At 44.5% G+C, this 72,089-nt stretch overlaps 1 protein-coding gene and 1 pseudogene across 3 annotated transcripts; one reads left to right on the forward strand and one right to left on the reverse strand.

The window, feature by feature from the left end:
• Positions 1-5,111: 5,111 nt before the first annotated feature.
• On the reverse strand, positions 5,112-56,600 carry LOC147424602 (MLO-like protein 9). 2 transcript variants are annotated; one of them, XM_086499897.1, is made up of 15 exons: positions 56,345-56,600; positions 55,464-55,521; positions 55,155-55,363; positions 54,892-55,008; positions 54,749-54,809; positions 54,328-54,413; positions 53,554-53,628; positions 35,033-35,121; positions 33,557-33,606; positions 33,441-33,481; positions 33,181-33,354; positions 33,054-33,089; positions 32,876-32,943; positions 32,678-32,738; positions 5,112-5,718 (listed from the first exon to the last, which is right to left on the reverse strand). In XM_086499897.1, the coding sequence occupies exons 1-15, from the start codon at positions 56,459-56,461 to the stop codon at positions 5,482-5,484; spliced, it is 1,479 nt and encodes a 492-aa protein (XP_086356023.1). In that variant the 5' UTR covers positions 56,462-56,600; the 3' UTR covers positions 5,112-5,481. The 2 variants fall into 2 exon arrangements, with proteins under 2 accessions (XP_086356023.1, XP_086356024.1); XM_086499898.1 differs by having other exon boundaries at positions 5,629-5,718; positions 32,678-32,725.
• A 2,258-nt stretch (positions 56,601-58,858) lies between these two features.
• On the forward strand, positions 58,859-60,136 carry LOC147424603 (uncharacterized; annotated as a pseudogene). Its single transcript, XR_015186492.1, has 3 exons — positions 58,859-59,114; positions 59,196-59,974; positions 60,053-60,136. The product of XR_015186492.1 is annotated as an uncharacterized LOC147424603 (transcript).
• The last annotated feature ends 11,953 nt before the right edge of the window (positions 60,137-72,089 follow it).

Genomic DNA, 72,089 nt, shown 5'->3' on the forward strand with positions numbered 1-72,089 from the left:
CAAACTTTCAAAGATGATGTTTAACTTTGATAATTACCATATAATTATCTAAGCTAGTTAACTAATTTCTCCCTTCAATTTATAGTTAAAATCAAACAATTGTAGCCTAGTTAAATAGGTAAACTAATCTTCTATTCATTAGCTACTTATTTCAGGTTTCTAATGATGTTTTTTTACTTTTATAATTACCATGTACTTATCTAAGGTAATTAACTAATTTCTCCATTTAATTTCAGCTAAAATTAAATAATTTTAAATTAATTAATGAGATAAAGTAATTTTTGTTTATAAGATAATTATCTCGTATTTCTAGCAATGTTTTCTAACTTTGATAATTATATTATGATTTATTAACTTTTCTTGCTAAGTTTTCTATTAATTTTAAGGTTAAACAGCTAATTTCTATCTAATCAATTACAAAAATTAAGTAAAAAACTATGACATAAATTTCCTTTCTTTCTAATAGTATAATCAAGCTCTAATAATTTCCTTGTAATAAGGAAGTTTAAATGATAGAATTTTCTTAATTAAGATCAAAATTGATTAATTTTAGTCCTAATATGATTTACTAATTAATTAGATTAATAATCCTAATCCCAATTTAAATAATCAATAGTGTGTTATTATTAAGAGAGTAATTTATAATAAAGATATGATTAATCTTCTTCATTAATTAGATTAATTGAGAAATAGGTCTTTGAGTCAATGTGAATTGTGAAGTAGCATGTCCTATTTATAGTTTTTCTGGGCCATAGGGGCTAAAACTGGCAGTTCTTTGCACTCCAATCAGCCCTCAGCCTCCATCTAGCACCACTTGCTGCTAAATTAGTGTTTGGAAGGTCCAAAATACTCTCCCCCACTACTTACTCACTTTGAAAATCAATTTTGCTCATTTTTTAGCATATTTTCTACTTAACTGATAAATATCTTGAAAAATATCTAGGAGGTTATAATGAAAGTCTTAAGCTTTAATGATTACTAAAACCATTCAATTATTTTTGCAATTTAAAGTGGTAGTAAAACTTCCAGAGGGGATAGCGGTGTCAAATTTTACCCAAATTTAGTTGGGAGAGTTCCTAGCTATAGGTTTGTGGTTCTTAAGATTCTAAAAATACCAATTTTAGCTACTTTTGAGATACTGGTTTACCAGTTTCCATGTCTAGGGTTCTCAAATAAAGCTTAGGGTTCATTTTTTCGCTTTTAAAAGGTGGAAACCTTACAAAAACCCAACTTAAGAATTTGAGATGTCCTCATCTCAATCGAAGTTGGAAAATTCTTTACATAAAAAATTTATGGCTCTCTAGTAGCATTTTTTAGTGGGTTCATCTTTCCATACAACTAGTTGATCTTTCTTTATCTTTCCTCAAGATTTGTTTTGAGATTCCACAATTCCTTACTTTAGCAATACTAACTACTTGCTACTCATTTTATCCAAGAAACCCTAAACCTTGACAAACCAATGGTATTATCTCAAAAACCAGGTCAAATTTATTCCATAAATAATTTAAAAATTCCATATATCCACCTTGTCAACGTGCTCGGTCTAACCAACCATCCAAAGCAATCAGTGTTCAATAAGTATTATGTATTCCAAATTTTCCAATCTAAATACGCTCGGCGTGTTCTTGCCATTCTGAGCAAGCTGCATTCGGCACAAGCTTCCACCATTGCACCAGAGGGTACCCTCTTTGTGCCCTAACCGGGTTGACCGATAATATGTAAAGGGTTTTAAGAGGTATCATACCAAGAGTTTTTTTGGCTTCTTATTAGTCTTGTGCATTAATAATTCCATGTCGGTCATTTTTCAAGGAAGGCTATCTTGTGCACAAGAAATGTGAGTCAGTTTTTGGATAACTATCTCATTCTTAAGATTCAAATTTTGCCTTCCTATCGAGACCCTCTTTCTCATTTGCTAAATTTACCCTTAATTTCTTGATTGAATACTAACTTAACTTTAGATTCCTTAAGTAATTTTGCAAAAGAAAATAATGTATACCATTATAACACATAAGTACTCTAAGTTTTACATTATCGATCTATAGTGCTTTACAAAATTGCCTATTGTTGTTGAGCTCTAGGATTGCTACGTGTGGCCAAACCAGTGGCTCTTTCATCTTCCTTGTTCATTAATGTTGGCTCTCCCATGATTGTATAAGCTATGGCTCCTCTTGCTCTTCCCCTACCTCGTCCTCCATTTCTTCCTCCTCTTAAATTGTCTCCTTGATTTATCTGAGTTTGAGGAATAGCTCAAGCGATAATTTTAGGGTTTTTCTCTTTGAAACAGTTATTTCTATAGTGTCTCATCTGATTGCATCCATAACACCTGAGGTTTTGGAAGGTTTGCTCCAAGTTTACTGCAGCCACTATCTCACGTTGTTGATGTCCTTGGTTGAAGGTTCCCCTAGCTCTTCCCCTAAAGTTGTTAAAACCATTATAATTCCTGGTAGGGTTGGTTTCTTCAGCTGCATGGCCCTAAGAAGGGCATCTTGAATTGATGTAGGCCTCATGGATTCAAGGTGCGTACTCAGGGGTTTTTTGATGTCTTGATAGAAATTGGCAATCTACTGCTCCATGGTCATCTAGGGAGCATAGCATTGTAAAAACACAAACTTGGTATAGTACCCTCCAGTGAAAGTCCAAGTTGGCATAAGCCAAAGAACTCATTCATTGTAATGGCTTGGTGTGTAAGAGGTTATCTAAAACCCTATTCACAAAATTTCTCTATGCTCACTCTACACACTTGTGCACCATTAAACCACACAATGTGTGTCAAAGCTGGTTTGTACTTTCATAACTGTGGATATCTCTTGACATTATGCACTTTTGATGAGATTTGTAAAAGAATTCAACACCATCCTTGAACATCTCATGTGATAGGGCCTTCCCTCACTCATTTGATAGTGCATTTGGATTTTTCTCTCATGGTACTTTGGTGAAAAAGATCGAGGAAATTATCTCCTACGATATGCCACGTGTGACTAAAGAAGTATGAACATCAACAAGAAAACAAGAAGATCAAGGAAACAATGAATGAAGCGAACATTGAAGAACCAGTCATCAACAACAACAAACAACAACAAAAGAATACATATCAACAATTTCACCGACAACAAAAAAACAACAAGAATCTTGTCAACGTGTTTGTGAAGATCTATGTGAAGGCTAAATTCCTTCAATTTACATAAAAAATAAGCCTCGTGTGATGTAGAGCACTCAATTTGTGACCACCCTCTCTATCTGTTGGGGAGGCTTGTGAGTCCCCACTTACTTGTGTTCACTTGATAGGGATTATGGTGGATAATCCAACGATGCATTCATGGCTAATACATGTAATCGGAAAGCTTAAGTTTGTGCACAATCTTAATCAAGAAATTGCTACCAAATATAGATTAGATTTTTCCATTATCATTGTGTGTACAAAAATGTTGCTTTTTTGTAGAGTTAGAGAGAGTATACTAGGTGACACACATGCACATCATAAAAAGGTAACACATTCGAAGCATTCTACCTTTGAAGGTTGACTATCCTCTCCACATTTCACATATCACATGGGTTATGCCTTACGTGGATTGCACATAAGGACATGATATGGAGAGGAGGTTTGAACACACATGAGATGCAACAAAACCACATCCCAACAATCTTCCCCTTGTGGGTTTTGTTGCACATAGAACACTCCCATACTAAGCTCATTCTTATAACTCCCTTGAGTGCACAAGAGGAATTGGTGGTACAAGTAATATAATTATGTTAAAGGGGAATACCACACACAATAAATAATGTGCTTTGTAGCATCCCTATCAAAGTAACATACCTATGAATCTGCAACCATTGCCTTCATTTTTTACTTGCCTTTTTCACTTACTTATTGGGGGCTTATGGAAGGTATAGTTGTAGGCCTTTCCCAAAAGAAGGAAGATTTAAAAGTGCCAATATTAACATGCTTCCTTTGCACAACCTCAAAAGCTTGATCAACAACACATTTATTAAGCTCTCTTCTTGCACTAAACCTTATGCAATAACATAGAGACTAGTGAATCAAACTTACACCTTTGAATCTCTTAGTAGTCACAAGTTTCCAAGAAGAAGCAAAAGTTTGATACGAGCATGGTAACACATCAAGAACTTTGTCTACACAATAGAACTATCAAGAATGACATCAACAACAACAAAAAATTGCTCCTTGATAACTTTATTCTTTACAAGATAAACATCCATTTTCATCCTCTTCCATTAGAATCTTGGACTCATAATTTTTACGACAATTAATTAGGATATGACAAGCATTTTTGCGATATTTGATGAGCAAATATATGGAATAATGGAATTTTTCAATAGAGAGTGCAACCAAGGGGCGAGCTTTGCACATAGCTTCATGATCTAGATTCATTCACTAACCAAGATCAGTTTTGCCTACTCATTCCAATGGTTGTTTGAGTCTTTAAATCATGTTGATCTTATACACACATCTACTAAGAAGCATGGTCTATGTCGGGTAAAAGCTTTTATCACTTTTCTTTCGAGCTCATACTTATTCTTTAATCTTGTTCTATGAAGTTGAGGATATATAACAAGGTTGCAAATGTGAGAAACTATAAAAACGATCATGTGGGAATTCAAACGTGTGTGTGTGTGTGTGTGTGTGAGAGAGAGAGAGAGAGAGAGAGAGAGAGAGAGAGAGAGAGAGAGAGAGAGAGAGAGAGATAGATATTTGGATATTGATTGTGTGATGCTACATAAATAAAAAGGTCCTTGGTGCCTTATAAACTAGCTCAATAGTAGTTACATGCATTTCTATACCTAAGGTTTACCATCCAATAGAGATAATGACGTTTTCTGACATGCAAACGAAGTAGCAATCACACTTTCACATGAAAAATACCAAACACACTAACTTCAAATGAGCTCAACAAAATAAGCCTAAAACTAGCTCTAGAGTAAAGCTAATCCCGATCAACCTTCAATCTTGAGTGAGCTTTAGAGAAGGCTGAGTAGAACTACATGTATATAGCTACTACATGTTCCAATAAATGCAATTCTCCTATTGACACTGGCAAAATAGCTCCACCTCCTATGAAAAAGGCCTCGAAAAGACCAAAAAGCAAAGCACAAGAACTAACACAGTGATTTGTGTTTGGTATATCTAAATTACAAAAAGGTAAACATCCTTTGGAAAGGTGTTTATGGTGTGAGGTGTCGATAAGTTTCTCTCTCATCCCTATTGCTTCTTGTCCATATAATTGTGTGTTGGTATAGTACAAAAGATTAATCACCTTTGGGGATGGACTTAAAACACAAATACACATATCTTGTGGTCCTTGACACTTGTGGGGTGAATAGAAACATATACAGGTTGTTTGTTGGTAAGGGGTGTTGGTACCTACCTAGCTGTGTCCACGAATTCAGAGCAGGCTTCAGCTGGCAAATATACATGTATGCTGCTAACACATGTTAACATGGGATCAGCGAGCGTCTTGATGGTTAGACGACATCGGGAAAAGCATGAAGAACCAGTTCGACAGTATGGCCACGCTGGGCATTTGAGCTTCCCTCCCCCGATGGAGTTGGCGTTGGTGGGCGACTTGGCGTTGATGGGCGAGAGGATCTGCCTTCGCCGCTCTCTCGTCTTCGGATCCTCTCCTTAGCTCTCTTATGCCAGTTCCGTAAACCTCTCTGTATGTGTTCTTTGAATATTGTCTTCTTCACATTTGAGCCCATCTGCGCTCCCCACACACACTATTTTGTCAGTAAAGAAACTCCACGCGCATGCGCATGCGCACCCGCACACACACACAACAAGCATTTTCGTGTTTTGATGCATTGACAGCTTGCATGGAGCTAGCTCAGTTGGTAGAGTCATAGCCTACGTGCCTAAGGTCTTGGGTTCAATCCCCCCTTGACAATCCGAAGACATGTTTTAAGTCCTTAGGGACTGTTCCCATACGCCTCCACCATGGGGGTGGGGTGTGTGCATGTGATGGGATGCCTATCTCCCTGCCCTACCTGTGAGGCCATTGTACCTGTGAGGCCATTGTACATAGGGTGTGTGCGTGTGATTCAAAGTTAGTGTACTCTCTAAAAAAAAATCAATTTAGCTTACATGGAGTAAGGTAGATTCTTTCCCTTTGAACCAGCTGTTTGGAGCATGCTTATGCTCCCTATGACTAATAGTTTTAGCAGTTTTAAGCATTAAGTAGGAAAGTAATATGGTCTCACGTAGACGTTGGAAACAAAAGCTAAGAAAAGAAACTTAATATATTCAAATAGTGATCATGCACTTGTGAATCTTTCAAAATGATAGGTGGAGTCAAATCCTCCTATCTTTTCCCCCTTTCTCCCCCCCATTCACGGAGCCAATTCTCTTTTTCATTCGCTAGACTTCCAAAAGTTTCTCTAATACATGCGAAAAAGCTAGGATTAACAACATTGCTACTTTTAAAGGTTTTGTTTCCTTGATGATATCAAAACAAAAAATAATTAGTGTGACTAGCTAACTGCACGCTTTATTTAATACCATTTATACTTTAGATACATAGCAGGACTCAGCTCTAAGATATAAGAGCTCCTATCTTTTCCCCCTTTCTCCCCCCCCATTCACGGAGCCAGTTCTCTTTTTCATTCGCCAGACTTCCAAAAGTTTCTCTAATACATGCGAAAAAGCCAGGATTAACAGCATTGCTACTTTTAAAGGTTTTGTTTCCTTGATGATATCAAAACAAAAAATAATTAGTGTGACTAGCTTATAGCACGCTTTACTTAATACCATTTATACTTTAGATACATAGCAAGACTCGGCTCTAAGATATAAGAGCAGTGTTCGCCAAAAAGCGGGTGTAGAGTATGTTTAACCGGCTAAGATTGCAAAATCTTGGCTAGATTTCGAGCTTTGAAGAAAACGAGAAAAAAATATACTTGCAAATGCCTCAAATGTTGACCTAAAAACGGGAAGAGTTTTAAGCGTGCCCTTATTTTTTTTGGTTAGAAAATATGTTTTTGGCATGCCTTGCACGAGAGCATGGGTGGAGAGAGAGAGAGAGAGAGAGAGAGAGAGAGAGAGAGAGAGAGAGAGAGAGAGAGAGAGAGAGTGAAACCGGCCTGTTCAATCCAAAAAGGGCGATAGACTTTACTTTAAACCTTGATTTAGCTTTCACCCATTATTAGTCGTCTATTTTACCTGTACTTTCAAGACACAACAAAGGGGAGAGGGATACAGGCTGCTAGATTGCACCTGTATGAGTAGACAGACACCAGATTGGCCCCTAACTTAGGCGCCCCTTTCGGTATTTCTTTATTGTTCACAAGAGGGAATAAACGTTGAGGTTCCCTACAAGCTGCCCCGCACAAACTCGGCTGAATTTCCTCTGTTCCAGCCCGATTTCGGCAGCATAACTGTACTAGAACCCTTCACGGTCAGTATTCCCACGCATTGACTGACTTTCCCGACGCATACGGGCGCTTTGCAAAACCTGGCGAGAATCTGCAGCACGCTGAATTCTCTGTTTTCAGCCCTGAAAATGCGCCAGATCACCTGTACAGCGATCCCCTTGCGTCCCCGAACCTCCTGGGGGTATTAGGGTCCGTTTAGGGCCAAAACCCTAAACCTGCAAAAATACACAGCAGGCTGTAATTCGCTGTTTCGGGCTCCGTTTCGCGTGCCGGTCGCATCCCTAGCAAGTCCTCGAGCTCCCGCACCTGTAGGGCTACTTGCCCTTTGAATCGGACGAGATTTTTGGCGTGAAACCTCTCCGAATTCACCTGTACCTGCGGGGGGGGATTAGCTGCTAGCTAATCCAGTACCTGTGCAAGAGGCTCTTGCCTCGGCAATCGCGCATGAACCCACACAACTGTACATTGGTCAAATGAAGAGCCCACTAGAGGGGCATAACATACTGCCAAAGGGGAGAGAGAGGGCAGTGCGTAGCGTGCAGGGCATCACTCGTGGCACCGCACTGTGCATAAGAGGGAAAGCAAGCACTCCATAGCTCTTAACCTGTGACAAAATCAGCAAATGAGCCCTTCTTCCCTTCAAATTCAGCGCCAACTCCTTCTTGCATTGGAAACTGCACCAGAATGTGCCACTTGGCACATTTACAAGCATTTTTCCGTTTCGGGGTTGCCGCCTAAAAATATCCCAACCGGTTGCCCAGTTGACTTCACGGCAGAGTAAGAAAATGTTCCCTTTGTCATTCCGGAGGTAATGACGCCAACACATTTTCAGGTCCCAAAATAGCAGTTCCCTAAATTTTAGGAGATGCTGCCATTGTATCTTTCTAGGTCATCCGACCCTCTTTGTACACTGCGGCCACATCCAAAACTGAAATGTAGCCTCTGTAGCAAAGGATTCCACTTTGGCTAGTCAATGACCCCACTTGGCTAACCATAGTCCTTGTCCAACCTTAGTGCTCTCTTGCCCTCAGGCCTGGACTCCCTCTGGACAGTTCCACACTAGCTATGCAATGCAGGGCAGTTAGATTTCCCGAGGGGTGTTTCCAAAAAGTGAAAGTAAATAGATAATAAGAAAGAAATCAACAAAAAGGATAGATAGTAGTCACACGCTGGTGACATACCCCCCTCTTGAAATCTCAAACGTCCTCGTTTGCATCTATATCGTACATGCTTACTGTCAACACTGATGTATTCAACACCTGTCGACACATATACGACACATACATGCTCATTGTCAACCCTGGTGTATTCAACACCTCGTCGACTCATGTATTGCCTGCGTGTGAACCCTGTCCCAATGACATAGTGGTAGCTTCGCACTCTGCCATTGCTTTGAGTCACTAACTTTCCAATGACAAATTGGTAGCTGCACATTTTGCCACTGTCTTATAGTACACGTTGGATCCCGTAACACTTTCGAGCATACCCAAACCGACAGTTTAAGAATGCAGTTACACATGTACTCTTCAATAGAAGCAATCACTGTATCCTTGACAAACTGACAAGAAATACTCACTTCTATAGCACTAATCAAACTTTTGGACATTCCATAAGAGCAATTGCCAAACTGACAATCTGTACAGCTCTAACATTCATGTAACAGGTATTTGATTTGAGCTCACTTTAAATACCATGTACATCATTTGTTTCAGAAGCCATTGTCACACTGACAATCCATGTAGCTTTGAAACTCAAGGGGTCAAGGTAGGTTGCAAATCGAAGGCTTCCAGGTAAAGTGATAACACAGTTGGTGACTCTGCAAGTTCACCTTCTTCCATCCACTTAGCATCCATTGGTGGATAGTTTCTGAACTTTACCAAGTAACGCCTAGCAACCTTGCCTTTCACTTTCCTTTCTTTGTGTGCCAAAATCTGTTCAGGGACCAAGATCTCGTCAAGTTCCTCGACTTTCGGCTGATCTTCAGCTGGCATATCTTCTGGCACATCACCCACATAGGGTCTGAGAAGACTCACATGAAACGCATTGTGAATCTTCCAACTGTCAGGCAATTTCAGCCTATATGCAACATCACTGATTATGTCGCATACTTGAAAAGGCCCATAGTAACGCATGCTGAGCTTTGGAAACAGTCTTTCCTTGCCCTTCATCTTCTTTAACCTTGCCTTTTCAAAGCGTAAAAGCACCCAATCACCAAGTGAATATACCACTTCACGGCGGTGACGATCAGCTGCTTTCTTTTGCTTTGCCCGAGTCCTTTCTAAGGCCACTTTGACCTTCTTGTACATTTCATCCATGTCTTGAACATACTTATCTGCTTCAAATATCTTGTCCTTTGTATGCAGTATGGGAGGAACTTTCTTGCCACCTTCAACTATCTCAAAAGGTGCCTTGCCAGTTGATGAATGCACTGTATTATTGTATGCATACTCCACCAATGGCAAATACTGCTCCCACTTTCCTTTATGCTCTGACACATAGCACTTCAGCAGATCTAGGACAGTCGAATTTGCCTCTTCTGACTGCCCATCTGTTTGAGGATGAAATGACGAAGAGAATTTGAGCGTGGTACCCATATTCTCAAACAAGCCTTTCCAGAACAAACTAGTCATGCGTGGATCACGGTCGCTAATAATCGACTGTGGCATGCCATGATACTTGAAAATATTGCTCATAAACAAGCGTGCCATCTGATCTGGCTTTATCTTCTTCCTGACAGGAATAAAATGAGCCTGTTTGCTGAATCTGCAAATAATGGTCCAAATACCATCATTTCCTGTCTGCGTTCTCGGAAGATCAAAGATAAAATCCATAGCAATACTTTCCCATGGTTTATCTGGAATAGGTAGTGGTTGCAATAACCCTGGTGCCTTTTGCCTGTCAAACTTGACCTTTTGGCATATTAGGCATTCTCGCACAAAGGCATCCACATCTCTTCTCAATGTAGGCCAATAGAAGAATGTCTCAACCGCTTTAACTGTAGCATCGATACCACGATGCCCTGCATACGGTGGGACATGACTCTCTTCCATAACTTTGCGTCGCAATGGCTTTGTGACACACAATCTTCCATGCATCATCATGAACCCGTCTTTAAGAAGATAGTGTTCATGACGTTGTCCATCCATTAGTTGCTCGAAGACCCTTGCAAAATCTTCATCATTTGCATACTGTTCTCTCATATCATCAAGTTCATGATGATAAGGAATCGACACAGCTGAAATTTGTGGCTTCCTTGACAAGGCATCAGCCACAACGTTCTTCTTGCCTTCCACATGCACAATCTGAAAATGGAACATGGACAAGATATTTGCCCATCGCATATGCTTCTCAGATAACTTTGTCTGTGTCAAGAAGTATCGCAAGGTCTGATGATCCGTTTGGACAACGAAATCTGCACCTAGCAGGTAGTGTTTCCAACTTAAGAGCGCATGAATCAGAGCCAGTAACTCTTTCTCATAGACCTGCATGGTCATCTCTGGCCCTTGCAAAATTCTGCTCTCATAGGCTACTACCCTGCCATCTTGCATTAGCACAGCACCAATGCTACTACCGCAGGCATCACACTGGACCACAAATGACTTCCTAAGATCTGGCAACACAATGACTGGATCTGAAGTCATCTTTTCCTTTTAAGAGATTAAAAGCTGAAATCTCTTTTTGTGTCCATCTAAAGGTGACTGCCTTCTTTTGAAGAGCATGTAAAGGTGAAGCAATCTCAGCAAAATTTCGGATAAACCTTCTGTAATAGGAGCATAGTCCCAAAAAGCTTCGGACATCATGCACCGTCTTCAAATTTGGCCATGACTTGATCGCTTCGACTTTTGCAGGATCCATTCTGACACCATCCTTTGAGACAATGTGTCCCAGAAAGTGAATCTCTTCCAGAAAAAACTCACTTTTCTTTGCATTGATGAGCAACCTATGACTGCGTAGCTCTTTGAACACAATGGCCAAGTGATGCCTATGCTCCTCTTCATTCTTTGAGTAGACTATCATGTCATCAAAGAATGTACCAACAAACTGCTGGTGTGGACGGAAAATTCTGTCCATCATCCTATTAAACGTAGCAGGAGCATTTGTGAGACCAAAGGGCATCACTAAAAATTCGTAAAGGCCAAACGTTGTTCTAAAAGCAGTCTTGTGCACATCCTCTGATCTAATGCGGATCTGATGGTACCCACTCTTTAGATCTATCCTGCTAAACATAGCTGCTCCTTCTAATTTGTCCATAATATCATCAATTCTAGGTATAGGGAACCTATTCTTGATGGTATTCTTGTTCAGTGCACGGTAGTCGATGCACATACGCCATGAGCCATCCTTTTTCTGCACCAACAACACTGGAGAACAGAATGGAGATGAACTGGGCTGAATCAGCCCCTTTTCTAACAACTCCTGTACTTGGCCCATTATCTCTTTCTGCTGAGCCGCACTAACCCTGTACAGAGGCTTATTTGGTGGGCTACAGCCTGGCACCAAATCTATCGCATGGTCCTCGGGTCTCTCTGGCGGTAATTGAGACGGTAATGAATCGGAAAAACAGTCACTATACTGTTGTAAAAACATTGACCTTTCTTTATCTAGCACAGATAAATTTGATTCATCACAATCTGACACTTCACGTGCAAAAACCAAGTACGCAGAAAGATGCTTTTTCATTACAGAAGTAATAGCAGAAGCTGATACAGTAGGAATAGACTCCCCTTTAAGCTTTACATCCAGAATGTGAGTCTTTCCCCTGCTCTGTACAGTGATCTTTTTGTTGTAGGCATCCATGATTCCCTGTACACGAAACAACCAAGGAATACCTAACAACACATCACATCCGTCCAGTGGCATGATGTAAAATTCTTCAGCATCTACATAGGACTGGATATGTAGACGCAACTTTCCAATGATGGGTGTCACAGCCTCTGTATGGCCAGGACATGCCAAACCTGCCTCTGCTGTATACCCCATCTCTTCAGGTCTGATTCCCAACTTTGAAGCCAATTCTGGGAAAATGAAGTTGGCTTTGGCACCTGGATCAAAGAAGATAAGCACTGTTTGATCCCTAACCTTTCCCCATGCTTTGCAAAGCTCACTTGCATCTGAATTTGGCTTGTCGCCCACCATATCTGGCACTAGACCAGCCATGGGCTTCTTTCCTTTCCTGTCCTCCTTGTCTTCAGAATCAGCTGGCCTTTTCTTTGTAGGACAATTGTAAGCAATGTGGCCAGGCTGCTCACATATAAAGCATTTGTTCTCTGTCCTCAGGACCTTCTTTTGCTCTTCTGACTTGCGAGGAAAACGTCTTTTCCATTTCTTTGCTGGTCCTTTTTCTGATTCAGCCATAGCTTTGTCTTTCCCTGCGTTGGCTGACTCTTGAGTCCCTTTAGGAGCCTCATTGGGAACGTGCTTTTTGGCTGAATTTTTCTTGCCTGATCCTGCCTTGACGCCAATGTTAAATTCACAATCTTCTCCCTTGAGCAAACCATTGCCAGTGTTTGCTACCTCGATGAGCTGCGTCAAAGTAGTGACTTTTGTCTTCGTGCAGTATTTTCTCAATCCTTTGGGTAGGCCACAACAGTATTTTTCAATCTGTTCTGTCAATGGCACAAACCTATAGGAAGTTACTGGAAGTAGAGCTTTCCAAAACTTCCGATTGTAATCATCCAGATTTCTGCAAGTGGCAGCATTAAGCTGGTGCCATTCTGTCATGACATCTGCTTCGAAATCATCAGATAACCATGCTGCTGCAAAAATCTGCTTAAAGTAAATCCATGTGGACGGAGCTTGCCCTTGAAGCAATAAAGTTGTCCACCATTGTCCCGCATTCCCTGTCAAGAAAGTGGCTGCCTTGCGGACCTTTGAAGCCTCTGTAAAGTTTCCCCCTGCATAGGCCTTGTCAAATTGCTGGAGGAATGAAAGAGCCTTCTTCCTGTCATCAAACCCTGTAAAGGTCGTGAATGACACTCCTTTGCCACCTTCTTTGTATGGAGTTGGCCTCTCCAGCGGCGTTAAATTGTCATATGGAAGTGACTGAAACATGGGAACACTATTAAGGTTCATCTGTGTTCCTTGGCCGCTATTAACTTGACCTGGAAATGCCATATTTGGCTGCTGATTTGTAATTCCAGCCATACCAAAATTTGCTTGTGGCATCCCAAATTGTCCCTGAGTGCTTTGAAACCCTGGTTGCATACCCATGACACTGTACATGGGGTTAGGCATCATCGTTTGAGCACCGCCAAACACTGTTCCTGGCGTGTAAAACTGATTTCCAGGTGCATGACCAGCCATGCTCTGGAATACCGATCCACCTCCAAAATAGCCAGGGTGTACTGAAGGTGGTGGGAAGACCTGTTGCATAGCCTGTAAGTTGCTTCCCTGCCCATTAGAACCAGCTATAGGCTGTTGAAAGGTGGCGGGCTGAACTGGTACAGCTTGAAAGACTGGCATCTCAGCCACCTATTCTTGCACCTTAGGCATACGTTGTGGAGACTGCATGTTCTCCGTCAAGTGTACAGGTGTTTCCATTGACTGTGCGGTATGAATCACCTGTGCTCGAGCCTTAACAGGCTTTTGAATATGATCCAGTGACCCAACTTGCTGAGACGGAACAGGAGGTTGCAGAAAGGCTAAAAACCTTGGGTTTTGCATTACTTGTGTGAACATAGCCACAGCAGTAGCCAACTGGGTCCTGAATATATCATCATCAGTCTGTGGTGGTCTTGAGGACTCACCCACTTCATGTGTCTGTTGACCCTGTGAAGAGGAAACCTCTTCAGTCACATCATCTGGTCTGTCAGCCATAATTGCAATTCCCTGTGTCTGGTCTATGATCCCTTGTGTCTTCAAGCCCAAAACTGACCAAGGCTCACTTCTATGGGAAAAAGTGATTTAATCCCTTCGATGGAACCATGAAACCGGCCTGTTCAATCCAAAAAGGGCGGTAGACTTTACTTTAAACCTTGATTTAGCTTTCACCCATTATTAGTCGTCTATTTTACCTGTACTTTCAAGACACAACAAAGGGGAGAGGGATACAGGCTGCTAGATTGCACCTGTATGAGTAGACAGACACCAGATTGGCCCCTAACTTAGGCGCCCCTTTCGGTATTTCTTTATTGTTCACAAGAGGGAATAAACGCTGAGGTTCCCTACAAGCTGCCCCGCACAAACTCGGCTGAATTTCCTCTGTTCCAGCCCGATTTCGGCAGCATAACTGTACTAGAACCCTTCACGGTCAGTATTCCCACGCATTGACTGACTTTCCCGACGCATACGGGCGCTTTGCAAAACCTGGCGAGAATCTGCAGCACGCTGAATTCTCTGTTTTCAGCCCTGAAAATGCGCCAGATCACCTGTACAGCGATCCCCTTGCGTCCCCGAACCTCCTGGGGGTATTAGGGTCCGTTTAGGGCCAAAACCCTAAACCTGCAAAAATACACAGCAGGCTGTAATTCGCTGTTTCGGGCTCCGTTTCGCGTGCCGGTCGCATCCCTAGCAAGTCCTCGAGCTCCCGCACCTGTAGGGCTACTTGCCCTTTGAATCGGACGAGATTTCTGGCGTGAAACCTCTCCGAATTCACCTGTACCTGCGGGGGGGGATTAGCTGCTAGCTAATCCAGTACCTGTGCAAGAGGCTCTTGCCTCGGCAATCGCGCATGAACCCACACAACTGTACATTGGTCAAATGAAGAGCCCACTAGAGGGGCATAACATACTGCCAAAGGGGAGAGAGAGGGCAGTGCGTAGCGTGCAGGGCATCACTCGTGGCACCGCACTGTGCATAAGAGGGAAAGCAAGCACTCCATAGCTCTTAACCTGTGACAAAATCAGCAAATGAGTCCTTCTTCCCTTCAAATTCAGCGCCAACTCCTTCTTGCATTGGAAACTGCACCAGAATGTGCCACTTGGCACATTTACAAGCATTTTTCCGTTTCGGGGTTGCCGCCTAAAAATATCCCAACCGGTTGCCCAGTTGACTTCACGGCAGAGTAAGAAAATGTTCCCTTTGTCATTCCGGAGGTAATGACGCCAACACATTTTCAGGTCCCAAAATAGCAGTTCCCTAAATTTTAGGAGATGCTGCCATTGTATCTTTCTAGGTCATCCGACCCTCTTTGTACACTGCGGCCACATCCAAAACTGAAATGTAGCCTCTGTAGCAAAGGATTCCACTTTGGCTAGTCAATGACCCCACTTGGCTAACCATAGTCCTTGTCCAACCTTAGTGCTCTCTTGCCCTCAGGCCTGGACTCCCTCTGGACAGTTCCACACTAGCTATGCAATGCAGGGCAGTTAGATTTCCCGAGGGGTGTTTCCAAAAAGTGAAAGTAAATAGATAATAAGAAAGAAATCAACAAAAAGGATAGATAGTAGTCACACGCTGGTGACAGAGAGAGAGAGAGAGAGAGAGAGAGAGAGAGAGAGAGAGAGAGAGAGAGAGAGAGAGAGAGAGAGAGAGAGAGCGCGTTGCGGTCCACTTTATACTTAAGCAGTACAAGCTTTTTAATGCTCCCAAGGAGGGTCCCCCCTCCTCTATATATACTCACACCACCACCCACCAAACCCAGAAATTTGGGAATCCGAGGAGCCACTGACCTAAAACTGGCACTCTTATAATTTGAGCAAAAATTGAAGTGACCTTAACCAATGCCCAAGGTATGGACTGTCGAGACCAAGACCTTACAGGCTAGGCACAACCACAAAGAAATCCTCTCTCCCCCTAGATCTAGGCAGAATACCCAAGTGATGGCCTAAAACTTTGGCAGGTCTTGTTTAGTGCTCATGGCTAAAATTGCCTTTTGTTCTTGTCCAAGGTAGTAAGGCACAACATGCATCTACATACATTCATACACATATGCTTAGGTGCATGTATTCATACTTTTCAATAGTATAGTTTTGATCAAAGTTAATGTGATGACTTGATGATGTTCCAAACCATACAGATCAATGCAAATCATGGTAGGGATTGCAGCTTAAATCACAAAGAAGTGTACGGAAGGTAGTTACTGGCGTGGCATGAGCTTGCATAGCTTAAGTCAACAGGTTGCCTGTGAAGCCAAAATATGTTTCTAGAAGATTGCTTTTTGTACAATTTGTCTAAATAAGTTGTCGAAGTGCTCGTTGTATTTGAGATTTTGTGAGTGGGCTCTTGAAGTAAGTTGCATTCTTGCTTGAATTTAATACAAATCAAGATATACCTCTTGGGGTGCCTATTTGGGGGTCGGTAATTGTTGAGAGAATGTAATGGGACGGCACCACGTGCCAACTGGAAGAATAGAACAGGCGTTTAGCACTTTAAAACATCTAAACTGAAAGAGAGAGAGGATCCTTACGAGACACGGCGTGGCGGAGTTCCACTCCCAAATGGCATTTACCCCAAACCTTGGCACCCCTCTCGGTATTTCTTTATATTGCTCCAATAAGATACAACCGTGTGGCAAAGTGAGCCCTAATCTTTTCTCTATGGAGGATTGTACCAAACTCTATGGAGGCTGTGATGAAGTCTATGATAGAGATGATGCTACAGCAAGAGGCTCAGCGGGTCGCAGTCGAAAAGGAAAGAATGGCTCCAGAGAGGGAACACCAAGCTCTATGCAAGCTGCTGAAGAAAAGAGGGTAGCTATGGAGCAAGAGCGTGAGGCCTAGAGAGACTAACACATGCAAGGGTTGGTCCATCAATTCCTCTCCTCGAGGGGCGATCCTTCCCAAGAGGCTGGCAAGTCATTACGTAGCCCAGGTAGAGACGACGACTCCAACCACCCAATCACTGAGAAGTTGATTTTCAGTAAGTATGATGGTAAGATGGATGCTTTTGTGATTTATTCTTGGTTGCATCAATTCAATGCTTATTTTGCGACACAAGAAGAATAATAACATTAAAGTTTTGATGCCGTGGATGGCGTACCACTGTTTTTCAGTTGGGTCGACTTCGAGACAAGCTCAAGGCTCGTTTCATGCCACCGTGGTACCTTGATCGGTTGAAAGAGGATTGGCGAGACCTCAAGCAAAATGGCACTCTGCAAACAGGTGTTCGATTGCGTAAGTGGATGAGGATCGCATGGAGACTTTCTTTTTTGGTTTGGATGAGTGTATCAAATACGACGTGAAAGTCTTACAACCCATTGACTACAATGACGTCGTGGGAATCGCTCTCGAGCAAGAAATGAAGCACAACAAAGGTAAGCCTAAGGAGAAGAAGTTGAGCACTCCGCAGAACCAACAGAACCAGCAGAACGGTAAGAATAATGGTAAGAACACAATACCTCTTCCCACAATCGTCCACTACACGGAGAGCGCATAACTCTTCATCTAACAATGGTACTAAAGGACTCAGGAAATCCCCAAGTTGACAGTTGATGAAAGATCTGCTTAAGGAATAAGAGGTTGGTTAAGTTTTGAAGAAAGAATTGAGTATGAAAAGGAAGGCAGATGTTTTAAGCGTCATACTAAAGGTCACATGAAAAGAGATTGTCCTAAGAACGAACCCATAGAACCCACATCTTCTGTTAGTGTCATAACGAGCAAACTAATGTGCCCTAAGTTCTCATGATCATCTCAATGAGTCTCTCATGAAGTGCTATGGTCATGTGAATGGTGAACGCATTGTGATCTTGTTTGATCTTGGTAGTATGTATGATGTGATTAATGATTTCCTTGTGAAGCGCGCATGTTTATAAGCTATTCCAATGGACTTTGGACTTGCTCCTGGCATTCACTCCTCACTCATGCATGAATGTCCTAAAGTGACACTCTTAGTTCAAGCCATAGGTTTTTGTCTAAAGTTTGTTGTTTCTCCTCTGTCTAGATGTGATATGATTTTTGGTATGAAGTGGTTTTGCGAGTTTGATCTACAAGTTAATTGGAAAGAAAACTCTCTCTCTCTCTCTCTCTCTCTCTCTCTCTCTCTCTCTCTCTCTCTCTCTGTGGATAGATCTTTAAGGTCTCTTGGGATGGTTTCCTACGACCTTAGAATACTCTTCTTCTTCTTCTCTCTCTCTCTCTCTCTCTCTCTCTCTCTCTCTCTCTCTCTCTCTCTCTTTGGATAGATCTTTAAGTTCTCTTGGGATAGTTTCCTACGACGTTAGAATACTCTTCTTCTTCTTCTTCTTCTGTGTGTGTGTGTGTGTGTGTGTGTATCAAAGATGCCTCTCCCATGGTTATTCGCTCTGAGCAGAGTATTCCTTCTTTGCCATTAATCTCTTACTCTTATGTTTTGAAAGGGGGTAAAACACACAATTCAGTAATATCTCTTGGTACACAGTCAAGTAGTTCAAAAAAGAATCATTCATTGCATGAAAAGGAACCTCTCTGTTTCATTCATTCTCTACAGCATGAGAAGCATTTTTTGCATGGTCTACACTGGCATGGACTCCCGCCTTCTAGTCACATGGAGGCTAGTGCCGCCACTAGCTTCAGCCAGAGGGCTTGTGGTTGGCAAAGAGGGACAAACAATGCCGTATAATTAATTTGGACCCTTGTGTTGGAGTTCAAGTTACCAGTGTTTGAACCTGTAGGTCGGAGTTCAAGGCACAGGCATAAAAGCAGATGCGTGGGCAGCTTTTCATCTACGCAATTAGCAAAAGAGAGAGAGTTTATTTTTTTAAAAAGCTTTGCTTTATTTTCCTACCAAGGAAGTGAGAGGAGTTGCTTGCTTTTAATGGGCAGCTTTTGGAACAGCTTTTGGGGCTCTGCTTTTGGGCATCCCTTGTAATGAATAAATAAGTGGGCAGGGCTCCCACTTCTTAGAGCATCTGGACGTAGAGTCTGAGAGTGAGAGCCTCCCACTCCCTTGTACTTTGAGTTGCAGATTAATACAAAAAGAAATACCGAAAGGGACGCCAGTCTTGGGGGCCAATATCTCTAGGCACGAAACTCCGCCGGCGGGCCAGTGTCGAATCAATTGTGAACATGAACTGTTTTGAAGTGAATTCTTGTAGTGTTGCGGTAGAATCTCGACTTGGGGTGTCCAAGTCTATTACAGTGGTATTAGAGCGCCCAGATTTCTCTTCTACCGGGAAATCCAATCCTTTTTACGCGGCACTTGTGGATTCAGACAGAGATCATCCTCTGCATCCGGAGATGCGGGAAGAGATCACGAAGAGGATTCACGCGAGGAGTACGGCCTGCCTCGGCCTACTCAAGCGGAGCTTGAAGAGATGGAGCGTCGACGATTGATCGACGATGTAGGAAAGATGATGTTAATATTGCGAAGGACTCGAAATTTGCAAAATTTATGACCCAGACCTCCTTCGACGAGGTGTATGCACAGTGGCAGCAAACCACAGAACCACCCCTCAAACCGCCACTCAAGAAACCTCCTACCCCAAGGATGTTTACCGAGCAAGAGTTAGAAGAGGTGGTTAACTCATGGATTTCTCAGCTTTTTGACGCGCAGAACAAAGCCAAAAAGCACGACAAAAAGTAGAAGAAAGGCGTTGACTTCCCGGGTTATTTGGGTCGTCAGTGTACTTTTGCCTCGGCAAGAAAGTAGAAGAAGCATGTGCGGTTTGAAGGAGTACCTAGTTCTTCTTCTTCTCTTGGCAGCTCTTCTAGCTCCTCTGACTTGAGCAAAGAAGACAGAAAAGGGAAAAAGCGAAGCAAAAAGCAAAGCTTCGGAAAGGGCAAGAAAAAGGCAAAGAAGCCTAGATTTCGCCCAGTTTCTGACAGTTCTACGGAGGAATCGTCTTCAGACAGTTCGAACTCCGATGATCACAGATTCTATGCAAGGAAGAATAATTTCTATAAAGCCAACCATTATGCTTTCTGGAGGATAAAAGCAAGAAAGTCCGAGAGTTTAAAGAAGGTGGACAGTCAATTAAATTTGACATGTTTTCTGGATTTCGAGATGCTTCGAAGGCTTTGGCCTTCATACAACAGTTTGACATAGCTTTCTCTGGAGGGCGTTACTTGGAGCACTCCAAGATTCAGAGGGCTACCTCTTACTTCAAGGGAAATGCTCGAACTTGGTGGTCCATGCTTCTATTGAACCAGACAGCGCCAGTTAAATGGCTGAAATTTAAAAGGCTTTTTATTTCTTCTTGGTTGACTTGGGAGTACGAACGTGACATACGAACTGCCTGGAACCATCTTCGGATGACCAAGAAGGATACATTGGACGCATATTGCGAGAGATTCTGGAGCTCTTTTCTACCAGCCTCTTCATTTAAGAAGATCTCGTTTAAAGAACAGATTGAGCGGTTTACCTTGGGACTTCCTACAGAGATCCGAGATCACTGCTTAGAGCAAAAGTCAAATTCCATTAAGGAACTGATGAGTCATGCGAAACGGGGTTTAACCATTCATTTAGGCAGTTTGACCTACCCCACAGATGAAATCATGACGCAGAGAACCGAACAGACTTCTAACAATGAAAGTAGAAAGAGGAAGAGTAACCCAGAAAAGAAAGAAAAGGATGCACGACCCCAACTCACTCTTTGAGAGAGAGCTCTCTATATCAAAGAGGGGAAGTGCTTTGGATGTGGGGAAATTGGGCATATCTCTGCGAAGTGCCCTAAAAAGGCACCGAATGAACATGATGAAGAAAGGTCAGAGAGTTCGAAAGCAACTGAGGAATGTGGCAGAAAAGGCAGATGAAAGCAGAACTGGTACCACATTACGTGGGGCCCGAACCGAATCAAATGAATGAAAGTACAAAACTTTGCTGCTTCGAGGGCAAAGTGAAAGATCAAGAAGCCCTATTTTTCTTTGATGAAGGAGCCAAGGCAAACTTCTTATGGCGGTTCGATTTGGAATTACGCCCAACAGGCTGAGGCCACGAGCGGAGGTAGTTGTAGCGGCACCCGGACGGGATGTTGCCATTACACCGATCATTGGCAAACGTCGTTTGCAATGTCAGAGGTGTTCAGGGTACAAGGATTTCTACGTAATTCCCTTGGGAGGTTGTGACGTCCTACTCGAAATCCCTTTGGTACCACAAGAACAATGCCGTAATTGACTACCGGGCCGAGAAAGCGACTTTGACAAATGAAGGGCACGGACATTGTACTTCATGAAATTCAGTTTCTTTACTTTCTAGAAAGGATTGAATGATGATTGAAGGTCGAATATGTTTTGACCTCTAAAAAGAACGCCAAGATTTTCTCCACACTCATACTGATTGCTTTTCAGAGGACCTGCCAGACGAGTTGCCACCAGCTCGTCATGAGGATCATACCATTGATCTGATACTTGGAACCACACCATCGAATCGTTCACCCTAACGTGTGAGCCGAGCCAAGAGATATCTTGGTTAAATTCAAGAACTATCCTGCATTGGATGCGAAGTGGATGGAGGAGGAGGGCCTAGCAAATACTCCTCAGATTGTGAATCTTTACCTTGAAGCTTTTGGTTTAGCATAGTCTATTTCAAATGGAGCCCTGAACTCAGCTTGGGTGGAATCTGGTGCAACGAGTATGCACAAGAGGGGAGTTGCTCCACTCCTTTGTCAATGGATTGCCTCGATTTTTGATATTAAAGTCACTGATGTCTCTTTGAGTTTCAGGGATACTGTGAGCTGACAGTATTCTGCCGTAACGACTTTATGAACTGGAATTCATGATAATATGATACTGATTTGTTCTTGACTTGTTTAAGTGCAAGAATTGATAGACGAAATGACTGCAGCATTTTGGTCTGAATGATCTCGATAGACATGGTTGCAATAAGGATTAGTCAATCGGGCATCGATGAGGTCCCGACTGGATCTAGATGCGATTGCTAAATACGTTGCCGCTTAATCATGGTTTGAGATCCGAATGAATTTGTGAATGTGATTTGTCATGTCATGTCCTGTGATGTGACTGTCGATTGGTACATGTGCTAGATGTGTGTTCCTAGTGCGTCGGTACTAACAATCAGTGTCTGTTAAGACAGTTTATGGCCTTTGTCTGTTTTGTAGGCGTAATCGAGGGCGATTACAATGCTTTCAAGAGGGGGGTATGTCACAAACTGGTGACATGGCTACCCGGTTCACACACACACACACACCGCCTTGCTGAAATGGGGACGTGGCAACAGTGTACAGATACTCCCAGAAAACGCAGCGGATTCTGCGGGTTGCTGACGTGGCAGATTGCGAACGGAACTGACACGTGGCAGACAGGGTACGGAAAAGCAGTAGTACGGCAGCTTTTCTTCTATGCAAATGCAGGCTGAAATCTTATGCAAATAGCTGCTTTATTCCACGCTATTAGCAAGAGAGAGAAAGAGCTTTATTTTTTGAAGTGCTTTATTTGTAAGCCTATTTTGGGGGTAGCTTTTTATGGGCAGCTTTTGGGGCTCTGCTTTTGACATTCCTTGCAACTCTTTATAAGTGTGGCTTGGTCTCTCACTTCTCAGAGCATCTGGACGCAAAGTCTGAGAGTGAGACCCAGCCACTCCGTGTACTTTTTGCAACAGATTAATACAAAAAGAAATACCGAAAGGGGCGCCAGTCTTTGGGGCCAATATCTCTAGGCACGGAACTCCGTCGGGCCGTGTCGAATCAATTGTGAACTATGAACTCTTTTGAAGTAAATTCTTGTCGTGTCGCTGTAGAATCTTGACTTGGAGTGTCCAAATTTGTTACACAAAGAAGCCTAAGTCTCGCCCAGTTTCGGACAGTTCTACAAAGGACTCGTCTTCAGATAGTTCGGACTCCGACGACAACAGATTTTATGCAAGGAAGAAGAATTTTTATAAAGCCAACCAGTATGACTTTCTGGAAGATAAAAGCAAGAAAGTCCGAGAGATTAAGGAAGGTGGACAGTCAATTAAATTTGACACGTTTTCTAGATTTCGAGATGCTTCGAAGGCTTTGGCCTTCATACAGCAGTTTGACATAGCTTTCTGTGGAGCACATTACTCAGAGCACTCCAAGATTCGGAGGGCTATCTCTTACTTCAAGGGAAATGCTCGAACTTAGTGATCCACTCTTCTATTGAACAAGAAAGTGCCACTTAAATGGCTTAAATTTAAAAGGCCATGATATTTCTTCATGGCTGACTTGGGAGTACGAGCGCGGCATACGAACTGCTTGGAACCATCCGGATGATCAAGAAAGATACATTGGACGCATATTGCGAGAGATTTTGGAGCTCTTTTCTACTAGCCTCTTCATTTAAGAAGATCTCGTTCAAAGAACAGATTGAGCGGTTTACCTTGGGACTTCCTATAGAGATCCGAGATCATTGCTTAGAGCAAAAGTCAGATTTCATTAGGAACTGAGGAGTCATGCGAAACGGGGTTTTGCCATTCATTCAAGCAATTTGAACTACCCCACAAATGAGATCATGACGCAGAGAACCGAAGAGACTTCTAACAATGAAAGTAGAAAGAAGAAGAGTAACCCAGAAAATAAAGAAAAGGATGCTCGACCCCAGCGGAATATTCCATTCGGGATGGCTACTTGATGAAGAAAACCATGTTGTGTGTTACACAGCATTGAGGAAAAAGGTTATGACCGAATGCCACTGTCCACCTTTTACGGGTCTTCGCGGCATTGTTACCACCTTGAAAGGTGTTTTTGTTTGGCCGAGACTCAAGAAGGATGTGGACGATTTTGTACGCAGTTGCTTGGTGTGCCAGAAGGTCAAGTTTTGACAGGCATAAAGCACAGGGATTGGTACAGCCTTTACCCATATCCACCTGCCCCTGGAAAAGTATTGCAATGGATTTCATTTTTGATCTCCCAAAAACACAACGTAAGCACGATTGTTTATTGCCGAAATCTTCAGATTACATGGCATGCTTTAGACGATTGTCTCCGACAGAGACCCCAGATTCACGAGTTTGTTTTGAACGGCTATTTGGGAGAAGATTGGCACGTGGTTGCAGTTCTCGTTCCACCCGCAGACTGACGGGCAGTCAAAGATTGCGAATTCAGTGGTATTGGATTTGTTGAAGTCTTCTTCTTTGAATCTAAAGACTTCATGGGAAAAGGGTTTTTACCTTTGATGAAATATGCCTACAGAAACACGATTAACTCTTAGATGGGGAAGGTGCCATTTGAATAATTGAACATCCTACGAAGGTTCTACCCTTCCTTAGCACGAAAGATACGATTTTTCTTTGAAGCCGACCAATTCACGAGGGACTTGGACTTGGTCCGTAAGGATTTAGAGAAATATCAGAAAAAGGCAGTAGATCGACAGCGTCGTGATTTGAAATTGAAGGAGAACAATTGGGTGCTCTTACATCTTGAGAAGTCACGCTTGAAAAAGAAAAAAAAAGGGAAAGGAGCGGCTTTTTCGAAAGCTTAGCATGAGATTCTATGGACCTTTCCAGATTTTCCGAAAGATAAATGATGTCTCCTTTGGACTGAAGCTGCCCGATACTTGGAGAATTCACAATGTTTTTCATATGAGTCTCTTGAAGCCTTTCAAAGGCGATGTGCCCGAAGATGGGGAGCTAGATGAGCAACCCGAGTGGAAGAAAACGAGCAGATACTCGTTCCAAAACAGATATTGGCACAGAAAAGCAGAAGGTAAAGCGATAAGACGGTTCTTGGTTAAATTCAAGACCTAGTCCGTATTGGATGCGAGTGAATGGAGGAGGATCTAGCAGATACTCCTCAGATTGTGAATCTTTACCTTGAAGCATTTGGATTAGCATAGTCTATTCTAAATGGAACCCCGAACTCAGCTTGGGTGGAATGTGGTGCAGCGGGTATGCACAAGAGGGGAGTCGCTGTTACAAACTGGTGACGTGGCAACACACTTCCAGAGAAGGGCAGTAGGAAAACAGGCTGGAAATTACGTTGCAGGGCTGACGTTGCAATGTACGGCAGATTCTGAAAATTCCGCTGCAAAACGCGATGGACTGCTGACGCGATTGAGTGTACGGAATTCCGCTTTTTGCGCTGATCTTGTACGAAAAAGCAAGGGGAAACCTACGCAAGCTTTTTATGGGAAAGCTTTCAGGCTTTGCTTTATTTTAAGCCTATTTTAAAAGAGAGCTTTTTGATGTACTGCTTTTGGGGCTCTGCTTTTGGCATCCCTTGTAAACCCTTTATAAGTGTGGGCAAGGCTCCCACTTCTCAGAGCATCTGGACGCAGAGTCTGAGAGTGAGACCCTCCCACTCCCTTGTACTTTGAGTTGCAGATTAATACAAAAAGAAATACCGAAAGGGGTGCCAGTCTCTGGGGCCAATATCTCTAGGCATGGAACTCCGTTGGGCCGTGTCGAATCAATTGTAAACTGTGAATTGTTTTGAAGTGAATTCCTCTCGTGTCGCGGTAGATTCTTGACTTGGAGTGTCCAAGTTTGTTACACTGGTATCAGAGCACGCCTATTTCTCTACTATTGGGAAATCCGATCCTTTTTACGCTGCACTTATTGATTCAGACAGAGATCAGTCGACTTCCTCTGCACCCGAAGATGCAGGAAGAGATCATGAAGAAGATTCATGTGAGGAGTATGGCCCTCCCCGAAATTTGCAAAATTATGACCCAGACCTCCTTTGACGAGGTGTATGCACAGTGGCAGCAAACCACAAAACCACCCCTCAAACCGGTACTCAAGAAACCTCCTACCCCAAGGATGTTTACCGAGCAAGAATTAGACGAGGTGGTTAACTTAGGGGATTTCTCAGCTTTTTGACGCACATAACAAAGCCAAAAAGCACAACAGAAAGCATAAGAAATGCGTTGACTTCCCGGGTTATTTGGGTCGTCGGTTTACTTTTGCCTTGGCAAGAAAGCAGAAGAAGCATGTGCGATTTGAAGGAGTACCTAGTTCTTCTTCTTTTGACAGTTCTTCTAGCTCCTTTGACTCGAGCGAAGAAGAAAGAAAAGGAAAAAAGCAAAGCTTCGGAAAGGGCAAGAAAAAGGCAAAGAAGTCTAAATCTTGCCCAGTTTCGGACAATTCTACACAGGATTCATCTTCGGATAGTTCGGACTCCGATGATAGTAGATTTTATGCAAGGAAGAAGAATTTTTACAAAGCCAACCAGTATGACTTTCTGGAAGATAAAAACAAGAAAGTCCGAGAGTTCAAAGAAGGTGGACAACCAATTAAATTTGACACGTTTTCTGGATTTCGAGATGCTTCGAAGGCTTTGGCCTTCATACAGCAATTTGACATAGCTTTCTCTAGAGGGTGTTACTCAGAGCATTCCAAGATTAGGAGGGCTACCTCTTACTCTAGCGGAAATACTCAAACTTGGTCGTCCACGCTTCTATTGAGCAAGAAAGCGTCAGTTAAATGGCTGAAATTCTAAAAGGCTTTTTATTTCTTCCTGGTTGACTTGGGAGCATGAACGTGACATAGGAACTGCTTGGAACCATCTTCGGATGACCAAGAGAGATTCATTGGACGCATATTGCGAGAGATTCTGGAGCTCTTTTCTACCAGCCTCTTCATTAAAGAAGATCTCGTTCAAAGAACAGATTGAGTTTACCTTGGGACTTCCTACAAAGATCCGAGATCATTGCTTAGAGCAAAAGTCAAATTCCATTTCAGAACTCATGAGTCATGCGAAACGGATTTTTGCCATTCATTCAGGCAATTTGACTTACCCCACAGATGAGATCATGACGCAGAGAACTGAACAGACTTCTAACAATGTAAGTAGAAAGAAGAAGAGTAACCTAGAAAAGAAAGAAAAGGATACACGACCCCAGCTTACTCTTCGAGAGAGGGTTAGCTATATCAAAGAGGGGAAGTGCTTTGGATGCAGGGAAACTGGGTACATCTCCGCGAAGTGCCCTAAAGAGGCACCGAATGAACAAGATGAAGAAAGGTCAGAGAGTTCGAAAGTAGCCGAGGAACGTGGCAGAAAAGGCAGATGAAAGCAGAACTGGTACCACATTGCGTGGGGGCCGAACCGAATCAAATGAATGGAAGTACAAAACTTTGCCGCTTTTGGGGCAAAGTGAAAGATCAGGAAGCCCTCTTTTTCTTGGATGAAGGAGCCAAGGCCAACTTCTTTTCACTTGAATTGGCGGCTCGATTTGGAATTACGCTCGACAAGCTGAGGCCACAGGCAGAGGTAGTTCTAGCGGCACCCGGACGGGATGTTGCCATCACACCAATCATTGGCAAACTTTGTTTGCAATGTCAGGGGTGTTTAGGGCACGAGGACTTCTACGTAATTCCCTTGGGAGGTTGTGACGTCCTGCTCGAAATCCCTTGGTAACAAAAGAACAACGCCGTGGTTGACTACTGGGCCAAGAAAGCGACTTTGACAAATGAAGGGCACATACATTGTACTTGATGAAATTCAGTTTCTTTACTTTCTGGAAAGGACTGAATGATGATTGAAGGTTGAATATGTTTTGATCTCGAAAACGAACGCCAAGATTTTCTCCACACTCATGCCGATTGCTTTTCAGAGGGCCTGTCAGGCGAGTTGCTACTAGCTCGTCCTGAGGATCATATCATTGATCTGATACCTGGAACCACACCTACGAATCGGCCACCTTACCGTGTGAGCCGAGCCCAGAGATACACTTTTTGGGACACATTGTCTCAGCAGCAGGAATGCAGATGGACCCGGCCAAGATAGAGACTATCTGTGATTGGCCCGATTTAAAGAATGTCCATGAAGTTCGAAGCTTCTTGGGCTTATGTTCTTACTACCGGCGGTTTCATCAGACAGTTTGCTTATTCCGTTGCATATGTTGACATAGAAAGGAGTCCTTTTCTCGTGGCGACCCACAGAGGTGACTGCCTTTCACAAATTGAAACAGAATTTGATTACAGGACCAGTTTTGACTTTGCCGGATTTGCAGAAGTCGTTTGAAGTATATTGTGATACTTGTGGTCGTAGTCTGAATGCGGTCTTAATGCATGAAGGCCATGTCATAACCTATGAGAGCCGATTGTTTTCAAGGCCGTAATTGACAGTACAGATATGTGAGAAAGAGCTTTTGGCGGTTATCCATGCTCTTACTCAGTGGCGACATTATCTACTCGGAGCCGATTTTACTGTTTTCACAGATGGTTGGAGTTTACGCTACTTCTTGTCAAAGAAGCAGCTATCGGAAAAGCAGATGCGGTGGGCAAACATTTGGTCACACTTTTACTTCCGAATTGTCCATGTGCAGGGACAAAAGAAATTGGTGGCAGATACTTTGTCCTGGAAGGGGTTGGTTCTGGCTATTTCTACGATACATCATAGAAGCTTCGAGGATATGGTCGGTCAGTACGCCACAGATATAGATTTTGCAGATATATTCGGTTGAATAGGTAGTAGCGGGATATTCCTTTCGGGATGGCTACTTGATGAAGAAAACGATGTTGTGCGTTACACAACCGTTGAAGGAAAAGGTTCTAACCGAATGCCACTGTCCACCTTTTACGGGTCACCCCGGCATTGTTACCACCTTGAAAGGTCTGGAGAGATACTTTTGTTTGGTCGAGACTCAAGAAAGACGTGGACGATTTTGTAAGCAGTTGCTTGGTATACCAAAAGGTCAAGTTTTGAAAGACATAAAGCACAAGGATTGTTATAGCCTTTACCCATACCCACCCGCCCTTGGAAAAGTATTGCAATGGATTTCATTTTTGATCTCCCGAAAACACGATTGTTTATTGCCCAGATATTCAGATTATATGGCATGCCTAAGACGATTGTCTCCAACAGAGACCCCAGATTCACGAGTTTGTTTTGGAAGGCTATTTGGGAGAACATTGGCACGCGGTTGCAATTCTCGTCATTGTTCCATCCGCAGACTGACGGGCAATTAGAAATTGCTAATTCAATGGTACATGGATTTGTTGAAGACTTCATGGAAAAAGGGTTTTTACCTTTGGTGGCATATGCCTACAGAAACACGATCAACTCTTTGATGAGGAAGGTGCCATTTGAGATTATTGAATTTGCTACGAAGGTTACACCCTTCCTTAGCACGAAAGGTAAGATTTTTTTCTTTGAAGCCGACGAGTTCACGAGGGACTTGGACTTGGTCCAGAAGGCTTTCGAGAAATCTGAGAAAAAGGCAGCAGATTGACATCGTCGCGATTTGAAATTGAAGGAGAACGATTGGGTGCTCTTACATTTTGAGAAGGCACGCGTGAGAAAGAAAAAGGGAAAGGAGCGGCTTTTTCGAAAGCTTAGCATGAGATACTATGGACCTTTCCAGATTTTTCGAAAAGATAAATGATGTCTCCTTTGGACTAAAGCTGCCCGATACTTGGAGAGCTCACAATGTTTTTCATGTGAGTCTCTTGAAGCCTTTTGAAGGCGATGTGCCCGATAATGGGCAGCCAGATGAGCTACCCGAATTGGAGGAAAACGAGTAGATACTCGTTCCAGAACAGAGATTGGCACAGAAAGATAGAAAGATAAACGGTAAACCGATAAGACGGTTCTTGGTTCAATTCAAGACCTACTCCGCATTGGATGCGAAGTGAATGGAGGAGGAGAACCTGGCAGATACTCCTCGGATTGTGAATCTTTACCTCGAAGCATTTGGTTTAGCATAGTCTAGTCTAAATGGAACCCCGAACTCAGCTTGGGCGGAATCTGGTGCAACGGGTATGCACAAGAGGGGAGTCGCTCTGCTCCTTTGTCAACAGATTGCCTTGATTTTTTATACTAAAGTCACTGATGTCTCTTTGAGTTTCAGGGATACTGTGAGCTGACAGTATTCTGTTGTAATGACTTTATGAATTGGAATTCCCGAACATGCTACTGACTTGTTCTTGACTTGTTTAAAGTGCAAGAACTAATAGACGAAATGACTGCAGCATTTTAGTCTGAATGATTTCGATAGATATGATTGCAATAAGGATTAGTCAATCGGGCATCTATGAGGTCCTGAGTGGATCTAGATGCGATTGCTAAATACGTTGCCAATTAATCATGGTCTGGATCGGAATGAATGTCGAATGTGATTTATCATGTGATGTCAAGTGATGTCCTGTAATGTCATGTGATGTGACTGTTGATTGGTACATGTGCTAGATGTATGTTCCTAGTGCATCGGTACTAACAATCAGTGTCTGCTAAGATTGTTTATGGCTTTTGTCTGTTTTGCAGGCGTAATCGAGGGCGATTACAATGCTTTCAAGAGGGGGTTATGTCACAAACTGGTGACGTGGCAACACACTATCAGAGCAGGGCAGCGGGAAAACAAGCCAGAAATTACGTTGCAAGGCTGACGTGGCAGTGTACGACAGGTTCTGGAAATTCCTCCGCAGAACGTGTTGGACTGCTGACGTGGTTGAGCGTATAGAATTCCGCTTTTTGCGCTGATCTTGTATGGAAAAGCAAGGGGAAACCTACACAAGCTTTTTGTGGGAAAGCTTTTGGGCTTTGCTTTATTTTAAGCCTATTTTAAAAGAGAGGTTTTTGATGTACAGCTTTTGGGGCTCTGCTTTTGGCATCCCTTGTAAACCCTTTATAAGTGTGGGCAAGGCTCCTACTTCTCAGAGCATCTGGATGCAAAGTCTGAGAGTGAGACCCTCCCACTCCCTTGTACTTTGAGTTGCAGATTAATACAAAAAGAAATACCAAAAGGGACGCCAGTCTCTGGTGCCAATATCTCTAGGCATGGAACTCCGCCGGGCCTTGTCGAATCAATTGTGAACTGTGAACTGTTTTGAAGTGAATTCCTGTCGTGTCGCGGTAGATTCTTGACTTGGAGTGTCCAAGTCTGTTACAGTCGCTCCGCTCCTCTGTCAACAGATTGCTTGATTCTGATACTAAAGTCATTGATGTCTCTTTTGAGTTTCAGGGATAGTGTGAGCTTGACAGTATTCTGCTGTAGGACTTCATGAACTGGAATTTCCAAACATGATATTGACTTGTTCTTGACTTGTTTAAGTGTAGGAACTGATAGAAAAAACGACTGCAGCATTTCGGACCGAAAGATCTCGATAGACATGGTTGCAATAAGGATTAGTCAATTGAGCATCTATGAGGTCCCGAGTGGATCTAGATGCGATTGCTAAATACGTTGCTGATTAATCATGGTCTGAGATCCGAATGAATTTTTGAATGTGATTTGTCATGTGATGTCTTGTGATGTCAAGTGATGTCCTGTGATGTCGTGTGATGTGACTGTCGATTGGTACATGTGCTAGATGTGTGTTCCTAGTGCGTCGGTACTGACAGTCAGCGTCTGCTAAGACAGTTTATGGCCTTTGTCTGTTTTGCAGGCGTAATCGAGGGCGATTACAATGCTTTCGAGAGGGGGTTATGTCACAAACCAGTGACTTGGCAGCCCGCCCACACACACACACACACACATCCGGAACAAAGTAGGCCCGCCAAATGCACCGCAAATTACGCTGGCAGGCTTTACGACAGGTTGTACGGAAATCCGCTTTTTACGGGTGCTGACGTGGCTGCTTTGCGTGAGAAGAAAAGCAAAGGAAAAATTCCTACGCTATTTTTAGGCTTTGCTATTTGAGAAGCTTTTGGACTCAATTGCTTTATTTTGGAAAAGCTTAAGAGCTTTTGATTTTCAGCTTTTGGGGCTCTGCTTTTGGCATCCCTTGTAACTCTTTATAAGTGTGGCTTGGGCTCCCACTTCTTAGAGCATCTGGACACAGAGTGTGAGAGTGAGACCCAACCACTCCCTTGTACTTTGTGCAACAGATTTAATACAAAAAGAAATACCGAAAGGGGCGCCAGTCTATGGGGCCAATACCTCTTGGCATGGAACTCCACCGGGCCGGTGTCGAATCTAATTGTGAACTGTTTTGAAGTGAATTCCTGCCGTGTCGCGGTAGATTCTTGACTTGGAGTGTCCAAGTCTGCTACACAAGCCCTCTGTTTTCAATTAAATATTGGATTCTAGAACATGTAGACTCTGAGCTAAAGCCTTTTATGTGGAGATAGGCACTAGCACCTGCTGGCTGCAACAGAATTGAGAGAACCTAGGGCGGGCTCAGATGGACACAACTCTCAGCAAATCAGTTTCTTCGAGAAAGGGGTGCCCCTTTCTCGAAGAAGCTGATTTCCACAATACAGATCTGCACAACCGAAACTTGCAATCGAGAGAAAAACGTTGTTTTCTCTAATTTTTGACGTTCAAAAAATTAAATGGCCTGAAATGTTGTTTTGGACGGACCGAAACAGACAAGAACAGCGTTCTGTTCCAAATTGGTCAAAACGCCTTTTTGTGTGACTATGCATGTTGAATACTAAGAAGATACTCTACTTAGAAGGGGTTAGTTGTCACCTAAAAGGCTTTTTGAATTACTAGAAAATACTCTTTTTAGCCTTTTTTCAGACAAAGTTCCTCTTGACTTGAAATTTCCCTTTTGTATTTAGACTCTTAGTCCTGCATTCCTATCCTTGTATTTGGATGTACTCTTAATATTCAAAGGGAATCAGCGAAAATAATACCTGAGATACAAGCGCGTAGATTGGTAAGGTGATGATTCCACAAGTCATCTGTACAACAAGCCTGCATTTTAGCCATAAGTAAGCAGAGTTCTCAAGCTTGAAGATAATGCAATTAAATGAAGAATAAGAGCTCAGCATGGTTCTCAGGTGATAAGATGCTGGGGTTAAATTAGATGAGGAGCCTTGTATCATAATTACCCAATAACAATTCGTCCTATCAGGAAGCTTGGTTGTCGATACAAACAATTGTCTGGTGAAAATGTGATCTGGCACAATGGTCAAAATTACCAGTGGTAAGCAAAATGTTCATTGCAGTATCGCGTGACAACAAAAAAAGGTGCTCCAATAAAAACGAAAGTTTTGGCATGATTCTTACTGCAGCCCAAAGATCAAAGGAAATCTCCAAGGCATTCTGTTGCAGACAAGAATTCCGACTACTTGTAAGCATCAAATTGCAGTTCAAACTAGCAATAATAGGCCCAGAAACAGGGAAAAATTCAAACCTGGAATAATATGAAGTGGATGCATAAAAGGATAAATCGTGGACGGTTGAACCAAAAAAGGTTATCGTTGGGTTTGACCATTGGTACACCTAATGTCAAGGGGTGTTTGTTATTGAAATGGACGGCCATTTTTGTCATGATATGCTGCAATTTTGTGCCTATTGCAAGGACAAGCTGTTCCAAAAATCACGAGTGAATCAAAATTCAGAAGAGTAACCTCCATTTGAATAATCCTGAAAAAAAAGTCTCTTTGAGCTTACGAGTAGAGGTATAGCAGTGATCACAATGTTGCTTTCCCAGCCTGAAAAAAATTAGAGATGTGAAGTATGTTCCGAGTATGTATGACATAGGAAAAGGGACTCAGAAAATTACTTACCATCCACATTGAGTAACATCCAAACAAGAGCATAAGCCCAAAGTCCCGGACTGTTAAAGAGAGGCCAAGAACTACTTTAGATCCTCAATCCTCAATCCTCAATCAGCTTGCAGGCATCATTGTAAATATCAAAAGCTTCAATAACTAGGTATGTAGAACTCTGGGCTTTTGTGCTACATGTCTATAGGTGCATCATTGCATAAATTGAAGTTATAAATGGTAGAATTTTGGACTGTTGGGCTCATTGGTGATTGTTTGCAGATGTCTTACCTCTAATTTTTTTATCAATATAAATCCCAAATAATGTCTCCCTTTGGAAAAATTGGCTCTACTAAACAATCAGTCCAGAGATATCTAGGTTGGTCTTATACAACCCTCATGTTTCAGGCATATGCATGCAATTGTTGACCATCATCGTGTTTGCTGGTATTGTCTTCTTCCTACCATTCTAAGGCAATAGAAGGCGGCCTTCCTGTTTATGATGTCACCAGTATGGAAGCATCATGCAGATCTTTCCTGAATATGATTTTGCCTGAAAAATGCTGATAGATTGATAGTTGTAAACTAAGGTTGCTGTTTGAACTCCTGTTTATTTCAGAGGGAGATAATTTAGTTTCTCTTTCAAGATGATTTTGACAGGATCGCGGCATTGCTACCATCTTAGTAAGTTTGTGTCTAGGTTTATTTCTGTGTAGCTGTAACTTGAAATCATAGGTAGCAAAATCACGCTTTTTCTAGCTTTTCTGTCATGTAAGCAGGTTTCTGATATTCTATGCATCTTTCCTATCGTGTTTTATGTTGCATCAATTGAAGGCTTCACATGTCTTTTGTGCACACCCACGGTGCCCTCATTATTACTCTATTTCTATCAACAAAGCTCTGTGATAATGTTATAAGATACCCTCCAAGAAGTGTGTGCTCTTCGTAATGTTGAATATACTTATTTATACTACATTTTGGCTATATCTTGAGCTTCTTTAGAGCTGAGATATTTTGTGCTTTATGTAGTATGTTTGTTTCTTCAAAGAAGTCTGAGTGTGCCTGTGCATGGAAGGTGCTCAATTACACGAGCTGTAACTTGTGGTCCTCCAAAGCCAATGAATTGTGTTTTCGCAATCTCAATTGCTGCTTCTCAACCTTTAGACAACCTTCATCATTCGACATATTTTAGATCATCCTTTGCCAGTCAAGTGATCTCTTATAGATTTAGAGTGGGTGTTTTGATTTGAGTCACCTAGTTTAGTCAAACAGTTTTAAGTCCCATATTCCATCTTAGAGTGGGTGTTTTGATTTGAGTCACCTAGTTTAGTCAAACCGTTTAAGTCCCATATTCCATATTATGAACATATTATATATTAGCAAGTTCTTTCATGGCATACATTATGTTTCAAACTGATTTAAGCTATTACAGGATCTCAAATCACTCTATCATGGAAGCTAAAGGGTAAACAACACAAAAGTGGCTGAAACACAGACCTGATGCCGACAACGTACTTGAAATCATCCTGGAGTGACCTTCGAATGTACTTATGGAAGTCAAAATTAGGATTGCTTGGCATATGGTTCTGGATCATGGTAAAAACAGATACATGGTTTTTCAGCATCACACCAATATTCTGAAGCACTGGCATCTTGTGCATGCAGTATTACATCAATGCATGCCATCTGTTATCTTTCTTCATTAGGGCTATTTCCTGTTACTTACTTTACTAAACAAGATGAGTGCACAAACTTTTGACTTCTTTGTAAAAGAGAAGAAAGAACTCTTTATGTTTGATAACATTGTTTCTTCGTTTATGTTGTAATTTGTGAAGCTGGACTACAGGAGTTCAGAAAAGATCAGGCAATTTACTCAATATTGTCTATGACAATGGTGCAACCAGTTAAAAGGTGTCTAATTTGCATTCGCATAATGGCAAGGAATAATGTAATTTTGTGTACACATTCTTTGTTTGCATGGAAAAAAGTTCTTGTTAATTTCTTATTACCTGTCTTTGTCACCAGAGTCACGGGCCCACCCTTACCGGATTGCAATACTACCACTAATCTTACTCTTCTTCTTAAATCTCTCTCCCATGGGGAGCTCAAGTTTTGTAGTCTTGAAAGCCTGTTGTGATACTCGGCTTTTCAACTCAGTATGACGACAGCTGCAAAAGCATCAAGAAATTTCGACAGAAAGAGGTGCACAAAGATCTCTTTGTGTCCACCTGGGGGCGTATATCGTGGTTTTATGCCCCTTTCACTATCTGCTCATGGTGCGCTTGGATTCCTGATGCTGGTGTGCAGCATGGCTTTGTGAATTGGGAGGCAGTCACTTGGCTGAAGCATATTCCAGGTTCGCACTTGCTGTATGACGGGACATCAACAAATATGATCTTCTTGCTTACAGACTTGGGATACAGATGGGGGGGCGTGTTGGACATGCAGCCTTCCAAAGTGCATGATTTTGATCCCTCAAGTTATTGTCTTTGTCATGATATACAGTATTACTTTGTGGATTAATTGAAAGGCTAGATGCACACATGTTTTGAGCGCTACTCCTTCCTTGACGTCTGAAACAATTGTTGAGATTTGGTTAGAGCTATTGCACACTTTCGGCAGTCAGCGGTATATAACGTGTGGCTCTTCTAGGGCAGCGGAAGAGTGTCACATAGTTTTTCGCAGGCAGTGGGCTCGCACTTAAGTATGGATCAGGGACACCTTACATGGCACTGCGTACCTCCCCGGTGGTTCATCTTACATTCCTCGCTTATGCCACTGTGATGTACAGATAGCTTGTGTACATTGGCTTTTCTCAGTGTTGTACTTCTCGTGGGGTACAAGCTCACATGAGCATCCCTAGACGTCTATCTGTACTGAGTCTACCGCTACTTTCTTCCACACACACACACAAATGAAATGAAATAAAATGTTATATTAACATCTTCAAAAGGCCAAAATGACCTATGAGACCAAACTGTCACAAAATTGTGAATCTGATAACATGTCTGGTACAAAAAGAACTAGAACAAAAATACTACTACTTTCTTCCACACACACACACAAATGAAATGAAATAAAATGTTATATTAACATCTTCAAAAGGCCAAAATGACCTATGAGACCAAACTGTCACAAAATTGTGAATCTGATAACATGTCTGGTACAAAAAGAACTAGAACAAAAATACTACTACTACTAGAATCCATCCTCATCTGCACTCTGGATGTCGAGAGAGTATGGCTGGAATCCTCTGCTGTAGTCTCCGAAGATGCTGTGTAGCCCCTCTCCTCAATCGTAGATAGAGAGAGAGAGAGAGAGAGAGAGAGAGAGAGAGAGAGAGAGAGAGAGAGAGAGAGATATGAAATGAAATGAAATGTTATATTAACGTCTTCAAAAGGCCAAAATGACCTATGAGACCAGAAAGTTACAATGTGGTGGATCTGATACAAAGTCAGAGTAACAAGATGACAAAATGACAGAATGACAAAATGACAAAATAAAATACGGAATCCTAAACTGCTAGGTGTGAACTAAGCAGCTAAGCAGCTAGCTGGGATAGCTAGATCACAAGAGATCCAGCATCGGTCACTGGCGGATCTCATCAATCTCCTCCATGGTAAGTAGTCTGACCAGGCGTCATGCATGTCGAGTCAAAGTGATACGAATCCTCTGATGCAGCCTCCATCGATGCTGTGTAGTCCTCCGCAGTCATGGGCGTCTGGATCTCCCCAGCTCAGTCGCTCAGTCGATCAGTGTGCCTCTGGTGTGAGGCGACGAGCTCTGCTGTGGTAGTAACTCCTTTGGGTGTCCAGTGGTAGCTCTAAATAAGTCTGTGATCTGTCTCCGAGACTGGCTAGCCTCTCCTCTCATCAGGCTTTCTGTCACAAGGCGGGCACCACGTGCCAATAGAAAAGAACAGACTGAACAAACTTTTAGCACTTCAATAACAACTGAACTGAAAGAGACAGACGACATGCGACACGGAGTGGCGGAACTCCACCCCAGAGAGTATTGGCCCCAAACCTTGGCGCTCCTTTCGGTATTTCTTTATATTGCATTATCAAAGTACAAGCCGGTACTCCAGACTCTGCACCTTCTCCAGGAAGCATGACAGAGAATGAGCCCTAGCCTCATATTTAAAGGCCCTTGGCCATAAAGCAGTTTACATGAAAAGCTTTCAAACTCAAAAGCTTCTGGTCCAAAAAGCAGTTTACATGAAAAGCTTTCAAACTCAAAAGCTTATGGTCCAAAAAGCAATGCCAAAAGCTGCCAGCGTAAATCACGGAAATCCGTACAACTTGCCACGTCATTATGTCAGCGCAATTTTCGGAAATCAGCCACGTTGTTGCAGTTTTAGGGTTAGGGTTTCCAAAATTAGGGTTTCAGCAGTTAGGGTTTTCGGCAAAAATTAGGGTTAGGGTTTCTGCTCTCGGGAAACCACGTCATCACTTTGTGACACTTCTTCTGTTACTTGTTCTTCTCAGGGTTTAGGCCCCTCGGCCGGCATCTGTAAGTTGGCTCCATTCTTTGAGCTTTGACACGTCAGCAGTTTGTTACACTTTCTCTGTGTCTGCACAGCTCGAGCAAAAACAAACCTAGGCATCTCTGATCCTCATACCGCATGACTCTAGAGAATGGTCCAAAGCCCTCTCTGAACAAGCAATGGAAGCGGCCTCGTATCTCGTAGTAGACGGGGCAGTGGCATGTGTAGTGCAACTCTGTCTTAGGCTCGATGTCACACACGGGGCCTATCCTGGCCTCTGCTGGTACTCTGCTGTATCTCCCAGTCTCTATCCACAGCTGGTGTGAGGATGTGCATATCTGGCCAATAGCACATCATATCCCATGCGACAAGTGGGTGTCCATGTATCTGGGCCTCGTCACAAAACCATTCTCTGTAAGCTGGAGGAGATGCTCTCTGTAGAAAGCCATCTTCGTACCCAGCTCCTGTGCTGGTTGTATCCATGTCCTCTTGGTGTCTAGCTGAGTCAAGTCCTGGCAAATGAGCCTGGTGATCTCGAACTGTGTAAGAGTCAGAGAGGGTGCATCTAGTTAGTACTGGGAGGGAGGCAATCTATCTATGCTGAACCCATGCGCCTGATGTCATCTCCCCATACCAGCATGCTGTATCTCCCTGGATGGCTAACTGTTAAGAGGACTCAAGTGCAAGGCGTGCATATCTGTCTCTGGGAAGTTCCCACATGCGGTGTATGAAGGAGACAAATCTGGTGAGCGCCTCAACCACTACTGGGGGGGCAGCTAGCTCTGCTCGTACAATAGCACGTGGTACTGAAGCCTTGGCTCTAATGAGCCGCGAGATCATAGAGACCAGAGGCTTCTCCATGTCCCCCCATCCATCACTGCGGCCTGTCCTCCCGTGATGATCCAGTGAAGGTCCCCAAATCTCAGCTCCATAAAGCAATGCAAAAGCCACCAAAGTGTCAAAGAGCTAGAGCTTCGTCCGAGGCTCCTGAAACTGAACTTGTGAACACATCCTTTCCAATCTACCCAATGTTGCATGGGCTCTAGTCAATCTAGTCTCTGCTGCCCTCCTCAATGAAAATGTTGGCCCACTAAAAACCACTCCAAGGTAAGTGTAAGCATCTGTATACTCCACCTTCTCCTGGCGTATGTGAATGCTGGCGTTGACCTCTTGATCCAATGTGGGGTGGTATTAAATACCATGACCTTGGTTTTACCAAGGTTGACGGACAAACCACTTTCCTGGGCAAAGCTATGCAGAGCATCCAAGTGACGTTGCATCCCCTTCGGAGAGTCGGAGATCTCCACAATATCATCGGCATATAGCAATAGTGGAATCCATGTCCTTGCCAACTGTGCACCTCTATCACCATCTCTCTCAATGTAGTCAGAAACCTCATCCACATACATACCAAATAGAGTAGGAGAGAGCGGGCAGCCCTGCTTCACCCCAATAGTGGAGTAAACCGGTGTGGATAGACCCTCTTGGGTGCGTACATGCCCTACTACTGACCTGTATAATGCCATGACCCCCCAAATGAGCTCTGTGGGTACTCCCATCTGCTGTAATCTGCGCATCAATCTAGCTCTGGGCACTGTGTCAAATGCTTTGCGGAAATCCACAAAGCTACAATAGATCCGTCTCCCACGCCTCCTCAATGATGGCTCTGAGTGTCAAGATATGGTCAAGAGTAGAAAAACCCCTCCTGAAACCTGCCTGCCCGGCTGCGCGTATCCCCTCCCTCTCTGCCCATCTACTCAGCTGCTCAAGAATAGATGCCTACAACCGTGCCAATGTGTGTCCAATCATGATAGTGCAATCGTTCCCAGCCTCCATAGGGTCTCCCGACTTGAAGATAGGTACAATAGTAGATAGGCTCCAAGTATCAGGCAAGCCCTCACACATGGCACGGTTAAACATAACTACTAGAAGCTCTGCTAGTAAATCTCTAGCATGCGTGAAATGCTCAGCCACTAAGCCATCATGATCATATGCTCTCCCAGTCCTCATCCTGTCAATGGCCTTCCTCACCATCTTAGCGGTGAAAAAAGCACATGTGTCTGGGCATGGATCGGGGGGGGTCGGGAAGGGGGAGCTGCTCAGGAACTGTGTATAGAGATGATGCATACTGGCCCCAGGCCTCTGTAGAAGTGATGGCAGGGGGAGGGGAGTGCTCATGAAAGAGCCGCCATGCCTCACATGAGTCCTGACTCAAGAATAGGTGACTCAAGAATAGGTGGTATAGATCCTGCTCTAGGCTAGCCAAAAATGCCCCCTACTTTCGCCGCCCTAGGCGTCGAAAGTCAATCTGTGACTGTCTGTGAGTGATGTCCCCCAAAAGCACCTCCCTCTGAAGTCTAGCTCTAGTGTCTCGGCATTCCTCATGATACCAACTGTTCTGGGGCATGCTCCCCGAACGGCGTCTCTGCTCAGGCTAGGTATGTGGGTATGCATCTGCTGCTACATCATGTAGTGTCTGTGTCAGTATAGTAGTAAGCTCCTCCAGAGGTCGCCCTGGCTCCTCTGTGCACAGGTGTCTGTAGATCTCGTCTATGTATACAGAGTCCGTCTCCCGCGTGAAGGTGTAGTGAGTGGGGGCTGTTGCCCGTAGCCTGTGTACTACACTAAACTGAAAAGAGATGGCAACGACACAAGACTGCCACACCAACAGGTCTGGGTCCAACCGTGAGATCCTGGATACTAGAGATGAGGCTCGGCTCTGTGTGTGTGTGTGTGTGTGTGTGTGAGAGAGAGAGAGAGAGAGAGAGAGAGAGAGAGAGAGAGAGAGAGATGAAATGAAATGAAATGCTATATTAACGCCTTCAAAAGGCCAAAATAACCTATGAGACCAATTTGTTACAAAATGGTGAACCATGTCTGGGTACAAAAGAACTAGATACTACTACTGGAATCCATCCTCATCTGCACTCTGGATATCGAGAGAGTATGGCTCGAATCCTCTGCTGTAGTCTTCGTCGATGCTGTGTAGCCCCTCTCCTCAATCGTGGCCGTCTGGATCTCCCTAGTTTCCTACGATGTTAAAATTCTCTTCTTCTTCTTCTTCTCTCTCTCTCTCTCTCTCTCTCTCTCTCTCTCTCTCTCTCTCTCTCTCTCTCTCTCTCTCTCTCTCTCCACCCAAGTGTGGTAGACTGGTTATGCCATTATCCTCTTGAATAACAAGTCTTGAGTTCACTCTTGTCGGATAGATCTTTGAGGTCTCTTGGGATAGTTTCCCATGACGTTAAAAATTCTCTTCTTCTCTCTCTCTCTCTCTCTCTCTCTCTCTCGTGGAGAGAGAGAGAGAGAGAGAGAGAGAGAGAGAGAGAGAGAGAGAGAGAGAGAGAGAGAGAGAGAGAGAGAGAGAGATGAAATGAAATGTTATATTAACGTCTTCAAAACGGCAAAGTGACCTATGAGACCAGAAAGTTACAATGTGGTGGATCTGATACAAAGTCCGAGTAACAAGATGACAAAATGACAGAATGATATAATAAAATACTGAGGAATCCTAAACTGCTAGGTGTGAACTAAGCAGCTAAGCAGCTAGCTGGGATAGCTAGATCACAAGAGATCCAGCATCGGTCGTTGGCGGATCTCATCAATCTCCTCCATGGTCAGTAGTATGACCGGGCGTCGTGCATGTCGAGCCAAAGTGATCCGAATCCTCTGATGCAGCCTCCGACGATGCTGTGTAGTCCTCCGCAGTCGTGGGCGTCTAGATCTCCCCCGCTCGGTCGATCAGTGTGCCTCTGGTGTGAGGCAACGAGCTCTGCTGTGGTAGTAACTCCTCCGGGTGTCAGTGGCAGCTCTAAAGAAGTCTGTGATCTGTCTCTGAGACTGGCTAGCCTCTCCTCTCATCAGGATCTCTCTGTGTCTGTGCAGCCCAAGCAAAAACAAACCTAGGCATCTCTGATCTTCGTACCGCATGACTCTAGAGAATGGTCCAAAGCCCTCTCTGAACAAGCAATGGAAGCAGTCTCGTATCTCGTAGTAGACGGGGCAGTGGCATGTGTAGTGCAACTCTATCTCAGGCTCGATGTCACACAGGGGGCATGTCCTGGCCTCTGCTGGTACTGCGCTGTATCTCCCAGTCTCGATCCGCAGCTGGTGTGAAGATGTGGGTATCTGGCCAATAGCACATCGTATCCCACAAGACAAGTGGGTGTCCATGTATCTGGGCCTCGTCACAAAACCATCCTCTGTAAGCTCGAGGAGATGCTCTCTGTAGAAAGCCATCTTCGTGCCCAACTCCTGTGCTGGCTGTATCCATGTCCTCTTGGTGTCTAGCTGAGTCAAGTTTGGCGGATGAGCCTGGTGATCTCGGATTGTGTAAGAGTCAGAGAGGGCGCATCCAGTGAGTACTGGAAGGGAGGCAATCTATCTATGCTAGACCCATGCGCTTGAAACCATGATGTCATCTCCCCATACCAGCATGCTGTATCTCCCTATATGGCTAACTGTCGAGAGGACTCAAGTGCAAGGCGGGCATATCTGTCTCTGGGAAGTTCCCACATGCGGTGTATGAAGGAGACAGATCTAGTGAGCGCCTCAACCACTAGTGGGAGGGCAGCTAGCTCTGCTCATACAATAGCATGTGGTACTGAAGCCTTGACTCTAATGAGCCGCGAGATCATAGAGACTAGAGGCTTCTCCATGTCCCCCCATCCATTACTGCGGCCTGTTCTCCCGTGATGATCCAGTGAAGGTCCCCAAATCTCAGCTCCATAAAGCAATGCAGAAGCCACCAAAGTGTCAAAGAGCCAGAGCTTCGTCCGAGGCTCCTGAAACTGAACCTGTGAACACATCCTTTCCAATCTACCCAATGCTGCATGGGCTTTGGTCAATCTAGTCTCTGCTGCCCTCCTCAATGAAAATGCTGGCCCACTAAAAACCACTCCAAGGTAAGTGTAAGCATCTGTATACTCCACCGTCTCCTGGCCGTATGTGAATGCGGGCGCTGACCTCCTGATCCACTGTGGGGTGGTATTAAATACCATGCATGACCTTGGTTTTACCAAGGTTGATAGACAAACCTCTTTCCTGGGCAAACCTATGCAAAGCATCCAAGTGACGTTGCATCCCCTTCGGAGAGTCGGAGATCAACACAATATCATCAGCATATAACAATAGTGGAATCCATGTCCCTGCTAGCTGTGCACCTCTATTACCATCTCTCTCAATGTAGTCAGAAACCTCATCCGCATACATACCAAATAGAGTAGGAGAGAGCGGGTAGCCCTGCTTCACGCCAATAGTGGAGTAAACCGGTGTGGATAGACCCTCTGGGGTGCGTACATGCCCCACTATTGACCTATATAATGCCATGACCCTCCAAATGAACTCTGTGGGTACTCCCATTTGCTGTAATCTGCGCATCAATCTAGCTCTGGGCACCGTGTCAAATGCTTTGCGGAAATTTACAAAGCTACAATAGATCCGTCTCCCATGCGATCTGCCCTCCTCAATGATGGCTCTGAGTGTCAAGATATGGTCAAGAGTAGAAAAACCCCTCCTAAAACCTGTCTGCCCGGCTGCGCGTATCCCCTCCCTCTCTGCCCAGCTACTCAGCTGCTGCTCAAGAATAGATGTGTACAATCGGGCCTACGTGTGTCGAATCATGATAGTGCGATAATTCCCAGGCTCCATAGGGTCTCCCGACTTGAAGATAGGTACAATAGCAGATAGGCTGGAAGTATCAAGCAAGCCCTCACACATGGCACGGTTAAACATAACTGCTAGAAGCTCTGCTAGTAAATCTCTGGCATGCGTGAAATGCTCAGCCACTAAGCCATCATGATCATATGCTCTCCCAGTCCTCATCCTGTCAATGGCCTTCCTCACCATCTCAACGATGAAAAAAGCACATGTGTGTGGGCATGGATCAGGAGGGTCGGGAAGGGGGGGGTTGCTCAGGAACTGTGTACAGAGATGATGCATACTGGCCCCAGGCCTCTGTTGAAGTGATGGCAGGGGGGGGGGAGAGTGCTCATGAAAGAGCCGCCATACCTCACGTGAGTCCTGACTCAAGAATAGATGGTATAGATCCTGCTCTAGGCGAGCCAAAAATGCCCTCTTCTTCCACCGCACTAGGCGTCAGAAGTCAATCTGTGACTGTCTGTGAGTGATGCCCCTCAAAAGCACCTCCCTTTGAAGTCTAGCTCTAGTGTCCCGGCATTCCTCATCATACCAACTGTTCTAGGACATGCTCCCCGTACGGCGTCTCTGCTCAAGCTGGGTATGTGGGTATGCCTCTGCTGCTGCATCATGTAGTGTCTGTGTCAATATAGTAGTAAGCTCCTCCAGAGCTCGCCCTAGCTCCTCTGTGCACAGGCGTCTGTAGATCCCATCTATGTATACAGAGTCCGTCTCCCGCGTGAAGGTGTAGTGAGTAGGGGCTGTTTCCCGTAGCCTATGTGCTACACTAAATTGAAAAGAGATGGTCAACGACACAAGAGCATGGTCCACTGCCACACCAACAGGTCTGGGTCCAACCATGAGATCCTGGATACTAGAGATGAGGCTCGGCTGTGCCATGACATAATCGACTGTGCTGGCTCCATGTCTGTTTGGAAAGCATGTAAAACCCCCCGCAACGGGAAATCTCTGTAGGCCATTCAAGATGGCCAATCCATGTGCAGTCCCCATGTCTATCAAGTGTCGTCCATACTCAGTGTGTTCTCCATCCTGTGATAGTCTGGATAGGCCCGTCTCTACAACATCCAACTCTCTCAGCATCTCCTCTGAAGTATCATAAAATACTGTCTGATGATGGGCAGTCCTAGCATTGAAATCCCCTAGAATGATGATGTCACCATCTCTAGAGAACTCCCATATGTCATCATCCAAAATAGAAAAGGGGGACTGTCCTCTGGGTGGTGCATAAACTGACGTACTCGGGGGAAAGTAGCAAATAGCAATGTAAAGATATCTGCTTGTCTCTGCTGTCAGTCTCACCCACATGTACCTAGCTTGCTCATCCGTGCGGGCTATATGTATCAATGGCTGCAACTCCTCCATGAATAACATTGCCACTCCTCCTGAGCCCCGCCGTCTGTGCTCCGATCGTGTCTCCTGTCTACAGGCTGTCTCACATCTATATCCACTAATTTGAGGCATAGATTGCTTAGGGGCCTGATGTGTCTCAGAGTAGAAGACAATGTCTCTTCCCGTAAAACTATCCTCAAAAGCACCCACATCAAGGCGCATAGATCCATTACAATTTCAGGTGCAACTTTGAGTGTGGTCCCATAGGTCTCGCACCGTCATGTGGAGCGCCGCTCTACAATCACCACCTGGCCATCTCTGTAGAAGGCCGTCTTTCCCCTCTCCCTTGCCGCTTGAATCTCTGGCATTACCTCTCTCATATGCTCAAGCTGTGTGAGAGTGAGGTCATCTCCAAGGAATATGCCCGTTTTCTTTAGTGTAGGGCGCTTCTTCAAGAAGTCCTTCTTTGCCTCCATGGATGGGAAACGGATGATTAAAGCTCTCCCTTTTGAAGTCTCCCCATTGCCTTGTGTCTTCTTCCCTACCCTCCATGCCTTTGTATGAGTAGCCTCACTACCCATCATGCGGAGAAGTTCTTTGACTTCCCCTTCCACATCATCTCGGTCTTTTAGACCGGTTACTCTTATATGCAAGGCTCTAGTTTTCCTTCGTTGCTCTTCTTCTAGAGTCATGTTGATGATCGTAGGAGTGGGGACGGATGTAGTTTCTTTCCCTTTCCCTTTCTTAGCGACTTCTATCCATTTCTCGGCCTCATCCGCCTTCTTCTGCGTCTTCGTGATCACATCCATCCACGAAGACGTCTTTACCACCTTCTGTTTCTCCTCCTCTTTGATCATCCGTACCTGCTCCTTGATGACCTTGATTTCCTCTATCACCGAGGGCTAGAATTCCCCTTCTTCGAGTCCACTGCTTACTCTATCCGCAAGCTCTCGCTTGAGGGCTGTGACCTCTTCTCTAAGTGCTTGTGAATCCGCCTTAAGTGCTTGTAGCTCTGCGTGCAAGTCCTCTTTCTCCTTCTTCCATTGCGCGCCTCTGTTGAGAAACATTTGAAGAAGGTTGGCCTTCTCTTTCCATCATCCCTCCGTCTCTGCTTTCCATTCTTTCATCTCCCTTTCCATTTGTGTTATCCGCTTGTTTGTAAGCACAAAGGTTGCCTTCGTATGGGGCTTACATGCTGGCAAAACGATCATGGTCTCCACTGGCGAAGCGCTCCTAGCCTCCATCAAATACAAAACCAAAAACAAACCCACAGTCTGCACTTCTGCAAGAGAGGCCAATCCGCTATATCCACACTACGCATACATCCATGTCCCGCATAATGCATACGTATGTTTTCCTCATATCAATCATACATTTTCCTTTTCTACTAATTTCATGTTGTTCTGTAATTCCTTGCTCGTCAAAATTCTGATAATTCCTGAAAAAGTATTTCTGTACCTGCAGGTATGAAAAATACAGGATTTTGAAAATTCAAAAATTCCGAAACTGTGAAATTTCCTCCTAGATTTCTGCAGGCTTGCCGAGTGTATGCACCTGCGGGCGGGGGGGGGGGGGGGGGGGGGGAGGGGGGGGGGGGGGGGGGGCTGCTTGGTGCGCTGTCACGGCAGCAGGCGGGGGGGAGAGGATGCGCAGCGTGAGGGGGTGCAGGTTGCGCGAGGGGGGGGTGCAGCAAGCTACGCGAGGGTTACACGCAGGGGGTGCAGCAGGTTGAGAGAGAGAGAGAGAGAGAGAGAGAGAGAGAGAGAGAGAGAGAAGAGAATTTTAACATCGTAGGAAACTATCACAAGAGGCTTTAAAGATCTATCCGACGAGGAGAAATGAACTCAAGACCTGTTGAGAGAGAGAGAGAGAGAGGAAATGAAATGTTATATTAACGTCTTCAAAAGGCCAAAATGACCTATGAGACCGAAAGGTTACATCCATGTGTGACTCTAGTAAGATACAATAAAGGAGGGTACCTAGAGTGGGTAGGTATGTAAGCTAACTTACATCCTCATCACATAATACATCGGCTCAAAACATATGGGGAGGGGTACAATCACATGAGGGCTAATGAGGCGCACAATCAAAAAGGTAGAAAATGGTGATTATCCCATGAACTCTCTCATGGGTCTTTGCAGTATGGCCTCAATGTCCTCCATGGTCAGCTCTCGGGGGGCGGGGGGGTGTTTGCGATGGCACTCAGTGATGCTCCGTAACCTCCGATGTAGACCTCGATTACGGTGTGAAGATCCTCGCATCGTTGTGTATCCCTTCCGGTCACGCACCGGACGGAAGCACAGAGATAACTACAATCTACACACTCGGCAACACTTTTAGTGATTCAAAACAACTCGAATAACTATGACACACACACACACACACACACACACACACAGAGAGAAAGAGAGAGAGAGAGAGAGAGAGAGAGAGAGAGAGAGAGAGAGAGAGAAGTCGACACAGCATGACGGAGTTCCGAGCCAAGACGCACTAGCCCCAAAGGCTGGCGCCTTTTCTGGTATTTCTTTATTATTATGCTTCATAAAGTACAACTCCCAAGGGTCCAACTCTCTCCGAGGCTCTGCGTCTAGATGCTCCCTAAGAAGTGGCCTTCGCGGCACTCTAAACTTACAAGGGATGCCCAAAAGTAGAGCCCCAACGCATCATCCCCGAAAAGCACCGAAGTTCGAAGGTATCTGCTCCTAAAAGCTCGCAACAAAAAGAATCAGTGTAGCCCTGATCAAGAATTGCTTTCCAATGATGGACGTGCTTGCTGCTTGCTACAGCTGAACCTTCACACCATCGCCCCCCGCCCCCCGCCCCCCCGTCTTTGTTGCCCTCCCTTCCTGCGCCGCGTGCTTCCCAACGCGCTGCCCCTGCCCCCCCCACCGTGCTGCATCTGCCCACCATTGCCGCCGCTGCCCCCTACAGCCACTCTCGCTCGCCCTCGCTCCTCCTACACACACATTCCACCCCCTCCCCGCCCCCCGCAAGCCCACCTCCTCCCTCCCTCGCCTTTCGCTTCGCCTCTATTATCTAGTCTCGCCTTCGTCTCGTTCTCCTTCCCCGCGGAACTCACCATCTGACTTGCTCTATCACTGACAGAGCAAGTGAGCTTAGAGGCAGAGGTGGCTCGCCTTCAAGCCACCTCTATCATCTGCAAGATTCTCGGCACGAGACCCAGCAGAGGGGAGGTGCGTGACCTCCTTCAGGCACGCCTTTTAGCAGAGGTGAAGAAGATCACTGACAACCAGCTTCTCGGGCGAGGATACTATCAGATAGAGTTTGAGACTCCCGAGATGGCTGTCAAGGTCATCTCGATGAGCCTATTGGCCATTCGAGCGGTAAGAGCTCATTTCCGATTGTGGCGCCATGGCTTCGATCCAACATCGGATGTTCTTGTGAGGAGGCAAACTTGCCTATTTCGGTCTGCTTCCCTGGCCTGTGGAGGGAGTACCTACCGCTTCTTTCTAGGATTGGTTCCGAGATCGGGACAATCTTGGAGACTCTACGCACGACAGCTTCAGTTGCAGCCAAGGCTGCTAGTGTGCCTTCAGTACGCGTTCTTGTTTGTGACACCCATACTCTCCCAAAGGTCATCCTTCTACCTAGGGTGAGTGGGGGTTGGTTACGCTAGAGGACGGAGTATTCGGGACTCCCGAACCAGTGCTTCATTTGCAGGCAAATGGGCCAGTTAGCAAAGGCCTGTCCTCGCAGGAGATCTCGACCCACAGCGCATGCGCAGCCTCTTAAGGCTGAGCACGCCCAGCAGACAGGTACCCAAGACACACAAGCTAGTGCCTCGACAGAGACCAGTGATCGGATAGCTGACGGTTGGCAGCAGGTGCCCGACCATCATCGACAGAGATGGGCTCACCACACTGTCCCCCCCTTGGTGGCCGAGCTTCCGCAGCTCAGCAGCATTGGGTTTCGACAGGGAACCGCTTCGACCCCCTCTAGCAGGAGCCCCCTGAGGAGGCCCCCTCCACCTCAGCTTCGCCACCTCCACGGCAGACTCCTCCGTTCTGCCTCCCCCTGCTCCACTGTCACCCCCACCTCCCGCTTCTCCTCTCTCCCCAGTGGGGCTCCAGCCTCATCACTTGACCCATCCCACACTCCTCCTCAGCGCAAGGGATTGGACACACATCCACAGCGAGACTATCTCTTGGTAGTGCTTTCGCTACGAGTCGCATGGCTCGGGAGGGACAACCCCACCTGAGGACACCACTTCTGGTTCAGACCTCTCCTTTTGCAGCAGTCCTTCGGGGTCTGACCAGCTTTGAGATTCGCAGACCATGGGACTTCTTCGGCTACATCTTCATACGCTTCCTTGGTGACTCTTCTCCCGACGTGGAGGATGCCTGCTTTCGAGTCCACGTCCTCTTTCTAGCAGCGAGAGGCACTAAGGCTATGGATCCTGCGGTAGGCTTCTCCTTTCCACTGTGCGGCATGGATCATACAGAGTGGACCCTGCACACAATTCTTGAATGGCTCCAAGTCCTGGCTATTGAGTTCTCACACCACACAGGGGATATGGGGGTGACAGATTTGGTACAGACACTTTGGCCTCTACCTAAGTTCAATGTGTCGTTGCCAAATGCAGCAGGTTGCAGGCACATTGTGGTGCACTTGTTTGCTGACACTCTAGAGTCCCCCTTGAGATGTATTTGTACATGAGGATTCTTAGACAGAGGATGTAGCCCTACGGATTGCACGCTCAGCTTGGGCCTGGGTGGGACAGTCTCTTCAGACGCGCTTGTCTAGAGGTCGCTCGGATATGGATTACTCCCCATCCAAACCGGCCTCAAAGATAGCGAGGTTGGCTATTGCTGCAGCATCTGTGTTTTCTCACTAACTCCATGAGGATCATCTCATGGAATGTGCAGGGATTAGGAGGACCCCAGTTTCAGCGTCAGAGGGGTCGATTACGTCAGGAGCTTCAGCGATGCCTTGTGGGTGGTGAGATTGATATTCTTATGCTACAAGAGCATCATCTTTGTGAGACGATGTGGTCAGATTTTGTGTGGTCGCTATAAGACATTTTTGTCAGCTGCATTTGGAGCTGGAGGTATCCAAGGAGGAGTATGTATGACTATTGCGGATTCATGGCAGTAGGCCATTGTGGGCAGAGGTATTATTGTGCCAGGCAGAGCTTAGTGGATTACTATGCAGGTTCAAGGTTGCTTCATGGGCTTCCTGAACATATATGCACCCAATGTGGCAACTGCATGAGTAGCGTTTTGGTCTGTTGTTGAATCTTTGCCGCATGCAGAGCAGTGGTGTGTTGGGGTAGACTTCAACATGTTGGAGCTGATAGGATTGGAGGTGGCCATGCTACTATGCATGGGACTAAGTTTGGAGCTTGGGAGCGGCTATGTATGACTATGAGGGTTTTTGATGTTTGGCGGCACTCGAGCTTTGTGAGGCCCCCCTGGGGGACAGCTTGTCTTTCTCTCGCTCTGACCGCAGGGTAAGAGTGAATCTATCTCGGATAGATCACTTCTACGCCAGTGGCACATTTGTGACTTGGAGGGGATGTGTTTGCATCGTGGTAGGGACTACCTTTTCCGACCACGCTCCAGTGATTCTCACTGTGACATACAGACAGAGGAGAAGGGTGCGATGCTACGCAACCCCGAGAGGATCTTGCTCGATCCAGAGCTTAGAGAGCGAGTGGAGGCACTTTGGACAGAGAGCCTGGACACGCAGTACGTCGCTTCTTCTTTCAAGAGTCTGTAGCTAGTTTGGCTGCAGCGAGGAGGAGGAGAAGCGTCTTTGACGGGGTATTGTTTCCTTGAAGAGGATGTAGGAGCAACATCCAGACAGTCCATGGTTGGAGGAGCAAATGCAACAGGCTAGACAGGAGTTGGCTAGCATTGAGGAGCGGCGTCATGAGTTTGCCTTCCATCGGCAGGCATCTCAATGGACCAAGGTGGGTGACAGAGTTACTGGGGAGTTTTTTGAGACAGTGGGGCCACGCCATGCGCACACCAGTGTTAGTCAGTTGAGGAGACCTGACGGATCAATAGCTTCAGAGCCTGAGGATATGCGTGCAGTTGCTACTGACTTCTACCATGATCAGTTGTCAGCTGAGTCTCAGTCAGAGCATTAGGATGCATGCATAGAGCATGTTTGGGCACAGATGCCTTGAGTTGTTACTTAGGAGATGCGACGGATACTTGAGCTTCCCCTCCAGCTAGAGGAGCTCCATGAGGCCCTCATAGCACTCCCCTGAGGTAGTTGTCTAGGGGAAGATGATTTGACTTCTAGCTTCTTCTTGGAGTACTGGGACTTGCTTAGTTCAGATCTTTGCAGCGCATTCCAGCACGCTTTGCACACTAGCGAGATGCATGACAGCATGAGTGAAAGGTGGATCTACCTGATTTCCAAGGAGGGAGGCCCCTTGGATGAGATTTGACAGTGGCGACGCATTACCATCCTCAGCTCATTCTATAAAATTCTAGCAAAGGCTTTGAGCTTGAGGATCTAGCCACTACCAGAGAGCATTATACATGGGACCCAGACAGATTTTGTCAAGGAGCGTAGTATCCTTGACGACATCTTCACTTTTTTGGGAGGTAGACGCGCGCCTCCGAGGAGAGGAGTTGGTGATACTCCTCGGTCTTGAGAAGTCCTACGACAGAGTTGACTGGGACTTCCTGGAGGGCACTCTATGCAGGATGGGTTTCACAGATGCTTGGATCAGAGGTGTGTCAGCTCTCTACAGGCGTGCGCACAATCAGATGCTCTTGGCAGGGGGAAGAGGGGAGCGCTTTTTGCTACGCGTTCGGTCAGACAAGGTTGCCCTTTTGCCCCCTTCCTCTTTCTGTTCTATGCTGAGGCGATGAGCAGATTTTTGACTTCTCAGCAGGTTGGGGCAGATGAGCTTCTAGACTCTTGAGTTTGCCGACGACTCAGCCTTGTATTTGGAGGGCTAGGAGGCCAATCTACACAGGTGTGAGCAGGCTCTTGAGGTTTTCTGTTGTGCATCAGGCGCACTGATCAACTGGAGGAAGACAATAGCTTTCTAGGTTGGCAGTGCTCCTTCGCCTGATTGGTCACCAGGTGAGGGTTTTAGATGGCTTCCCCCAAGGACTGCAGTTCGTTACTTGGGTTGTCAGGTTGGCCTGGACTTATCTCCTGAGGAACATATCTTTTTGTTTTCTTTTTTAGTTTGTCGTCGTTGGCTTGCCGCTATACTTTGGTCTACACTACTCGCTCTACCAGGTTTCTACTTCAGGGTTCCAAAGGTTTTTACCATCAGAGCCTCCTTCTTTGTCTTCTTGGAGTTCCCTCCCCAGCTCTGGTCTTAAGGAGCCAACTTCATTAAGTGGACTATTTTGGCTGATAGCTCCTTGTCGGCTCCAGTGCAGTGTTTTGTTGCTTATCTTTTGGCATCCTCCTGCAGTCTCTTGGTGATGTGAGTTGCCTCTTCTACCTCATCTTGTTCATCAACTGCTCTCTCTCTTCTGTTTATCCTTTGCCTTTTGTTGCCATATCATATCAGTTGGCGGGCAATGCCTTCGTTAAAACTCTTGCAGACGTTCCTTGTCCTTGGCTTGTCCTTGGTCATTGCTTGTTTCTTTTTGGTGTTTCAGGTTTTTATATACAGTAGTAGAGTATGCTTTTGGTGGAAGTGCTCATCTTTCAGAGGCTGCTGTCATCCTCTCTCCATTTAGTTTGCCAAGGCATCTTTACTCTCTTTAGGAGAGGTTTTTACCCTGGCTCACAGTTTCTACAATCTAGTTGTTGCATTCGGGCTTGCTTTGTAACAAGTGATGTACTTGCCCTCAGAATCGGCTCCATTTGGGCATCGTGAGGGATTTTTCAAGTGATGGCAATCAGCCTCCTTTGCCAAAAAGAAAGGAAAAAAAAAGAGAGAAGAGATGAGGTGCCGCACGCTAAGGTTTCTGCAGGTGGGCATCTTGTTGCAGGTCGTCAACACCTTTAGTGCACAGTTCACACTCACCTCCAAGATGTGTATCTGCTGGGACCTAAGCAGAAAGGGGCGTCTGGCCCTCGACCCGATTAGGGCTCTTGGTTGTCTTCGGTTTTGGCTTTCAGTGGTGCTTCACATGTAGCTTTCATCTTTGCTCATTGTGTTTTGCGCCGCATGATTGTTGCCTCTTTTCTGTCCTTGTTTGCTTTGTTTTTGGATTTGGTTTTGTGGGTTTGTTTTTTTAACTGTACATTTTCTTTTATTCTGCACGTGTCTTCCTTGGACCGGGGTGTGTGTGGGGCATGTGTGTGAGTCGTGTGCTTCAAGAGGGAATTGGGATACACTTGAGAGCAGTGTTCGGGAAAAATCATTTTCCAAACATACAAAATTCCCTTTCTTGAATTTTCCAAGAGGAAATTTTAGAAAATTAGGTTTATTTTTTGGGTTTTTACACTAATTTTCTCTATTTTAGGGCAGAATTTCTCCTTTTATTCTTGCCTTCAACCGACATTTTTGAAATTGAAAACGGCACGATATTAAGTTGGGACACATTTCTCCCGAACCCTGCTTGTGAGTGAGAGTGAGAGTGAGAGAGAGAGAGAGAGAGACCTTGATAAATCCTTTACGAAGTGTATGATAGTCTGTTTCACTGATTATATTGTGAAACTGCTGAAAGAAGGCAACCTGCAAGGGGTTAAAAAGAGATCAATTAATACAAACATCTCAGAAAATGTTGGTTCTTGGTTAGCTTAAAATTTAGCAATGGGCGGATTAGTTTTGTAAAGTTTTTCTGCGCACTTGTCATCAAAATATCACAAAGCTTAAGGTGATTCTTCAATGCCTACAGGACTTCACAAGGGAGGCGTGACAGGAAAAAGTCTTCCCTTCTGCACCTTACTAATAAGAGGAGTGGCTTGTGGATGACTGGCCATGAGCTTATAACAAAGCATTTTTTCAAGAGGCGAGTTGGGTTGCTACGTATTTCCTTCGTTTTTCTCAAAATGATTACAAAATGTTGTCTATGCCTTCCTCAAGTGTATCATGCACACCACACCACACAAATCCGCCATACATGTGCATGGGCATATGTTTTGAGTGCGTGTATGCACAGTCAATGCTTGTGTGCAAAAGTACGTGCACCAAGGCTTCTAGGCATGCTCTTTTGAGCAGGTGTGTCACATGGTTCACTCTTTCAATTAGAGGAGAGCTTCCTATAGAGTTGGATGCACCATGTCTACATTGTCTAGCCTCTGGCCTTCTTTTTCCTTCAAACCAGTCAGCAAAGATTCAATCTCTCATCATCACTTAGAACAAAAGTTTTGTTTAGCCAAGACAAAGGGCACAAATTTTGAAGGAAAAGGAAGCAAAATGGAAGATGCATACCACATATGATAGCACTGTATTTGCTCTCCATTCATGTACAATGTGCGCCCGCATAAACGTGGTCTCCCTAGTAAGTCTGACTCCACCTTTTCAAGAAATCCACAAGATGTTTATAGACTTATTTGTGGAAATAGTAATCACTATGCAAACACAATTTTAGAATAAAAAAGCTCTATGACTAGTCTTAACAAGGAGAATTCAAACTAGTAGTTTAAATGTAACTTTGCTTTCAATTGAATGGTCACTTTATCAACCTCAGGGTGTTCACTTCATGTCAAAACAAACTACTATGTTATGTGTGTTTTTAAGGGGTGTCATTAGAATGCCTTATCATGAGTTTTCCATGATCATAATTCACCCTTTTCTATTCAACTCGGTAAACAAAGATTAAAAGCATTTCCTTTTCCGGATCATAACTCACCGTGAGCACTTAGTGCCTCTTTTGTGTTGGCTCGCTCTTCCCAAGCCTTCCAATGGCTAACCTGGAATAGAACCGAAAATCAATCAACAAGGCAAGACATTCATCAGTTGGCGTCGACAAGATTACTCTTGTGGACCACTTACACTCCACATTCCAAGTGTAACGATCACCAGAGTGTACATGACATGCACTATTGCAAGCATGAATATTAGAATGTGCAGCTGGTGAAAGCTCTCGGCAGGCATGAAGAGTGTATGATCCTGTACAAGAACCAATAGAAAATGAAGGTGTAATTAGCACATGAATACAATTCCATGAATTCAATCAATGACACCTATCTTTGAAAGAGAAAAATTGATAACGCAATTTATGCCACTAATGAGAGGGTCTAAATGAAGACACTCACTGCACTGCAAACTTCTGATTCATTAACAGCTGCCGTCGCTAATCTACGCCCTTCAATGGCGAGTGTCATCCTTTCTTCGAAGCTGGTGCCGTTCGTTTCCTTGTTGCAAAGAGGCATGGTTGTCGACCACTTGGTTGGCACACAAATCTTTGAGAAGCTTTGCTGGCCAATTGTCAAGGCAATCGATATAAACCCCACCATCATCAGCTCTGTTGTTATAAGAGTTCAGGCATGGAAAATGTGAGTGCTGTGTTGTACGCGGTCATCGATACAACATATACAAATCCTTCCAGCAAGAGTACATAGTACCTTCTTTTACTTTCTCAAATGCTTCTTGAAGTGCTGATTGTTTGAACTTTATCAAGAGCTGGACAAAAGGTCATAAATGACAATCAGTGTCGAGGCTCTTCAAAAAGAATGCTCTGGAAAAACATAGAAACTGCAGTATTGAATCAATGATTATGCATTAAAGCTTGATGCAAGAAGGTATTATTTCTGTGAGGATGCGGAACCTCAGGTAGCTTCATAAATGCAAGAAATTAATATTTCTGTGTGGGTAGCTCAGCTGCACAAATGGGGCGTCGTCACCGGCCTCACTAGGCCAGAGTAGAGGGAGTGAGCAGCAAGCCACACTTTTGTAGATGAAGGTCAGCCCCTATGTGTGTATGAGTGAAACCCCCATTCCTTCCAGGGAAAGAATATAATTAAATATAGTTCTCTTCGTCTGCTAGCATAATTAATTACTGAGTTATGCCCAAATTTTGCCTAGGGCGATTACTTTAAAGCTTTATCTGATTGAGTTGGCTTATTTGGCTTCCACCTATAAGAGGCACATGTAGTATGAGTTGAGACAGCACGTGGAGACGTAGTTTAGCATTCTGACAGCTACGCGAGGCTTGCCCGAGAAGTCTCTGTGTATTGCTAGTGTGACTAAGAGCTGTTGCATGTTATTTATCGTTTCTGAATGTTGAGGGTGGTGAGGTGCTAGATGCATTTCACGATGTACATATATATTGCGCAACCAGAACCTTGCATTGCCTCCTGAATTGCTATAATCATGATTCTCATCACGTATGCATTAACTCATTCAATGCTGTCAGGCATGCAGCAACGTCCTATGGGTTCATAATAACAGCAGCAGCCATGATGAGATCAGAGGGAGGGTACTGTTAAGGGTTCATGGTAAGTACATGGCCAACGAAGTAGATGGTGCGCTCCACCATGAGAGAGCCAAGGATGAAGATGGCGCAGGTAGAGGCAATGGCCCATGTAGGTTTGTAGAGCAGGCCATCTGATCCCTCAGCCATTGCCGCGATCAAATTATAATCAGGGCCTTCTCTCACACAATCAAAGCCAATCTCTCTCTCTCTCTCTCTCTCTCTCTCTGTGATCGATCTCGTGCAGGTGTAAGGAACACGGCAGTGAGGAGCAGCCGAGACGCGCAGCAGAAAGGAACGTGGATGGAGCTGCTAATGGCGATATATTGCGGAGCGGAGCGAGTATAGAGGTGCAGAGAGGAGCTTTTGAGGTACAATGAGAGAGCGCAGAAAGTCGCGAGGTTGGTGGTGGGGTGGCATCTGGTACGCTTCGACTAGGTTGCCATGACCGCCCATTCCCATTGGCATTCACGTATGCAGGCATGCACTGGGCCTGCGATTTATCTCAAGTCGGACCTGCGTTGAAAGTGCATGTAGCTGCTGCTGCACCGCACGTCCATTTCCGAAAAGTGCATGTAGCTGCTGCTGCACTGCACGTCCATTTCCGAAAAGGTAGGGGGAAGACTTCATCGAAAGAAAGGCGCAGCTGCCGCTGCTCTCCCTCTCAACACGCAGGGCTCTTGGACCCTTTCTACTCGGCTAGGCCCCAGCTCACCTACATACGCGAGCTGGTCTTTTTATGTTACCTGGTCCGGTCTTCTTTGCGTTTCGATTTCAACCCGTCCTTGACGTTGCTTGTGTCCAAACTTCTAAACGCGGGCCCTTCTTTGTGGTGGCTCAAGTTTTAACGTCCACAGAAGAAAGAGCACAACAATCCACGTTTAGAGTCTAGACACAAATTCTCAACTTGTAAACTATCCACTCAAGTTTCAACCACCTTAAGATAGCTCCACTCAGACCACATGACAAATGTTCCAATAGGGATAAAAGCTTATACACAAGGCTATTCAAAGCTGGAGCCCCTAGCTACTCCTTCAATTGGGCATTGACGCATAGACCTCTTCCATGTTCTCGTCCTTGCAATAGTTTGGCTCTATAATGCATGGTCACACGATGCATACTTATTGACAATTATTTTTTGAAACAATTGTGCCTCATGCGTGGTCACACACGATGCATAGTTATCATATACTTTCTAAACTGAATGTGTCTCATGCATGATCACACATGCACCAATTATTTGTCATTTATGCAATGATGATAATCTTTTGCAACTATGCCAATTTGGGCACAATTACAACAATACCATAATATTCATAACCGATGCACGCGTGACCACATTCTTATGGAAAGAAAACACTCATATACATTGTCAGTCCTTATCTTTTGATGCAACAAAGAATATTATAGATACTAGTGGTCCAAATACCAGCCAGTTTGTCACAATCCGCCTTCGGAGAGAGAGAGAGAGAGAGAGATTGAGATTGAAATATATTTGTAGAAACATGTAGGAGAGTTCCCCCCAAAAAAGAGTCCCCCCCATAAAAGAGTGGCAGAGCTAGAGGAAGTTGATAATATCCCGAGAATGTCACTTTCTTTCAAAGTAGTTTACGACTAATGGCTCCAAAATCATGCTTGTCAACCCCATTATCTTTCCTATAGATTAGTAACCTTTTTCATAAAGAAGCACACCCTCCTCTACACAAGTACCTCGCTATCACTAGTCAATGATGATAGAACATGAAAAAATGGAGGAAATTCGCTCAAGGTATTGTCAACAGAGCAAGGCTACCTTACAGCTAGGGTAACCCATGGTGTTTCCAAACCATGCAATATCCTACCTCAAAGTGTGAGAGGGGCAATGAGGCCCTACGGTTGCACTCATTACACAAACAAAAATAGTTATGATGCATCAAGAGGGAAGGTTCAAATTTAACTTTAAGGTACATGAAGTGTAGGCAATTACCCTCCACTTAGCAATGACATGCACATCAATGACATGCACCCCTCAAACCTCTCTTAAAACCTTGCTGCTTGTAAATATTTGAATGCTTGCATCCATGGGAGTCTTGTGATCGCCATGGGGGGTTGGTATACATAAAACCATTTATATCACGTGCACTCTATGGGCATTATGAGAAAGTTGGACTCACTTTTGGGCCTTTCAGTTCTAGAGAGAGAGAGAGAGTGGCGCTTGACCAATGAGGAAGAGGTAAACGTTACGTTGAGAATCGACATTTTGGAACCAAGCTCTTTTAGAAAAAAGGGAGAAAATATTATTTTTGTTCATCAAATTGCACAATTTCAGGCTTTCAAGGCATAAATGCCATAAGTCGTACTAACTCTGTACCGACAAATTTCAGAACTTTCATTGAAGACTCTATCTAGTATCTATGTTCCCGCCCAAATATGACTTTGAGTAGCTCTACTTCCTCTCAAAACTTCTTCCCTTTTTCATATTTGCGCTAAACTTTCTTTGTATTTTAGTGCACACCATGACTACTTCTCAAAGGCCTAGCACTACCATTGACTGTGTTAGCATTTTTAACAGTTATACTACAGATGATCAAGCATAGATACCATCTCGAATAACTATCGGAAGTTGGGTTCTACTGCAAATTAGAAGGAGGAAGAGGAGGCAACACAATGATTTCATGGAGGCTTTCAAGGGATAAGTTAAAGAGTTTAAAGTGTGCACAAAGCAAACGGGTGAAAGAGGTCCTCATACAACATGCTTTCCAACATGCAGACTTAAAGTTGCAAACATCTCCTGGGCCAAGTTTTCCACGGCATCGACCCAACTGTAAGTTATTTTGAGCATCTCACTTAGTGCATAATTATATTCGAAGGTTGAGTGGTGGATATCATCTTTGGTATGTTTCAGATATTTATCCATCGAATACGACAGATTGGCAACTAGTTGAGAGCATAGTTGGGATTTTTTATGCTTTCCATGCATTTATCGGTGAGGAAATGTACCGAGGAAGACAACACAAGGAACTTGCAGATAATGAAATATTCTTTTATGATATGTCATATTTGGAACCGAGAACTTCCTTTGGTTGGGGTCGTGTAGCTCCTTTGTCACTTCCATCCTTTGACAACAAGGATTGGTCTTTGCCAGCTTCGTAAACTAGTGAAAGCTTTAGGAATAAGTTGTTTCAGGATATACAAAAGTCCCTCAAGTATTCAATTGCCACAAAAACAGTTCGGCTTGCACTATTTATGTCTCTTGAAGTGTTTGTAGATTTCTTCTTCAATGAGCAAATAAGAACTACCGCAACACTGTTCATTTGCAAGTCTGAGAGATGTTTGGTCTTTTTAGATGATAATTGGGATAGGAAACAATCACAGGGCAAAATCTGTAGTTTGCAAAAGAGGTCCATAATTTGCAAGTTCATTATAAGGTCTCAAAATTTCATAGTGTCGTTTTACTATTTTAGATATTATCTTCTTAGTGGGCAGCTTATTCTGCTCGACCAAGATATAGAGTCTAGTCTCGAGAACAAAACTTTATCAATGGAAATCTACTTTCAAGACAGCCTACTTACTGTGATGGAGACAATGTCAAGCACAACTCTTGCACAGCTCAGGCTAGATCTTACATGTGAAGAACTTCCACTTTTGGCGGAATTGTATGCATTCAGTCTCAATAACAGAAAGGTGCTTACTAAATGGCCGATGAATTTTGATTGTCTTTAATACATTAATAAATAGAATCTAACTTTTTCTTCTTTTTAGATTCCATGACGCAAGGAGAAAACAACATTGTGCAAGGAGTCACTTTCAAATACGCTTCACTTAATTGCTTCCACCGGAAGCTAGGCCACACACCTTGTGCATGCAATGAGCTTTGATGCCATGCAAACCATGATGTACTCTTCAAAATGACTAATACAGAGACATTTTGTGCCACACAAACAATGTTTAAAAAATGTACACTTTTCATTGCCTTAGAACTTTACAAATTGTGTTGTTTCTGTCAAGATGTATACAAGTTATTGCTCCCTTTTCCTGCTATTGCTCCCATGTTCTCTCTCTCCCCCGGTTGCTTCCAGTGGTCCCCTGCCCTCTCCCCCGCTTGTTGCTGCCACCGCTCCCTTGCCCTCTTCCCCGATTGCTGCTACTTATGCCTCTGGGGACACTGGTCTCGGACATCCGTTCACGTCGTTCGAAATCATGGTCTCTTCCATGGCTTCCCATGCATCTTGCACCTGTGAAGCTTCCCTGTGTTCTTGCTCTTACCGTTGACGTGTAGCCCATTCCTCTACTTCTGCGGCATCCGCATAATATTGATTTATTGCTTCTTGTATATTTCGAACCTCTTCTTGAGTCTGATTGTAGCATTGCGTCATTTCGTTAATGCGAGCCTGTTCGAACTCCTCGGCTCTTGTCCCTTCCTCTCTTGTACGTCTGTTTACCAAGATTATAATATGTTGGATGGCCATTACAGAAAAATATCGCATATCGTTGGGGGTGTAGTTATGTAATTGAAGTTCCTGTAGAAGCGTGATAATAGGAAAGTAAGTAAAGATGTTGCTTCTTTTAATACAAACGTTGCAGCAAACAAACAATGAAACAACACAATTACTTACGTTTGGTACATCCAAAATTTAACTGAGGAGCAACAAGGCATTCAAACAAGTTTGCTAGCCATAGCTATAGTCATCAACCTGTGTGGGCATGGTTACCTGTTCTTGCCGGATGGTATTCCCTAGATCATGTTCTAACAAAACATGCTCTACACAGCATATAAGTTTTTTTGCGGCACTACATACATAACCACTTGAGTCACTAACACATTACAAAGAGACACTACTTCTAAATGTACTCAGATGTGCCTTACATTAGGGAAAATTTGGACTCACAAAGGGGCCCTATAAGGAGTTTGACTTCCTCTCTCATGTCCAAAACGGGCGTGCGGTAAAAATTTTGCAAATCAACTCTAAACTTGGTGGAGATTTGACAGTTAGAATCTCCTCTTCAAACTCTTTCTATTGATATATAGCACGCCACGAGATTCCTCATATTTTGAAAGAAATATGATTAGAAAGAGCTTGAAGAGTAGATTCTAACTGTCAAATCTCCGCCAAGTTTAGAGTTGATTTGTAAAAATTTTACCGCACGCCCGTTTTGGACATGAGAGAGGAAGTCAAACTCCCTATAAGGCCCCTTTGTGAGTCCAAATTTTCCCTAATGCATTTTTACACGACCCTGAAATAACCTGCTTTGCCCGGAGTTTGCGTAGTAGACAATCTTATCTTCAATGTCAAATAACAACCAACTCCAATGATCACTACACCAAAACCATCAAAGATGAGGAGTTTTACAAGGCAAGAAGAAACACACGATTGATTATATGCAGTGACCAAAAAGCGCACTAGATTAAAATTGACTCTGCTAAACCAATCCATTAGAGCCAAAAAGGAAACTCCGCTGTTCTGCAGCATAGGCGATATCAACGGATCTATTATGTATATTTTGTTTTGAACCTCAATGGGTAGAAGCGAGATAGTGTACCTAACATGAATCAATGGCAGAGATTAGACTTAAGATATTTCAGTGGGCTGTCCCTGCCACAAACCCATGACTCAATACCGAGCGACTAGGGCACCTATCAAATACCATAATCCACTGACTTGCTTGGTATTGACCCATGTCTTAGCGGTAGTGAGCCATCTAATGAACCAAGCGTGACTTATAAAAAAAAACTTGAGACATAATGTAGCAACGTTGACAATTGCCACAGAGACATGGGTCAATACCGAGCGAGTGGTATCACTATCCAATTCCATAAGCCACTGACTTGCTTGGTATTGAACCATGTCTTTGTAGTGAGCCATTTAATGAACCAACCGTGACTTTTAAAGAGCTTGAGAAGTACCACAAAGCAATGTTGACGACCGCATCCGTTGCGTTGGAGTTGGAGAAGCTGCGCATACACAGGAAGTCTTGTTGATCAAGGTTGAAAATGCAAGCCTCCTCTCACCTTCCAGGCAGGAGTATCTGTGCATGCAGAAGCGTTGACCTGATCAGAACTTGCAACTCCTCTTCGTTCTCTTCGTTGATTTGCTCTAAAATAATCGACTCATCAGATCATAAGACTCCTTGTTGGATGGCCCTTGTGAAGCAGAGTCTTTCCCTTGCCTTTCTTGAGCTTTATCCATGGTTGTCTCAGGCTCCTCCCTAACAAGCAAAGGGTCCTCCCTAACAGGAAAAAGCTCCTCCCTTACAGGCACAGGCTCCGGATCCTCCATGCCTTGTTCATTTTCCTTCATAATTGGTTCCTCCATAAATGTCTCTATTTCTTCAATGACCGCCTCAGGGTCCACCCTGGCCTGCTCATGCCCCTTATCAGCCTACCCATCTGTGTCATTCCTCTCGATCTGTGATCATGTCCTTCTGCTATTTAATCTAGCCCTAGAAGGCTCTGTCTGTCGTGCACGAGGATGGAGAGGGGGGATGTTAAGAATATCCATTGTTCTCATATCCTGGATAGGTACTAGCTGAAGCAGTCCATCATAGCGGAAGCGTAGCCTCTGAAGAGTGTCAAAATCCCGCGGCATGATAGTAACGCGGTGTGTATGGGCAGATAGTATATATCCATCACTGAAGAATTCAACGAGGTAGTGCATTGCTGCAGAGAAGTGCATTGTTGGCCCATTGCATGCCGACTCTCCAATGCTCGCAAATCTCTCGCACTACTCGTTGGAAAGGTAGACGTGGAATGGTCGGTTGCACGTGTCATTCGATCCTACACAGCTCTTGCAGTACACCTCTGTGCGCCTCATATCGGCGTCTTCTTGCTTGAGCATTCAATGACTCACCTGTTGCCCTTCTAGGCGTGGCCTTTGCATGAGGCATCTCTACAAATAGCATAACAGAAAACGACATGTCATTTGTTGCACAAGGGACTTAAGATTTCTAGGGTTAGCACGAAGCAAAGAAGTGCACCAAATACGGTTGTATTGCCTCCACTCGCTTGGTATTGACCTTAGAAAAAGGTCAATACCAAGCGAACAGGTGCAACAAACAGAGTTTACCTTCCCTTATTCGCTTGGTACTGACCTCAGAAAAGTGTAATAGAAAACATTATTTATATTTTCTGAGGTCAGTATAAAGCGAACATGTGCATAGAACAGAGTTTGCCTTCCCTTATTTGCTTGGTACTGACCTCAAAAAAGTGTAATAGCAAACATCATTTATATTTTTTGAGGTCAGTACCAAGGGAACAGGTGCATCGAACAGAGTTTGCCTTCCCTTATTCGCTTGGTACAGACCTCAGAAAAGTGTAATAGCAAACATTTATATTTTTTGAGGTCAGTACCAAGCGAATAGGTGCAACAAAATACCAATGTGAAGTAGACGAACGAGAGCTCTAGTGAACTCAAGATGAGTCCATGCTGACCTAACTGTCATGTCGTGCCCTCCCATCACCTCCCCTAATCTAGGGGGGTGGTACCCTTGCTTCTCCCTCCCACGTCTACCTCTCATGAAAACGCATGGAGGTCCTCCAACCCACTGCCTCACAGACCACTCATCAGCCATAACCTAGGCCCTGCTTTTCAGGCATGTCCATCTAGTCTATTTACCCAACAGCTTTTTCATAACCTCCCTCAAAGTTTTGCAGAGCAACTATAGGAAGCTTGGAAAAGCGGTGATGGCTTTCCAAGGGACACTCCCGCAGCGCCAGGCAGGCCCGCATCCAGGCCTCCTCATGAGGTTCACCCTTGGTCCTCCCCCGATGGTACCCCGAGCGTTCTCCAACGACACAGCCCGGGAGTGGATGATGTCAACACGGGAGTCAATCCTTGAGGTAAGCCGCTGGTAATTTTGCATACCTCCGAATATAGAAAAATAGAAAATAGCAATTGCTAATAGATTTCCTCAACTGCCAAACCAACACCCCCATCCTTTCTCCCTTAGTCAAAACCCTTGGCCACCAATTAGGGTGGAAACAGCTACTCTTAGGGGACTCACCTAGCCTCCTCTCTGACTTTTGGAATAGGTTTAGGGCAGAATTCTTATGGATTATTTGGAAGCTCAGAAATTCTTTCCTTTTTGTTCCCAATTTTCAAGCTCCTAGTTTGAAGATCTTATTTGTTGGATGCTCTGTGCAGGATGCTAACCTCAAGCTGGAACAAATGAGGATCTACAGGCACAGAGTCTCAATCCTCAAAGACTCTGTGGAGCTTTATGCAAGAAGGGCTGAAGACTTACAGGGATTGCTCCACGATAATGGCTCTCTAGATGTTATCTATAATTGGGTACAAGAGATGAAGGATGAAGTGCTTGAGCTAGCTAGTAAATATGAGAAAGCCCTGAACTTTGCCAACAAGCTTCAGGAAGAGATAGACTGGCTGTGAAGAAAAAGGATAAACTTCTAATTGTTTATTGCCAGTTGTATCCCCCAGAAATTAGTAGACCACTTTTTGTAAAGTCTGAAACTTGGCCTTTGGACATGTCCCTAGTATTTTCTAACTCTCATCCCCCTCCATGGGTGTTAAGTTATAATTTTGCTTCTCCCTTATAAATTCAAAACGCGTATTTAGTATTAAAAAAAAATAGGTCCAACAGACAGGGTTTACCTTCCCTTATTCGCTTAGTACCGACCTCAGAAAAGTGTAATAACAAACATCATTTATATTTTCTGAGGTCAGTACCAAGCGAACAGGTGCATCGAACAAAGTTTGCCTTCCCTTATTCGCTTGGTACTAACCTCAGAGAAGTGTAATAGCAAACATCATTAATAAAGACGATGGTCAATACCAAGCGAACAGGTGCAACAAACAGGGTTTACCTTCCCTTATTCTCTTGGTACTGACCACACAAAATATAAGTGCACAAAAGTGTAGTAGCAGGTGGATCGTACTGCATGGGAATCTGAGCCCATTTATTAGTGGTTGTCCTTGTGAGCACAACCCACGTACATTTTTTGAGTGACCGTTTAGAGTCAGACGCCGATCGCCCTTGCAATTGCCATCTCCATCTCCAAGTAGAACAAACAGATCGTTGTTTGTTGGGGTATAGGCGTCTGTTCCTTGCCCGGCCGCCCAGAGTCTGGGCGCCCACTGACTTGTATACCTTATACATAGCATAAGTGTATAGGGGGCTGCTCACTCTTTGAGTCACCCCACCCACATTGTGTGTCGTGTCTCCTTCTCTCTCTCTCACTCTCCGTCTGTGGTGCTCCCCGATCCCCTTCAATTGGTATCAAAGCTATGGTGACCGCGGACAGCACGACGGCTTTGAGAGCTTCGAGGCGATAGCTCGCTCTCTCTCGACGGTAGAGAGATTAAGAAAGCTTGGAAGCTTTGTGAGAATGAAATGGGAGCTTGTGAGCTCAGTTGAGAGTGATGTATGCTCTTGTGGAAGCTCAGAAAGGAGTGTGGAAGATTGTGTGTAAGTGAAGGTGCTGCCCTAAAACTGTGTGCACAGCAGAACAGTTTTCAGATTCGTTTTTCTCCTTGTAGAATGCAGATATGAGAATTCTGTTCGGAGAGCCCATCCGTTTCGACGTGGTCTACAACTTTGCAGAAGAAACTTTTTGCAAATTCCTCACCGTTTTGCTGATATTCAGCTCAGACTGACTGTATACAGAAATTCCAGATTTTCTGTTGTTGCATTGTGTGCGAGTTTGATGCACTTTTGGAAGCATGGGAGATGCTTGAAGTAGAGTGCATAAATTCTGAGTTGAAGATGCAATTGCAGCTTGTGTTAAGCTTGTGGTTTGAGGGTTTTTGGTAGACTTGGGCAACGAAGTACGGAGGCGTTTACACACCACCGAAGCGGTCTCTTGAGAGACGCAGGTTTTTGGAGCACACAGGTGGAGCTTCTTTCATTGGTTTTCACAGAATACTTTGGCAGTGATTTTGTGCTTGGATTCATGGTCTTTGCGGATGGTTTGCATATGGTTATGGCGCATGGTTGATGCCCATTATACATGCATTTTGGCGAGCACTTTCAAGTGCCGGTGAGCTCTCTTGAGAGCATTGTTTTCGCATTGATCAAGTTTCCGGATTGCAAATCTTTTGGCGCTTGCTTATGCGCGGTCACTCCGTTGATGTACGTTGAGTGCGGATTGCCATTGTATATGAAAATGTGGAGCCATTTTGGCATTTCTACTCATTGGCATTGAGTAGTGTTATGGTTTATGGTAGAGATTGTACTTGAATTTTTTGCTCAGTTTTCAGGGAAAATTCTGTCGGATTTTTCCCAGATTCTCGCCATAGTTTGTGATCGAGTGTTTACTCTTACTTTGACAGGTTTTGTCAGTTTGGACACAGTTTTGTGTTTTTTGTATCCACTCTCGCAAGAGTGAGGAGTTGTGTATCTTTCTTTGCTTGAGACAGTGGTTTGCTCTCAGGTGGGAGAGTCTTGTGATCTCGAGCATTGTTTGCCATAGTTTTGCAGAGCTTATGCATGTATGTTGAGTGTAGTTTGATGCACATTGATTGCTCATTGTATTGAGCTTGCAGGACAATAGTTATTTTGTGTTGATAGCCATTGTGCGTCGAAACTCTGGCGAAATTTTTCTAGGAGTTTTATGTGTATCATTTATGCGATCTAGGTAGAGATTGCGGGTTGCACTCAGCATTTGCGTGCGGTGTTCTCTGCAGGTGGTAGATTTGTGCGTATGTATGCATCGATACCGCACAGTGTGGGCTTGGTGATTAGCTCACAGATTGCAGTGTGATACTAGAGCATGCGAGGCTTGTATTGACATTGCGGGAGCTCTATTTTGGAGTGTGTCTCACAGGTTTTACATTGTGTTTCTGGCCATATTTGTAGACAGTTTCCAGGAGTTGTTGGTGAGGCGGTTTTGCTTTCTAGTTTGCTACATTGTGCTCATGGCAGAGATAGGTGATCGATCAGATTGTGACCTCTCATAGATGCGCGTGTTTGATGGGTCAGACTTTGCGGCATGGAGAGAGTGTATGCTTGATGCATTGACACAGCGAGGGTTGCATCGACCATTGAGTGGTGATGCAGGTAGACCTTCAAACATGTCTGACGATCAGTGGCAGGAGCTAGAGGAGATGGCACTATCTAAACTCTCTTTGCACCTTGTGGAATCTGTATATGCTCTTGTTATGTATGAGGCTACTTCGAGAGCACTTTGGCACAGATTACATGAAATGTATGATAGATCTGAGTCATCATGGACTTGTGTGAGACATGTACATTCACGAGTACGCCGACAGGTGATATGTTGGTATTGTGGTCATTCTGGACACGTTAGACGGCGTTGTTTTCATCGTATGCGACATCGTAGGAGACATGACAGTCTCAGAGATGTATGTAGTGATGCCATGGACTCAGTTGCTTTGACAGTTGAGGCACATGTAGTGTCGGAGTATACTAGTGACGGGGATGTCACTTTTACCTCGAGCTATGCACGAGATGCTATACATGTGGATAGTGCACTCCCTTCGCAGTGGTTGCTAGACGCAGATGCTATGTTTCATGTCACGCCGCATCGTGCATGGTTTTGTAGCTATTCTAGCGGGATGCTTGGCAGTGTACGTTTGACCGATGGATCGGTGCATGCGATAGCAGGTGCAGGAGATGTGAGACTGTCATTACCGAGTGGTACATCTTACTTGTTATTACATGTGCGCTATGTACCCGATTTGACAGTGAGTTTGATCTCGATTGGTCAGCTTAGAGATTGTGGATGTCAGATTTCGCTACGAGAGCGAGATTTTGTGATGCATTTGGGTTCGCTAGTGATTGCGAGAGGTGCCAGGAGTGGTACAGGTTACCCATTGCATGTGGATCACGGGAGAGACGATGTTGTCTCTGTGATCATGCAGCCACATAGATAGTGAGAGAGCAGGCGAGTCTCTTTTGCTCATGGGTTGCAGGGTGCTTTGCATGGGGTGCAGAGTAGTGAGCTCGTTGTGCACACAGTTGGGGCACGACTTGAGCAGTCACACAGAGAGGTGACAGAGTCAGACATGCATGCTTTGCTAGTGACTGGGCAAAGCAGAGAGTCAATTGTGCGAGATACTTCTATGCAGGATAGACAGGTAGAGCGGTCTTGCTCTAGTGAGTCACGACAGGAGGACGTTGTGCAAGAGTCTATGCATACGGAATTAGAGCATGAGAGCTCTAGTGAGTCACAGCAGATTGAGTGGTCATGTTTTCAGTGGATGATTGCAGAGGAGACTGAGATGTCAGTGATTATGCAGTCATTCCTTTCTATGCTCGACAGTGAGCATGGGGATATAGTTGTGCAGGATATGTCTTCCAGCAGACACCTAGAGCAGCTGGTTTGCTCTGAGGTTGCACGATAGGTTGATGCGTCTTTTGAGGACAGTCAGGAGATGCATGTGGTTGACACGCCTTGTCAGTCAGAGATGCCTATTGCCAGGGATATATATGTTGATGCATGCTCCGTAGAGCTAGCAAGGCCCACTAGCATTGCATCGGCATTCGGTGGTCTCATGTATGAGATGTTGATCTTGAGACCGGATATCGCAGCTGCAGTGGGAGCATTTGCAGTTGGGGTTGTCAGTCGTTTGTTGACTGATGATGGCATAGTGCACGAGGGAGATATGCAGGTATTGCGTACATACTTGCAGTACGTGTGCGGTACGTCTGGTGGTGTATGGACTTACACGGGAGCACGACAGCCGGATGCACACGATCACAGCCAGCCAGTGGGCATCGGTTGAGAGCGGTTTTCTCTCACCTTTTGTAGTCTTTAGACTAGGTTCCCTTGCTTAAAGGCACAATCGCCTTTAAGTGGGAGGTTGTTGGGGTATAGGCGTCTGTGCCTTGCCCGGCCGCCCAGAGTCTGGGCGCCCACTGACTTGTATACCTTATACATAGCATAAGTGTATAAGGGGCTGCTCACTCTTTGAGTCTCCCCACCCACATTGTGTGTTGTGTCTCCTTCTCTCTCTCTCACTCTCCGTCTTTGGTGCTCCCCGATCCCCTTCATTGTTGCCTTTGACGTTTCTACGCTCTTCCCCTTGGCCACCTCTCGTGATCCTGTGTTGAGCGACCTCCACTGGTTTGAGTCCTTTGTTGCCTGTTGCCATCGCCCTTGCTTCGCCTTTTGTTCCTCTTCCTCCTGGCCACCTTCTGGTTCTTGGTCTCAGCGACCTGCGACATCACCATCCAACTCGACGCCATTGTATATTGTAGAGACAGGTTCTCTCTCTCTCTCTCTCTCTCTCTCTCTCTCTCTCTCTCTCTCTCTCTCTCTCTCTCTCTCTCCCCTTCCTGTGTGTTGTTAACTGTGTGCGCACCGAAGCTACTGTGTTACGGGGTTAGAGCACAATGGGAACAACACTCCAAGGGCCAAAGAGTGGTCGTTAGGGTAAGATTAGAAGTCTCGCACTGCATGGTTGGAATAATTACTCCTTATGTGACCGTACCTGAGTTGTTGTTCAATGTTATGTTTGGGCATCGTGAGTGAGTAGACCTATATATCTATTACTGATAACATTAAATGCTCTGTTCTAATCCACCTATTGCGAATGGATGTGGGTACATCGAAAATTCAACTTGGGTCAGAACCAAGTGAATAGGGCCCTTCGGAGATTCTTGGGGGCCATATTCGCCTAGTTCTGACTCAAGTGATGTCACCTATTATGACATTAGCACACGCTACAGAACCAAGCGAATAGAGACCTTGAGGGATACTCGAGGCTCAATATTTGCTTGGTTATGACACCAAATACATAGCAATTTTGAAAAGTAGTTTTGGCTTGCTTTTTCTTTCAGTCATGGGGATCATAGTCCTGAAGACAGACGTTGTGGGTACAACGGAAATTCAACTTGGGTCAGAACCAAGCGAATAGGGCCCTTCGGAGATTGTCGGGACCCCTATTCGCCTTGTTAAGTATGGAGCCTGATTTACCCCTTGTAATTTTCTGTGGTAAAAACGCACATTTGTAAGGCCCCCATTATAAGGAGAAGCCATCGTGCGTGAAGAAAAATCACTCGCCGAAAACCAAAATTTTCACGGTCAAAATTCAAGAGCAACTTTAGGGGAATATTTTCTCCCTTCACCAGAATATTCCTTTTCGTCAGAATATTATGGCCGGACGGCGGCCAGAAAGTGGTCGAAAAACGACCAGTTGGTTGGCCTGTGGGGCCGATCGTCAATGGCCGGTGGCCGGTGGCCGAATTCAAAAGCGGACTTGTCTTCTCAAGGGCGGCCACACATGGGCGGATTGGAGGGTTCGATTTGGACTTATCTACACAAGGGAGGCTATACATGGCTGCCTCTCATGAGAGAGGGAAGCCCTTTTGGCCTATAAAAGGAGGCCATTTCTACACACATTTCATAGTGTGAAGTTGATGCAACAAGGTGGGTGTGAGGTGGTGAGAGTGAAACAAAGGCGGGAGCTCTATTAAGGGTATAATCCCTTTGTAACCTACTTCTTGTTTTGAAGTACTAAAGCCATTGTGGTGAGAGTGAAGCAAAGGCGGGAGCTCTATTAAGGGTATAATCCCTTTGTAACCTACTTCTTGTTTTGAAGTACTAAAGCCATTGTGTGGTTGCTTTCTTGTGGACGTAGTCCACATTGTGTGAATCACATATATCGTGTGTACTCTCTCTCTCTCTCTGCTCTATAATCTCTTGTGTGTGAAAATAATCTCTCTCCATTAAGTAATCTACTCAAATATCTATTTAGCTACGTCTTATTCCCCAACACGCCTGGTTCTGACTCAAGTAACGTCACCTATTATGACATTAGCGCACAGAGAGAACCAAGCGAATAGAGACCTTGAGGGATACTCGAGGCTCAATATTCGCTTGGTTATGACACCGAATACATACCAATTTTGAATAGCAGTTTTGGCTTGCTTTTTCTTTCAGTCATGGGGATCATAAACCTGGAGATAGACGTTGTGGGTACAACGTAAATTCAACTTGGGTCAGAACCAAGCGAATAGGGCCCTTCGGAAATTCTTTGGGCCCCTATTCGCCTGGTTCTGACTCAAGTGACATCACCTATTTTGACATTAGCGCACGGAACAGAACCAAGCGAATAGAGACCTTGAGGGATACTCGAAGCTCAATATTCACTTGGTTATAACACCAAATACAGACCAATTTTGAATAGTAGTTTTGGCTTACTTTTTCTTTCAGTCATGGGGATCATAGTCTTGGAGACAGACGATGTGGGCAAGGATACATGTGAAGAAAAACTATTCACGTTCTTATACAATGCCTGTGCTCATCACCGTACACTAGAACTATCAGGAATGTTTGATGCAGAGTTTTCTATACAGAGGATTATAGATTGCTCATTTGAGTACCTACAAACCCATTTGCAACAGTATGAGGCAATCATTTGTGACAATTCCATGACAATTGATGGCATGAGATATGTGCACCCAGCCGACCTTGACCCTGACAAGAGTGCTTCAAGCAGACTGAATCGTTGTCTAGAAAAGTGTCCCTCCAATGCACTGCTTGTACAAGACAGGTGTATGAAGCACTTTAAAAAGTGTCTCTTAGTGGAATTCTACCACGGTTTTGTCTGTTACTTACACTTGCAGACGGATGGTGAGTCAGAGACTTCCCAATCAACAACTTTTGGTAGTTGTCCATTGGCACAAGAGGAAGAGGTAGAGGATGTGGAGGTACAGTTTGACCCAGAAGAAGAGCGGGTAGAGGTATTAAAGGAAAAATTTGATGCGGGCTTCACTCTTGCTTCTCTTGCGGATGCAGAAATAGGGTGCAAGCAAGAAAGCCCAAATAAGGAAGTGACTTTGCCTCTGAATTGCGCTCCCAGCTTTGCTATGGCGGGCG

The sequence above is a fragment of the Adiantum capillus-veneris genome, chromosome 25, assembly GCF_014529385.1.
Source record: "Adiantum capillus-veneris isolate H3 chromosome 25, ASM1452938v2, whole genome shotgun sequence".
NCBI classification, from domain to species: Eukaryota; Viridiplantae; Streptophyta; class Polypodiopsida; order Polypodiales; family Pteridaceae; genus Adiantum; species Adiantum capillus-veneris.

Excerpts from the sequence above, each read along its gene's own strand:
- LOC147424602 (XM_086499897.1), bottom strand. The coding sequence starts at position 56,461 with ATGGCTGAGGGATCAGATGGCCTGCTCTACAAACCTACATGGGCCATT. Across the intron at positions 53,629-54,327 it reads ATACAGTGCTATCATATGTG|GTTGCCTTCTTTCAGCAGTT; the intron begins GTATGCATCTTC and ends AACCCCTTGCAG. Across the intron at positions 35,122-53,553 it reads TTCGTAAAGGATTTATCAAG|AACCATATGCCAAGCAATCC; the intron begins GTCTCTCTCTCT and ends ACCATGATCCAG.